The sequence below is a fragment of the Triticum aestivum genome, chromosome 5B, assembly GCF_018294505.1.
Source record: "Triticum aestivum cultivar Chinese Spring chromosome 5B, IWGSC CS RefSeq v2.1, whole genome shotgun sequence".
NCBI classification, from domain to species: domain Eukaryota; kingdom Viridiplantae; phylum Streptophyta; class Magnoliopsida; order Poales; family Poaceae; genus Triticum; species Triticum aestivum.
This window is the reverse complement of record NC_057807.1, coordinates 126,710,092-126,782,180: the sequence shown is the minus strand read 5'-3', so window position 1 is coordinate 126,782,180 and position 72,089 is coordinate 126,710,092.

Here is a 72,089-nt window from a genome sequence, read left to right as displayed (position 1 = left end):
TCAATTTTTGTAAGATGGAGATCAAGGCATTCGATGAGATTGTTATAGTGCAGCACATTTTTCACTTTTGGGTCTTTTTTATCTGCAAAAGAAGAGAACATATTAGAGCAGCTGGCTGTATAAGATTGCCGTGTCATCAAGAGGTACCAATATCATTCGCTCATACGATAGGGTTGGCTGGCTAGTGATATTTTTTCACACACTCTCTCTCTCTTCTGTTTCCTCTCATTTAACTAGGAGCACGTGAAGAGCTTGGGCATTTGTTGCCTTCCACTATGTGGCCGATGCCATATTTCGCAAAAGTATGCCACATAATACGCATCGATGTCAAATCAAAAGATTTTGGCACCACTCTCGTGATGTGAGAGAGTTGGTAACGTTGTGCACACAGACCCACATGTATAAACAAATCAATCAAACCAACTACACCAGCCTCTCACTCTCCCAAACAAGTGTTTTTTTATTGCCTCAGTCCCCTCTCTCTCTCCCACGCAGTGTTTTTTCATTGCGTGAGTTAATTTGGCACCGGAGCAAAGTAGGTGATCTAGATTGGGGCACTAGGTGAGCAATGGAGGGGCATCGATGCCAAATGCATCGCAAGTGAATTTGGCACGTGTTTTGGCCTACATAGCCCACTTTTGTACTCCCTCCGTCCCAAAATTCTTGTCTTAAATTTGTCTAAATACGGATGTATCTAGTTACATTTTAGTGTTAGATACATCCGTATCTAAACAAATGTAAGACAAGAATTTTGGGACGGAGGGAATACTACCTCGTATTTAGTATAAAATTTTGACCATAGATTTACCTAAGAAAATGCCAATGCATGTCACTAAAATTACACCATTTGAAATTATGTTCAAATACGAATCCAACGATATAGTTCTTAGTGACATGCATTAACATTTTGTCAGTTAAATCTATGGTCAAATTTTGATACTAAAAAATAGGAAGAGTAAACCAGGACGGAGGTAGTACTTGCTCTTAGGGTAACCATAGAGTTACTAGAGTAGTCTAAGTTACTTTCCACTATGACTAGCCTAGGCTACTATAGTAGTACAACATAAAAACGATGCAGGTGATCACGTGAGAAAAAATACTAAAAACATTTCTTTCGGTGCAGTGCGTAGATGCAGTTTTGAACACTACACTTGTCATCGTAATTTGGGAAAATTACGAAAAAAATTTGAGCTACGTTGTGATTACCGTTTACTAATAGGAAAGAAGTTTCACCTCGATGAGTAGCTTCTCCGTGCACGGAAAGCATGTAAGGAATCCAACAACTTGATCCAGATTGGGGTCGATAGATTTTATTGCCAAGATCTTCACTGTGCGCATAGACTGGGTCAAGCTTGTGGGACACATTTTCTGGAAGACGGTCGTAAATACATCAAGAAGAAACTAAAAATGTGAATTTCAAGAAGACGGAGAAGAAGATGAGTGATGTACCTGAATGATTACGGATCCAATAAAGAATTCGGAGAATTTGGCAGACGAGTACACCAACGCTGTCAATTTCGACGCGTCAATGACCCTGATTTTTGTTGGACCTTCTAGATCTGATACAAGCAATCTCTCAAGGAAAGGCGCATTCTCAATGACCATAACATGGAACAGCTGGAGTGATCTCTTCCCAATTGATGTCTTGTTGCGGGGCCAGCCAGACACATAAATCCATCGGAGATTCATCGAGGCGATGTGGAGGCTAATGAACCCGTGGATCTGCTCAAGACGAAGGTACTCGAGCGTAGTACAGCTGCGGAGCAGGTGCTCCATAGCCTTCTTCAAGATGACAACGTCGAAGAGGTCGATCTGCTTGAGTTGAGGGAGAAGAAGGGCGGGTGCGGCATTAATCTGGGGAAGATAGCAGGAGCTAAAGCTGGCGCGGTGCAGTGTTGGTGTGAGGTGGAGTGCGGATGGCGGTAGAGAGTGACATCGTCCAACTTCAAAGCTGAGCTCCTCGAGTTGGTACTGAACATGCAGATGTCAAGGCATTTGGCTGGCCCAGGGTGCGATGAAAGGATCTTGGAGACTGCGGCCATGCGTTTGCAATCCCCATCGCAAAGGCAGCTGTCGACAGTGAGGTTGATGGGGACACGGTGCCATAGGGGGCACCACCGCTGGGAGAGCAGGGCGGTTCGCATGGCAGATTTGGTGGGGAGGAGGCCGATGATGACGAGCAGCATGTTGTCGGGGAGGCTGCTGATGAAGTCCAGGCTCGCCGGATGCGGTTTTGGCTCGAGCCGCCTCCGCTTGATGGCTGCCTCGCCGTCCATCTCAACTGGCAGCGACGCCGGTGTACACGTGTGCTGGTGTGTGTTGTGTGCTGGGTGTGCGCGAGTGTGTCCTTCTGTGCATGCCGCCGCACAGTGGTGAATTGTGTGTCCTTCACGCGCAAGAAGTGTGTCCTCAATGAGCCCTCAATTTACTAGCGTGCGGGGTGCTACCCCGAGTGCTTTCAACTTTTTTGACTTCACCGCGTGTCAGATGGGCCTCTAGTTTACTTATTTTCACCCACTGCTACATGGGCCAGCACACGAAGATACAGAACACGAGCTGACAAGGCAGCATGTGGACTGGTTGACCGGTCGACTAAACAATATACGGAGCTATATGCTGACACAGTGAGCGTATAATCCGTCGGTATAGAGAGTTCGAGTGAGAGGGGAGGCCTGTGAGAGATAGCACAGAGACTAAGAGAAAGAGCTACTCCCTCCGTTCGATAATGTAGTTCCAACATTTTTTTAAAAGTCAAACTTTTCAAACTTTGACCAAGTTTATAAAGAAATTACTTATATCTACAATACCAAAGATAAATGATAGTATGAAGTAAGTACATGTTGTGATGAATCGAATGATCGTTCCAGATGTAAATGTTTTTCTCCACATATACCTGGTCAAACTTTTCTGAGGTTTGACTTTTCAAAACATCCATATGCTTATGGATGTGACAGAGTCCCTAACTAGAGAGAGAGAGAGAGAGAGAGAGAGAGAGAGAGAAATAGAAAGGGTGAGTGAAAAAATTGTATGTGCGTGTGTGAAAAAGACATGGACAACACATGATAAAAGTAGATAAAAAGCGTGTGTGTCTTATGCAAACATATCACACATGCATCTTCGACAACGGAGGCAAGGTGAGGAGATAGTGTGTGGTAGTTTGGAACCGAGAGAGCAAGACCCCTAGCATGTGGCCAAGAGGGGTCTGACAAACAAGGGAGAGAGGTCGAGAGATACGTACGGAGAAAATGCAGACATGGGGAGGAGAGAGTGTATGTTTGTCATAGAGAGATCCCCTGGAGATCGTGATGGGACTACATGAGTGGGAGATCGAGTGACAAGGTGTGTGCGCGATAGAAGATGCCCCGAGAAATATCGAGATAGACGTATGGATGGAAGGAGACAATACGTGTGTTCCTGATGGCTAGTGAGAAATAATCATACTTAGTAGGGGGGTGCTTGTGCCTATGATGGAGTGAGGGATTATGGTACTTAGGGGGTGCGTGTCACATGGAGAGAGAACAAGGGCGAAGAGTGTTGGATGGGTCTATATGAATAACGCGAGCGGGATATGTGTATGTGTGAACCAGGGAGATATAAGGTCAGTTTGGTTTGCGTCCTGAGCATCTTTTGCCTGGCCTGGGGTTGTGCCTGGATTTCATGCATGCTTGTTTGGTTGCTACCCTATGAAAAACAAAGCCCGCCTGGCCTGGATTCCCTTGCACTTTAACTATCATGGCTGGACTCCAGACACTGCAAGTAGCCTGGCCCAGGCGACCGATTTCGAACGCTTGGCCATGCCTGGCCGTGCGGCCACGAGGCTAACAGTAGCCTGGATGGATATTTGCATTAAATAATTGCTGCATGGACTGATTGATGGGACGTTGATGCTTTGCCTGGCCCAGGCATGAACCAAACGCTTCAGCACCACACAAGCCTGGCCAGGCAGAAATATTTTACATCTCACGTCCACACCAAGCAGTACTGGCCATCAAGGCATGAGTGTCAGGTCACGAACCAAACTGACCAAAAAGTTTGAGAGAGATTGAGGAGCCCCGATAAGGCTGAGTGGTGCGTCAGATAGCTGAGAGGGGGAAAGAGATATTCCATCCACTCGATAATGCAGTGCATGTAAATTTTTTAGAAGTCAAACTTTGGAAACTTCGATCAGGTTTACGCAAATGTTATTTATATCTACAATACCAAAGATACATCATACAAAACTACATCTCATGGTGAATCTAATGGTATATGTTTGCCGTTCTAGATGTAATTGTTTTTCTCCACGTACATGGTCAAACTTTGTGATGTTTGACTTTTCAATAAATCTATATGCTATGGACCGAGGAGAGTGCCTAAGTCGAGACAGATCAAGTGCGTGTGAAGGAGAATGAGTAAGTGTGCAAAAAGAGTATGTGTGTGAAAGAGAAAGTGACAACAAACGATAAATTAGAGAGAGTGTGTGTTTTTTCGTTTCTTATGCGAACATACCACGCATGCATCTTCGAGGTAGAAAAGCGAGGCGAGGAGATACACGAAGATAGCTAGTGTGTGATTGTTTGCAACGGAGAGATACACCCCTGTAGCACATGTCCAATAGAGGTCTGGCCAACAAGGAACAAAGGTCGAGAGGGACACATGCAGGACATGGACGCATGGGGAGGGAGAGAGGGTGTGTTTGTGATAGAGAGATCCCCTTGAGATCGTGAGGGGACTATATGGGTGGGAGATCGAGGGAGGTGCATGCGCGATAGAAAGATGCCCCGAGAGAAATCGAGAGAGACCATGCACATGTTTGTGATGGAGACTAAGATTATCTAGTCATATACGTATAGGGGGGACTGCGTGTGCCTACAATTGAGTGAGATACCATCATACTTGGCTAGCTAGGCATGAGATTGTGTGTGTATGCATGTGAGATGGAGAGAGAACGAGGGAGAGAGATAGAGTTTTAGATTGGCCTATCGAGTGCGAGTGAGATATGCATGTGTATGTGTGACCCAGGTAGATGGAGAGTTTAAGAGAGAGGGGGAAGAGCTCCGAGATGACAGAGTGGTGTGCGTGAGAGAGTTACGGGCAACGAGCCAAGGAATTTGTGTGCGTACGATGAGTGCACCCAAGATATCTAGCTTGGACTAGAGTATCATACATAGTGTGCGAGAGAGACCTATAGATGGAGTATATATGCATGCGAACTAGAAAGGCCCCCCACACACAAACAAAGGAAGAGCGATGGAAGAGAAAGGGAGAGGGACCAACAAGGTTTGTGTGTTGGATGCGTGCGACAGAATGGAAGTTTGTCGGTGAGAGAGAGAGATAGATAGAGAGAGAGAGAGAGAGAGAGAGAGAGCAGGAGTCCGGGAGAAGGGGAGGTCACGTTTTATGCATCAAAGACTGATATAAACCATGTTTCGATATAAACTTGCATTCAAATATTTAAATTGGAGAACATGTTGTCTGCAATCCACACATGAACGGATATATGTGTATATCAAACAAGTTCATTAATTTGACTTTCAACATGTTCATGGAGTACTATAATACTGTACAACATGCTACTCGATTGAGGTGTTCAATTTTGGATTTAGTTCACTATTTTGACCTAGTGAACGAGCTATTTCATTGAATCGAGATATTTCATTTTGGGTTTGATTCACGTTTTTGAGTGGGTCAACTATTTGTCATATAGTAAATCGCTAGCAATGAGCATGTAAAAACACATTACTCCCGAGCATCATCTCTCCATCTAAGAAAGAAGTGGCAAGCTAATATTTCAAAATTTGATTCGAATCGACTTGGTAAGGTAGGCGTGGATGCTTATTCTACCAAAATTTGAACGAACCGTTACACATCCTCTGCTCGGTGGAATTCGCCCGAGCAAATAAATGGGAGACGCGAAATTACCGTCCTATGTGGGACATGCATCAATTGGCCCGTTGTACATCGAGAGTAGGTTCGTAACTTCATCCATGCGCCTTCTCTGTCACATCCATAGCTTCTGGTAATGCTCTAGGCTAGCTTCATGTGTGCATCATGTTTAAATTCTGAAATTTGAACTGAGGGAAATTGGAAGCCTCAAAAATCCTAAATAAAAGAGGGGCAAGAAACCCTAAAATTGCAATCAGTAAATCCAAAATGCCCTAGAAATAGCTCTGACAATTTTGGCAAGAGTTATAAATCAAACCAAAATTTTGGGACATTTCTAAGGAATTATTGGGCTCTGATTTTAAATCAATATTTTATTTGAATTTGGAGTTATATTCATAATATATAATGAATATATTTTCAAATGACCTGAGATATTTTTGTTATATGTGGAGAAGTCCATTAAGTGACTTAAAAATATCCAGGGGAGTTTTGGCACTGTTTTCAAACTCTGTTTGAATTAAAATTCAGTGCCAATTAAATAAAACAGAACAAAAATAGAAAACAGTAAATAAAAACAGAGAGAGGGAGAGAAGGCCACCTGGGCCACCTACCTGGTGCCACTTACCTGGCCCAGCTCCCCCAGCGGCCCAGCCCACCTGGCCCCCCTTCTCCTGTCTTCTTCCCGTGCCAGCGCACGAAGCAGCTCGGTGGCGAGCACCGCCGTCGCGCTTGGCTACCTCCTGCCTGGTTGCCTCCCTCCTCGATGCGCCTGGAGACGCCACGACACCCCTGGCCTCTCTCTCACTCTCCCTGGAACCCCTCTCGCTCTCCCTCCGTCCCTATTCCCCCTCTGCTCTCTCTCCCTCCCGCGACCGAACGGAGCCGCCGCCACCGACGAGCTCCCTCGCGGCCACCGGCCACCCCACGCAAACCCGATGCGCCCAGAAGCTCCGCCACGTTGTCTTCTTCATGTTCGATGAGCCACGCAAGCCGGGAGGGCCCGGAACATCGCCATCGCCGTCGTCTTCCACCTCGGGCTCCGACCACCGCCGCCGTTGATTCGCCGTCTCCACCGCCTCCCCGAGCACGCCGACCTTCTCTTTGAACTCACCGTGAGCCCCTGTCCATTTCCCCTCTCTCTCCGTGCCCGTCCGCGCCCTCTAACCACCCTGGCTGTCGGAGCTGACCATTCCTCGCCGCCGGCGATGACGCAGACGGTGCTAGAGCCACCGTAGCTAACTTCCGAGCACGGCAACGTGCTCAGCACCCTTCCAGGAGCCGAGCGCGCCCACCCGTGCGACCTGCCGTGCCCCTAGCGCCAACCCCGACCTCGCCGAGCTCCGGCCGCCGCCAAACACGTCGCCGGCGCCTTTTCCGGCGACCCCGAACCCAACTACCTGCACCACTCGCCGCGGCCCACTCCCAGCTATCCATAGAGCCCAACGGCGCCCCGAACGGTGCCCTGTATGTAAAACCCGCACCTGCACCGCCGCGTTTAGCCTCGCCGGCGGCTAAACGCCGGCGAGTTGACCCCGCCGACCAGGGAGTTTGACCCTGGGTCACTGACGTGTGGGCCTCTGGCCACTAACTAAATTAGGATTAACACTAATCGGATTAGTTAAACTAATTACCCCCTGCTGACACTGACATGTGGACCCTAGTGCCCTAATCTTTAATTAAACTAAACTAAACCCCCCTGTTTAACCCGTGTCACTGACGTGTGGACCCCACACGTCAGGTTTGACCTGGACCGCCCTGTTGACCTGATGACGTCAGGGTGAGGTCATGCTGACGCCATATTCCTTTTCTGGAATTTAGTTTATTTTATAATAATCAGGAAATTCCAGAAATAGCTAAAACTTCAATAAATCATAGAAAATTAACCGTAACTCCAAATTAAATAAATTATATATGAAAAATTATCAGAAAAATTCAAGGAATCCATCTGTACCATTTTCATGCATGTTAGAACCACTTATAGCTGCTGTATAGCACAAATCAATTAAATGGCATTTAAATATCCACATATGGAGTTTGAATTTGAATCTTGGATTCAAACCAACTTCATTTAATCTGGTTTTAGTTGCATTAGCACAAACACAGCATATTGCCATGTCACATTCATGCATCATATTGTGCATTGCATTGATTGTGTTTTCCTCAGTTGCCGGTGATTGCCCCTTCGATAGACGTGATACCGACGATGTGATCGATGACACCGATGAAGAGCTATATTATCTTCAGAAGTGCCAGGCAAGCAAAACCCCCTTGTTCATTCCGATAAAATCCCACTCTCTCGCTCCTGCTCTCTTTTACTGCATTAGGACAACAACGATCATATTGTTACTTGCTGCGGTAGCTGAACCCCTTTATCCTTTGCATGACCTGTCATTGCCACAGTAAATAGATGAAACCCACTAGCATGAGTAGGAGTTGTTTGAGCCCTGTTGTGCCTACTCATTCATGCTTGTTTGTCATGCCTGCTACTGCTTAGGGTTGAGTCAGGTCTGATTCATCGGGGATGAATCAGAGGTGTGTGAACATGTCCTACTGTGTGTGAGCTAAGTGTGTGAATACGATTTGGTAAAGGTAGCGGTGAGAGGCCATGTAGGAGTACATGGTGGGTTGTCTCATTGCAGCCGTCCTCAGGAACTGAGTTCTGTGTTTGTGATCCATGATTCAGCTACTACCACGCATTGGGCCCGAAACCAATGGACCCTCTCGGCTTCTTAATCACCCTTGTCCTCTGTCCAGGAGTTGCAAGTAGTTTCTGGTGTTTGTAGTATGCTGGAGGCCGTGCGCAGCGCTGACCGTAGGGGTGGGCTGTGATGCGGTAGGCACGTGGCCGGGTATACCGGGCGCCCGTTTGGTGTCACGGAACCCTGTACACATCGTTTGGGGCTGTGAGCGAAACTCCGGCCGGATCTCCTCATGGATGGAACCCGAATAGGCGATAAACCTGGACTAGAGACTTGAGTGTTTAGGTAGGCCGTGGCCGACACCCACGTTGGGCTTCCGCTTGAAGGTTGCCGAGTACATGTCGTGTAAACGGCGGTAAGTGGTGAGAGCGTGTGTGAAGAAGTACACCCCTGCAGGGTTAACATCATCTATTCGAATAGCCGTGTCCGCGGAAAAGGACTTCTGGGTTGCTTATATCAGTTCATAGACAAGTGAAAGTGGATACTCTAAAATACGCAAGATAAGCGTGAGTGCTATGGATGGCGTTCTCGTAGGGAGACGGGAGCGGATCCATAGTGGTGTATTGATATGGTGAATATGTGGACTCGTGTGCGCCACCTTAAAAGAGTTACATTGCAGTCGTAGTTTAGGATAGCCACCGAGTCAAAGCTGGCTTGCTGCAGTTAAACCCCACCATCCCCTTTGTTGATAATGATGCATATGTAGTTAGTTCTGATGTAAGTCTTGCTGGGTACATTTGTACTCACGTTTGCCTATTTTATGTTTTTGCAGAGAGACTTCGGTCTCACTAGTAGTTCCACGTGGACTTCGACGTTTAGCTTGTTACCTCAGCTACGATCTTGTGCCCCGGCAGGATCTGGTAGATAGTCAGGCTTCTCAGCCTTTTTCATTTATAGATGTCTGTACCCAGACATGATAGCTTCCGCTTGTGCTTTGACTTGTATGCTCTGAGTGTTGGGTCATGAGACCCATGTTTGTAATATCTCGCTCCTCGGAGCCTATTGAATAAATTACTTGAGTCGTAGAGTCATGTTGTGATGCCATGTTGTATTTGCACATATCGAGCATATTGTGTGTATGTTATTGAAATGCTTGGTATGTGTGGGATCTGACCATCTAGTTGTTTATCTTTAGTAGCCTCTCTTACGGGGAAATGTCTCCTAGTGTTTCCACCGAGCCATGGTAGCTTGCTACTGCTCCGGAACACTTAGGCTGGCCGGCATGTGTCCTTCTTCGTTCCTGTGTCTGTCCCTTCGGGGAAATGTCACGCGATGAATACCGGAGTCCTGTTAGCCCGCTACAGCCCGGTTTACCGGAGTCCTGCTAGCCCAGTGCTACAGCCTGGATTCACTCGCTGATGACCGACACGTTCGATGCTGGGTCATGGATGCCTGTCCCTGTAAGTCTGTGCCACTTTGGGTTTACGACTAGCCATGTCAGCCCGGGCTCCTTATCATATGGATGCTAGCGACACTGTCATATACGTGTGCCAAAAGGCGCAAACGGTCCCGGGCAAAGGTAAGGCGACACCCGTGGGAATACCGTGCGTGAGGCCGCAAAGTGATATGAGGTGTTACATGCTAGATCGATGTGGCATTGAGTCGGGGTCCTGACAGCGTTGGTATCAGAGCTTGACTGCCTGTAGGATTACCAAGCCAAACTGGTCGAAGTTGAGTCTAGAAATTCTTTAGTTATATAAGGGAATTGATTGTGGGATGGAACGTAAGGCTCTTTTTACTCCTTATATCTCATGGCCTTCTAATCTGAGTCATCATCCTCTCTTCTACGGGGATTAAGAACTAGGCTATCTCTTCTTTCTATCAGGATCACGTGTTACTAATCCGTAGACTTATAAGATTGTTGATTCAAGCCCCAGTTCAGTTCCTACTATCTTCCGTATGTTAATTGTTGATCTCGAAACCTTGATATTGTGCTTCTGAGTGGTTATGCCACCATTTTTGTGAATGTCTCAAATCTTTTCTGAGCATTTACAGCCGTTATGCTGTCCGAGTCATCCCAGGTTTCTAAGTAGTCTGATGCAATTGCAAATCCTTTCTTCCCGTTTCAATGTTCCCATGGGCCAGATTAACCACACTAATCAGTGAGTTGAGGTACTCCGTTACCTTGCAATATATGTTGGAGATATTATTATGACCCTAGGTGTCTTAGGGGATCATCTAGTAATTTAGCCATGAATTGTGTTCCCAGTGTGATGAGTCTGGCCATCACTCTCGAAAGCATCCCGTGATGCTACTTAGTAATAGGTATTCTGTTCCTGGGTTCTTGAACCCGAGATTCACTCCACTTACATCATGTTGATAGTAATTGCTAGCTCCCTTAGGTTATTAGTAACCTTTGCGATAGTCCTTAAAGTCCGTGGTATCTTCTTCTTCCAAATACCATGCACTACTTATGGCAGAAGTCCCTCGTTGAACTGAACGATCACAACCAGAGTGCTCTTGATGGGTTCTCGATTCTATATTGTGACTCTGCCAGTTCTACCTTTCTGCATGGGTTATCCGGAAGAAATATGCTGAATTCGTTCGACATGCTAGTCCATGCATCCACAACTCAGAAAATCGTATGTTCCTTTGAGTTGTTCTCTTTAGTTGCATTCTGACCCTCGTCTATCAATTGATAGTCAAGAGTATGCGTGCGTTCGTTTATCGATGTCTATTACTCTTGTGGTCCGTCAAGCCATTCTGTCGCAGAATGACTAGGAGAAACAAACTCCAGTACCTCATCCATATCCAGGATTGGGTCAAAGTAGTTGTATTCCGCAGATCAAATGCCAATCCAGCTTTTGGTTTTGTTCTACCTTGGAGTATTACCCCCTTTATGTCAGAATTGTCATGAGAACTGCACCAACTCTCATGAATTTTGACGTAGTGATACTTCTCGCCATCCCTTTTTCGTTCCTCGGTTCCGCGTTGTTGCAGCCGGAGTGCCGACAAGTGAATCATGATGTGTGAACTCAATACTCCTAGCAACCCCATTGCTTGGTAGTTAATGGACAATAATCTTATTCTTAGTATGTTGGTTATTGAATCACCATTCTAAGATTGATCGTGCTACCTAGTCCTTATTTCCTGGTGCACTCTTTGATTGATGAGTAGGATTTTGTCAAGTCCTCGCTCATTTGATCATATCATCTTGCCCTGAAAAGCAAGATTGTTCTCGAGCTTAGTAACATATTGGTGGTTCGTGATTTCCGAAGATCTTCTCGGAAGTATTACCAGGTTGTCACCTGACCGCTATGTTGAGTTCGTGATCAAGTTGGTTTATTCCTGTAAACCACCCCTTCTCCAAGAATCCGTGTTGGATACCCTGAGCTAGTTGGATAAGCTAAACAACAACTTGGAGAGTTGGAAGATAAAAGCTTGTCCGACTTAGTTCATGTTAAGGGATATTCTTGTGTAGAGTGTGTTGAAGAAAGATGATATCTTCATCGATTGGTCCCTGTGATCAGTTGATGGACCTATTGTCTTATCAATCCTTTGATTTGAGTGTGGGCTATCGTCAAATCAAGTCAGAACCAACGATGTTCGTAATGTTGTCTTACTCGTGGTTGATCCCTCGAGCATACACCATTATATCTTTTGGGGCTGACCAATGCTATCACCGTGTTCACACGATGGTGGAAGTCCAGTGATATGGAAATTCCGATGAGTTGTTGTTGAGCCCATTGACAACATTCTTATCTCCTCCATGATGTTGTTGAACATTAAGTTAGTGTTGGAAACTTTTGAAAGCATATTCTTCATGCCCCGTTCATGAAGTATATGTTTGGATGAAAGAAGTGACTTCCTTTGATTCACGTGCATTTGATGTAAGTTGCCGCCGTGAATTCGAGAAAGCATGTTTTTGCCTCCTCTGGAACCATCCCAAGTCAGTTATGCACGTGTGAAGTATTCTGTGGTTTGATAGACTGATCATCTTCATTCCATATGTGTATCCTAGCACACCAAGCCACCGACTGATTTGTTCAAGGAGAAGGAGTATCTTCATAAGAGCTAATCCGGACTTATGAAAGAACTTCGATATCCTCGCTGATGGTTCCCAACCAGAACTCGGTAGTGTTTTATTGTAAGACTACCATGTGATCATGTTTGTCTAGGGCAGCGTGTTCACACATGTGTAGCAGAACCAGCTCATGTTTTGGAGCTTGCTATCGTAGTTCATTTCCTGAGAATCTCGCAACGTCATCTCGTCGATTTGTGTTGCAAACTTTCATTTTTCTTCCTAGACTCGATGAGTCTGGAATATCCTGACACCAACCAGATCTGAGTCTCAGGCAGATATGATGGTTGGAATATTTCCCAAGAACTATAATATTGGTCCCTCGATAACCGGTAAAGTGGATGTCGTGGCCAACACACCCAGCCGAAAGACCTATTATTGTAGTATCTTGTTTGAGGAAGTTGGCCACCTCCCCATAAGGATTTCGTAGGATTCACCTCCGTAACTGTTCCTTATGGATTCTATTGCTCCCGAAGTCCGACCTTTACTTGATGTTCTAGATATCAAACCATATCTATGAATGGGTTACACTAGCACATCAAGAAGAACATTAGAAGCGGAGTGCTAAATGTCTCTCGGTCGATCATCCAGATTTTATTTCCTTGGCCTCGCTAAGATGAAATCTGAGAAAGTGTTATCCTCCTTTGCATCTGCATCGTCCATCGCTATTCATCATAGTAGTATGTTGTGTTGTCAGCACCCTTGACGTGGTTGTTGATAAAACCTTGATGATTATGGAATTGCTCAAGTTCTTGAGAGCACGCACAAGCGCTAGGTGTTATCATCAGCACTAACTGGGTTTGCTCTCAGTTTCCTCGGCAATGCTATGATCCTTTCAAACAGTGAATTCACTCTCTATGGTTGGGTCCTTCCCCAGTTACCAGAATCATTCCCAGCATTTGCATTTTGTTTCCAGCTTGCACCGCCAATGTGCCATTCTACCATGGGTCCCATCCATTTCCGGTGATAAGCAAATTCATCCATTACGTTGTCTTCACAAGGTAATCCACATCATCCAAGTCCGAGTATGCTATTCTACCGACCCCCGCCAGTCGATTGCTGTGATTTGCCTTAGGCTGATATAGAGAGTCTCAATGATCTCTATATCAAAGGTAATTCTTTTTGCCACTTGGATATTTCTACGAGTCACCTACCCTAAGGTGCCTCGTTGCGGTGTCATGGCAACTCAACTCCTCGCTACATTGACAATCGTTTACCACCTTTTTAAGTGTGGAATTGTTGTCCACCCAGTGAACCTTCGTCATCCGTTTCCTTCCACCCCTCTTGATGTGTATCTCGTGTCTCAACCCGAGAGATGGTCCTATGTCTCATTCCGTGAATTGTTCGATCTTCGAGAAGATCGACCCTTCTAGAGTCTCCTTCTTCCCTCCATGTCATGTTGGCTGGAGTTCTCAGAGCAAGACGACAAGACAAAGATGGTGTTCAAATCAACGTTCATTTGAAGTGCAACCTGGATCGTGAAGATTGTACTAGTTTACGTTTCCCCTTCATCCTACCCTACGCTTGAATCTCGAGACGAGATTCTTGTTTAGTGGGGGTGAGTTGTCACATCCCTAGCTTCTGGTAATGCTCTAGGCTAGCTTCATGTGTGCATCATGTTTAAATTCTGAAATTTGAACTGAGGGAAATTGGAAGCCTCAAAAATCCTAAATAAAAGAGGGGCAAGAAACCCTAAAATTGCAATCAGTAAATCCAAAATGCCCTAGAAATAGCTCTGACAATTTTGGCAAGAGTTATAAATCAAACCAAAATTTTGGGACATTTCTAAGGAATTATTGGGCTCTGATTTTAAATCAATATTTTATTTGAATTTGGAGTTATATTCATAATATATAATGAATATATTTTCAAATGACCTGAGATATTTTTGTTATATGTGGAGAAGTCCATTAAGTGACTTAAAAATATCCAGGGGAGTTTTGGCACTGTTTTCAAACTCTGTTTGAATTAAAATTCAGTGCCAATTAAATAAAACAGAACAAAAAATAGAAAACAGTAAATAAAAACAGAGAGAGGGAGAGAAGGCCACCTGGGCCACCTACCTGGCGCCACTTACCTGGCCCAGCTCCCCCAGCGGCCCAGCCCACCTGGCCCCCCTTCTCCTGTCTTCTTCCCGTGCCAGCGCACGAAGCAGCTCGGTGGCGAGCACCGCCGTCGCGCTTGGCCACCTCCTGCCTGGTTGCCTCCCTCCTCGATGCGCCTGGAGACGCCACGACACCCCTGGCCTCTCTCTCACTCTCCCTGGAACCCCTCTCGCTCTCCCTCCGTCCCTATTCCCCCTCTGCTCTCTCTCCCTCCCGCGACCGAACGGAGCCGCCGCCACCGACGAGCTCCCTCGCGGCCACCGGCCACCCCACGCAAACCCGATGCGCCCAGAAGCTCCGCCACGTTGTCTTCTTCATCTTCGATGAGCCACGCAAGCCGGGAGGGCCCGGAACATCGCCATCGCCATCGTCTTCCACCTCGGGCTCCGACCACCGCCGCCGTTGATTCGCCGTCTCCACCGCCTCCCCGAGCACGCCGACCTTCTCTTCGAACTCACCGTGAGCCCCTGTCCATTTCCCCTCTCTCTCCGTGCCCGTCCGCGCCCTCTAACCACCCTGGCTGTCGGAGCCGACCATTCCTCGCCGCCGGCAATGACGCAGACGGTGCTAGAGCCACCGTAGCTAACTTCCGAGCACGGCAACGTGCTCAGCACCCTTCCAGGAGCCGAGCGCGCCCACCCGTGCGACCTGTCGTGCCTCCTAGCGCCAACCCCGACCTCGCCGAGCTCTGGCCGCCGCCAAACACGTCGCCGGCGCCTTTTCCGGCGACCCCGAACCCAACTACCTGCACCACTCGCCGCGGCCCACTCCCAGCTATCCATAGAGCCCAACGGCGCCCCGAACGGTGCCCTGTACATAAAACCCGCACCTGCACCGCCGCGTTTAGCCTCGCCGGCGGCTAAACGCCGGCGAGTTGACCCCGCCGACCAGGGAGTTTGACCCTGGGTCACTGACGTGTGGGCCTCTGGCCACTAACTAAATTAGGATTAACACTAATCGGATTAGTTAAACTAATTACCCCCTGCTGACACTGACATGTGGACCCTAGTGCCCTAATCTTTAATTAAACTAAACTAAACCCCCCTGTTTAACCCGTGTCACTGACGTGTGGACCCCACACGTCAGGTTTGACCTGGACCGCCCTGTTGACCTGATGACGTCAGGGTGAGGTCATGCTGACGCCATATTCCTTTTCTGGAATTTAGTTTATTTTATAATAATCAGGAAATTCCAGAAATAGCTAAAACTTCAATAAATCATAGAAAATTAACCGTAACTCCAAATTAAATAAATTATATATGAAAAATTATCAGAAAAATTCAAGGAATCCATCTGTACCATTTTCATGCATGTTAGAACCACTTATAGCTGCTGTATAGCACAAATCAATTAAATGGCATTTAAATATCCACATATGGAGTTTGAATTTGAATCTTGGATTCAAACCAACTTCATTTAATCTGGTTTTAGTTGCATTAGCACAAGACACAGCATATTGCCATGTCACATTCATGCATCATATTGTGCATTGCATTGATTGTGTTTTTCCTCAGTTGCCGGTGATTGCCCCCTTCGATAGACGTGATACCGACGATGTGATCGATGACACCGATGAAGAGCTATATTATCTTCAGAAGTGCCAGGCAAGCAAAACCCCCTTGTTCATTCCGATAAAATCCCACTCTCTCGCTCCTGCTCTCTTTTACTGCATTAGGACAACAACGACATATTTGTTACTTGCTGCGGTAGCTGAACCCCTTTATCCTTTGCATGACCTGTCATTGCCACAGTAAATAGATGAAACCCACTAGCATGAGTAGGAGTTGTTTGAGCCCTGTTGTGCCTACTCATTCATGCTTGTTTGTCATGCCTGCTACTGCTTAGGGTTGAGTCAGGTCTGATTCATCGGGGATGAATCAGAGGTGTGTGAACATGTCCTACTGTGTGTGAGCTAAGTGTGTGAATACGATTTGGTAAAGGTAGCGGTGAGAGGCCATGTAGGAGTACATGGTGGGTTGTCTCATTGCAGCCGTCCTCAGGAACTGAGTTCTGTGTTTGTGATCCATGATTCAGCTACTACCACGCATTAGGCCCGAAACCAATGGACCCTCTCGGCTTCTTAATCACCCTTGTCCTCTGTCCAGGAGTTGCAAGTAGTTTCTGGTGTTTGTAGTATGCTGGAGGCCATGCGCAGCGCTGACCGTAGGGGTGGGCTGTGATGCGGTAGGCACGTGGCCGGGTATACCGGGCGCCCGTTTGGTGTCACGGAACCCTGTACACATCGTTTGGGGCTGTGAGCGAAACTCCGGCCGGATCTCCTCATGGATGGAACCCGAATAGGCGATAAACCTGGACTAGAGACTTGAGTGTTTAGGTAGGCCGTGGCCGACACCCACGTTGGGCTTCCGCTTGAAGGTTGCCGAGTACATGTCGTGTAAACGGCGGTAAGTGGTGAGAGCGTGTGTGAAGAAGTACACCCCTGCAGGGTTAACATCATCTATTCGAATAGCCGTGTCCGCGGTAAAGGACTTCTGGGTTGCTTATATCAGTTCATAGACAAGTGAAAGTGGATACTCTAAAATACGCAAGATAAGCGTGAGTGCTATGGATGGCGTTCTCGTAGGGAGACGGGAGCGGATCCATAGTGGTGTATTGATATGGTGAATATGTGGACTCGTGTGCGCCACCTTAAAAGAGTTACATTGCAGTCGTAGTTTAGGATAGCCACCGAGTCAAAGCTGGCTTGCTGCAGTTAAACCCCACCATCCCCTTTGTTGATAATGATGCATATGTAGTTAGTTCTGATGTAAGTCTTGCTGGGTACATTTGTACTCACGTTTGCCTATTTTATGTTTTTGCAGAGAGACTTCGGTCTCACTAGTAGTTCCACGTGGACTTCGACGTTTAGCTTGTTACCTCAGCTACGATCTTGTGCCCCGGCAGGATCTGGTAGATAGTCAGGCTTCTTAGCCTTTTTCAGTTATAGATGTCTGTACCCAGACATGATAGCTTCCGCTTGTGCTTTGACTTGTATGCTCTGAGTGTTGGGTCATGAGACCCATGTTTGTAATATCTCGCTCCTCGGAGCCTATTGAATAAATTACTTGAGTCGTAGAGTCTTGTTGTGATGCCATGTTGTATTTGCACATATCGAGCATATTGTGTGTATGTTATTGAAATGCTTGGTATGTGTGGGATCTGACCATCTAGTTGTTTATCTTTAGTAGCCTCTCTTACGGGGAAATGTCTCCTAGTGTTTCCACCGAGCCATGGTAGCTTGCTACTGCTCCGGAACACTTAGGCTGGCCGGCATGTGTCCTTCTTCGTTCCTGTGTCTGTCCCTTCGGGGAAATGTCACGCGATGAATACCGGAGTCCTGTTAGCCCGCTACAGCCCGGTTTACCGGAGTCCTGCTAGCCCAGTGCTACAGCCTGGATTCACTCGCTGATGACCGACACGTTCGATGCTGGGTCATGGATGCCTGTCCCTATAAGTCTGTGCCACTTTGGGTTTACGACTAGCCATGTCAGCCCGGGCTCCATATCATATGGATGCTAGCGACACTGTCATATACGTGTGCCAAAAGGCGCAAACGGCCCCGGGCAAAGGTAAGGCGACACCCGTGGGAATACCGTGCGTGAGGCCGCAAAGTGATATGAGGTGTTACATGCTAGATCGATGTGGCATTGAGTCGGGGTCCTGACATTCTCCTCGGCCAAAATGACATGTGCTAAATAATTCATAAACCATGGTCGGCAAAACACGCTCTCCTCGCCCGAAATAGCTCGCGCCCACTATTTCAAAACACGCTCTCCTCGCCCAAAATCGCTCGCACCCACTATATTTCAAAACACGCCCTCCTCGCCCAAAATCGCTCCCGCCCACTATTTGGGGAGAAGCAAAGTTACTCTACTATCCTCGACCCTCCGTACACACACCCAAGCCGAGAAGCCTAAAGGCAGGGGTAGAACTGTAACTCCCCCTCACATTTCAGACAAATGCGTCAGTAAGACATGGTTCCACTCCCCTCCCCAATTCATACCTCGTGGGCGCCAAATCACCTTCTCCCTGGAAGCTCCCTTCTCACAAGCCACGAAACCTCAGCCCTCCTCCATGGCAACCCTCACCGCACCAATTTCATAGCCGCCCTCCTCCCTAATGCCAGAGATGCTGTCCATTTGCCGTCGTGCACTTGGCCGTGTGCCTCTTACTCCGTGCTGCTGGAGCTGCCTTGACGACGGCCGCGTGAACCGTACCACAGCCGATTCACCCTCGCCGTTGTTCACAGCGCCGGAACGGCTCCAACTTCGGATCCGTCCAGAGTCTCGACGCTGCTTCCCCGTAGCCGTCGACCGTCGCGACATCGTTGTTTCCCTGCCGCCGGTCGCCACCGCAACCGCGCCGGCCTCACCGACTCGGGAGCTGGACCTGCCTACTTCACCAAGCCGCTAGATAGGTTGCACCCTCATCTCAAATCACTTTATTTAGGCGTCAGTTGTCTGAATTTTTATTCTAGGCCAATCGATTCTCAATGGGAAGCAGCACTCCTCGAGGCGGCGGAGCTCCTAGGCTGTTGGTTGGCTTGTGTCTAACGTAAGGGTGCGGGGCCGTAAGTTCACCATGGAAGCAGCATTTAGATGGCTATCTTAGAGTTGCGTGGGTTGAAAGTACTGCCGCCGCCAGATCTGGAGGACGGGGAGTCTTTGTGGATTGGCCCGGGGGCAGTGCAACCACGGCAGTGCGGTGGGGCAGGGAGCGGGGTTTTGGCTGGGGCCACGGACGGCGGAGGCGGGCTGCTCTGCCGTTGGTCGCTGGCTCTTCGGGGAAGATTCCGAACAGTGTCAGCCAGGAGGCACAAGACGGCCATCAAGCCATCCGGCGTAGATCGGACAGTACCAAAATAAAATAAAATCGTGTGACCCCAATTTAGTCTTCAGTCAACAGATGTGTGACCACTCTCGTACCTTGTTGTTGATCTCTTAGTGTATTTCTTTAGATCAAAGAGATATGTCTTTCTTAACATTATGCGTCATCTGCATCTTCAGCCACACCGTCTTCCGACTCACCGCAGCTGCTCCAACAAGGGAAGCATACACTAGAAGGGAGCTATAGTCCCCACTCAACAGTTCCCTTCATCGAATGCGCGTGCCCGACATGGACAGCCACAACAACGATAGGGCCATCGACAAGTCAGCACATGATGCTCACTCCTATGGATGGCGGCCAGATAGGTTGTACCCTCATCTTACTTGTGTGCAACATTTATGGCTTTGTTATTCATCTAAGCATGGAAAATTGATTATCACATTTCACTGTATATTCATGCTGATCTCTTATGGGTCTTGTTCAGGAGTTAACGTTGTTCCATAATTCAGCTAAGATACTTGTTCTTTAGGTAACGCTGTTCCATAGTTATCATCCATCAGCCAATGCTATCCCACAGGCTGGTGATTATAGTATTATACCACTTCTAGTATTACCAATGTTGTTCTTTAATACTTTCGTGTGCCATCTAGTTAATCTCGAGTACAAACAATACATATTATGTAGCTTTCATCTGTGTTCTCCCTTTAGTTTCTTAGACCTGGTGCTGCTAGTTAACCCCAGTCCTACTATTTATGTCATCTCCTACAGGCACTCATTACATAAATCTAACTACTAGTTATCTTCCATGCATGTCAGCTATAATTGCACACACTGATATATCCACAAGAACCTCATGGAGCAATGTAAAGGCCAATAAACTTGATACCAATGATGCCCAATATGATGGAACATGTAAAGGCAGTTCTTCAGAAGATTGCAGAAAGATGATGAATCCTCTTCACCCCAAAAGGTCCTTGCTCTAACTTGGCCTGTGATATGGGTACAACATGCATATAATGTCCCGGAGTCTATCTACTCTGTTGCAATGCCATGTGCTTAGCATGCTGATCATGCATGTAAATATGTCATGCCTTCCTATTTTCAGTGCCTATTCCATTCATGATAACATGTTTTCACATTCAAGTACTATCATTCTACTCTATCGCAATGCCATCTGCTTAATTTGGACATCATGCTTCTGAATTTCTTATGCATTGTTATTCATCAGTATGTACTTCATCTGTCTACCATACCATGTTTTTTTACATTGAAGTGTTGTTCTAGTGCTCTGTTGCAATGCCATCTTAGTTTCCCAATCATACACGTGTATGTTGCCTTAGTTTTTTCTGTACGTATTCCACTAGCATACAATTTTACATTCAACTAGTGTTTTTTAATGTGTTGTCATGTCGTATCCCTAGCTCTTACACCATTCTCCCTCCATCCAGATTACATGTTGCCGAAATGGATAAAAAAGGATGTATCTAGAACCGAAATATGCCTAGACCCATCAATTTTTTTCTGGATGGAGGGAATACATGTCAATATGTCATGCCTTTCTATTCTTCAGTACCTATTCCATCTCTCTGTTGTAGCATGTTTTATAATTAAAGCACCATTCTTCTATACAAGGCATGCAAGGGGAAGACGACTATGTTAGAATCTAAAGGGTTACAAACAAGGCCTTTGCAAAATATCCAAACGCCAGGAGATAATAAACCAACTCCGGTTTTTATAGATACTGCTCCAGCACAGAGAAACCTAACTCCTACTGATAATAAGCACATTCCGGTGGCCAAAGAACTAGTCCGCTCCAGTCCAACAAAAATATGTTAACTCCATTCTAAGAAGCGTGTGCGTATCCTTGCATCATGAAATTTTATAGCATGTTGATCATATTTTCGTCTGTGAGGAAAGATTCTTGCAGGAATTCTCTGTGCTCCAATGCAGATGTAAGTACCTGTTGTATATCACTATATTTTTACATCAGCATGTATTTTGTTAATCGGCGTGAATCCAACCTTTATCTGATCTAAATTTAGTTGTAGCAAAATGTATGATTAAAGGCATGATGTCTATTACACAACCTTCTTCTTGTAGACGTTGTTGGGCCTGCAAGTGCACAGGTTTATAGGACAGTAGCAAATTTCCCTCAAGTGGATGACCTAAGGTTTATCAATCCGTGGGAAGCGTAGGATGAAGATGGTCTCTCTCAGGCAACCCTGCAACCAAATAACAAAGAGTCTCTTGTGTCCCCAACACACCCAATACAATGGTAAATTGTATAGGTGCACTAGTTCGGCGAAGAGATGGTGATACAAGTGCAATATGGATAGTAGATATAGGTTTTTGTAATCTGAAAATATAAAACAGCAAGGTAACTAATAATAAAAGTGAGCATAAACGGTATTGCAATGGTAGGAAACAAGGCATAGGGTTCATACTTTCACTAGTGCAAGTTCTCTCAACAATAATAACATAGATAGATCATATAACAATCCCTCAACATGCAACAAAGAGTCACTCCAAAGCCACTAATAGCGGAGAACAAACGAAGAGATTATGGTAGGGTACGAAACCACCTCAAAGTTATTCTTTCGGATCGATCTATTCAAGAGTTCGTACTAGAATAACACCTTAAGACACAAATCAACCAAAACCATAATGTCACCTAGATACTCCATTGTCACCTCAAGTATCCGTGGGCATGATTATACGATATGCATCACACAATCTCAGATTCATCTATTCAACCAACACAAAAGTACTTCAAAGAGTGCCCCAAAGTCTCTACCGGAGAGTCAAGACGAAAACGTGTGCCAACCCCTATGCATAGGTTCATGGGCGGAACCCGCAAGTTGATCACCAAAACATACATCAAGTGGCACATGATATCCCATTGTCACCACAGATAAGCACGACAAGACATACATAAAGTGTTCTCAAATCCTTAAAGACTCAATCCAATAAGATAACTTCAAAGGGAAAACTCAATCCATTACAAGAGAGTAGAGGGGGAGAAACATCATAAGATCCAACTATAATAGCAAAGCTCGCGATATATCAAGATCGTGCCATAGAGAGAACATGAGAGAGAGAGATCAAACACATAGCTACTGGTACATACTCTCAGCCCCGAGGGTGAACTACTCCCTCCTCGTCATGGAGAGCGCCGGGATGATGAAGATGGCCACCGGTGAGGGATCCCCCCTCCGGCAGGGTGCCGGAACGGGCTCCCAAGAGGTTTTTGGTGGCTACAGAGGCTTGCGGCGGCGGAACTCCCGATCTATCTTCTGTTTCGATGTTTTTAGGGTACGTAGGCTTATATAGGCGAAAGAAGTCGGTCGGGGGAGCCTCGAGGGGCCCACAAGAGTGGAGGGCGCACCCAGGGGGCGGGCACGCCCCCCTATCTTGTGACTTCCTCGATGCTCCCCTGGCTTGAACTCCAAGTTCCTGGGATTGGTTCTGTTCCAAAAATAACTTTTCCGAGGGTTTCATTCCGGTTGGACTCTGTTTGATATTCCTTTTCTTCGAAACTCTAAAATAGGCAAGAAAACAGCAATATGGGCTGGGCCTCCGGTTAATAGGTTAGTCCCAAAAGTAATATAAAAGTGTATAATAAAGCCCGTAATCATTCAAAATAGATAATAAAATAGCATGAATGCTTCATAAATTATAGATACGTTGGAGACGTATCAGCATCCCCAAGCTTAATTCCTGCTTGTCCTCGAGTAGGTAAATGATAAAAGAAAGAATTTATGAAGTGTGAATGCTAGCAGGTGCACAAGTTTGATCAATGATAATTTCAATCACCTTTTCTAGCATCATTATATGTCAAAACAGTAGTTCATCTTATAAAACTTCTCACGAACAAGTAACAAGCAATTCACATGTTAAAGCATAGACCATAAAACTAGCAAACTTCATTCTTAGTCATCCAACAATTGCAATTCATCTTATTTCCAGGAAGGGTCTAAGTCAGAGCTTTGATTTAGCAAACTTCACATACTCAACTATCATATAGTCTTCCACAATTGCTAACACTCACGCAATACTAATGGTTATGGAGTTTTAATCGGACACTGAGAAAGATGGGGGCTTATAGTGTTGCCTCCCAACGTATTCATCTTTGGGTGATGTCAACAATAATAGTTCATGCTAACTTACATCCAATTGGATATATATATCAGGATCTCTCCAACATGAGGTGCTTGCCAAAGGATAAAATGAAAAAGGGAAAGGTGAAGATCACCTTGACTCTTGCATAAAGTAAAAGATAGGCCCTTCGCAAAGGGAGGCAGGGATTTGCAGAGGTGCCAGAGCTCAATTTTGAAATAGAGATAAATAATTTTGAGAGGTATGATCTCATTGACTCTTGCATAAAGTAAAATATAGGCCCTTCGCAGAGGGGGCAGGGATTTGCAGAGGTGCCAGAGCTCAATTTTGAAATAGAGATAAATAATTTTGAGAGGTATGATCTCATTGTCAACATAACAACTAGGAGTTCCCAATATCTTCCATACTACATACATTATAGGCGGTTACCAAACAGAATGGTAAAAGTTTTTACTCCCCCTCCACCAACAATCATCAGTCCATGGCTTGCCCAAAACAACGGGTGCCTGCAACTAACATCAAACCTGGGGGAGTTTCGTTTGCAATTATTTTTGATTTGATTTTGATCTTTTGATCATGGGACTGGGCATCCTGGTTACCAGCCATTTTTCTCATGCATGATGAGCGGAGTCCACTCATCTTGATAATAACCCACATGGCATGGAAGATACTGACAGCCCCTAGTCGATACATGAGCGATTAGGGCATACAAAACAGATTATTATTTGAAGGTTTAGAGTTTGGCACATGCAAATTTACTTGGAACGGCAGGTAAATACCGCAAAGAGGTAGGTATGGTGGACTCTCATGGCAAAACTGGGTTTAAGGATATTTGGAAGCACAAGTAGTATCTCTACTTGGTGCAAGGAATTTGGCTAGCATGAGGGAGAAAGGCAAGCTCAACATGTTTGAATGATCCATGACAATATACTTTAACTAAGATGTGAGAAAACATAACCCATTACGTTGTCTTCCTTGTCCAACATCAACTCTTTAGCATGTCATACTTAATGAGTGCTCACAATTATAAAATATGACTAGGATAGTATATTTATATGTGAAATCTCTCTTCCTTCAATATTCTTTCATGGATTGTTCAAATGACCAATACAATGCTTGCTAACCTTCAATAAATTTACAACCTCTACTTCTTAGATGTGAAATCATTACTCCCCATGGGATAAGAAAATGAAACATATATAGTTTCAGATTTATGACATTCAACTCATTCAACAATTTACTCATAAGATATAAGTGAAGCACACGAGTAAATGAAAAACTACTCCAAAAAGATATAAGTGGAGATCAATGAGTAGCTAAATAATTATGTAGCTATATGAAGGCTCTATCTTATTTAAGAATTTCAGATCTTGGTATTGTATTCAAACAGCAAGCAGAACAAAATAAAATGACATTGCAAGGATAGCATAACTCATGTGAAGAAGCAAAAACTTAGGTTCAACCGATACTAACCGATAGTTGTTGAAGAAGAAAGCTGGGATGCCTAACGGGGCATCCCCAAGCCTAGATGCTTGAGACTTCTTGAAATATTATCTTGGGGTGTCTTGGGCATCCCCAAGCTTGAACTTTTGTGTCTCCTTAATTCCTCTCATACCATGGTTTCTCTTTTTATCAAAAGCTTCATCTGCACCAAACTCAACAAGAACTCGTGAGATAGGTTAGTATAAACCAATGCAAAACCTTATCATTTTCTACTTTAAAAAATCACTAAAATTATTATTCAACATTGCATACTAAATGCCCCTGCATATTTAATACTCCTATCCTCAATTAGAATCATTAAACAAGCAAACATATGCAAACAATGCAACCATAACAGCAATCTGCCAAAACAGTATAGTCTATAAAGAATGCAAGAGTATCAATACTTCCCTAACTCCAAAAATTATGAGAGAAAATTTCCACTGTAGTAAATTTATCAGAGATCATTATGAAAAAGGATTCATCATTATATCATGCTCTTACTTTTCTAGGGAATTTTTGCAACAGCTTTAAACTTTCTGTTTTCAAACAACAACATGTATACTAGCAAAATAAGCATGGTAAAGGCTATCCTTGACATTTTTATTGAAAATAAAGATGCAGAACACTATTCTAAATAACAGCAAGCGAATACTAACAAGATAAAATGACGCTCCAAGAAAAACACATATCAGGTGGTGAATAAAAATATAGCTCCAAGAAAAGTTACCGATAAACGAAGACGAAAGAGGGGATGCCTTCCGGGGCATCCCCAAGCTTAGGCTCTTGGTTGTCCTTGAATATTACCTTGAGGTGCCTTGGGCATCCCCAAGCTTAGGCTCTTTCCACTCCTTATTCCATAGTCCATCGAATCTCTACCCAAAACTTGAAAACTCCACAACACAAAACTCAACAGAGAACTCGTAAGCTCCATTAATATAAGAAAATAAAACCACCACTTACGCAACTTGTCTGCCCACCTGGAAGGCAGCGACCCTACCCAAAAGTGGCAGACTCATTCTGGTCCTCTCAGTGCTATGCTCGATTCCTCTGCACGCGATGATTGCGCTGGACCTACCCATCAAGACGATAGCGGCCATGAACAAGATAATCAAAGGGTTCCTATGGTGTGGCAAAGCTCAAGCTAATGGAGGGCACTGCTCTGTGGCGTGGGAGGAGGTGTGCACACCACGCTGGGCAGGAGGCCTAGGTATACCGAGCCTTAGGTGGCTAAATGTTGCAATGCAAGCTCGTTGGGCTTGATTGCATCGTGTGGACCGGGATCGTCCTTGGGCAGAGTTCAAGTTTTCCCTCCCCAAGGCTTCTCTTGCGGTGGTTGCAGCAGCCACCAAGGTGATAGTAGGGAATGGCAAAGATGCCCTCTTTTGGGAAGACCGCTGGCTACATGGTGTGAGGATTTAGGAGTTTGCACCCAGCATATATGATAGAGTAAGGAAGCGAGTAAAGGACACACAGACAGTTTACAAGGCCATCACACTAGGGTCTTGGATTCGCGACATTGGCCCTGATATGGCTTACGAAACTCTCATGGAGTACCTCGAGACCTGGCAGAGATTGCAAGGGATACAGCTCTAGGAACACACCCCTGACTCCATAGTTTGGGCTTGGGAACCGAACGGCCAATTCTCGGTCTGTTCCGCCTACGTTGCACAGTTTTCTGGCAGGGAGGTGGTGCCTGCGGCAGACTTATGTTGGAAATCTAGGGCACCTCTCAAGTGCCGCTTCTTCACCTGGCTGGCCATGAGGAACAGATGCTGGACTTCGGATCGACTGGCCCGACGCGGCATCCCGCACCAGGATGCATGCCCACTTTGTGACCAAGAGGAGGAAACCATAGACCACATTCTTCTAACGTGTGTGTTCGCCAGGACTGTCTGGAGAACCCTATGCTCAGCCCTTGGGAAACTGCAGTGGGCACCAACTACACAAGACACCCTCAAGGAGTGGTGTGTTGCAAGAACATCAGGCGTGCACAAGCCAAAGGAGTTGAGGGCGCTTCTTACTCTCGGCCTTTGGGAGATTTGGAAACATAGGAATGTGGTTGTCTTCGATGGCGCCTCTCCATCACTAGAGGTGGTCGTTAGGCGCGTCGTCGTGGAGGGTAGAGCTTGGCAGCACGCGGGCCTGTTGAAAGGTGAAGTAGACAGCATGCTTCAGCTTCTAGCAGGGTGGGCAAGCAGCGAGTAGTCGGGTTAGTTGTTGCGTAGGTGGACTGTCGGCCGCGCTATGTGCTGATGTGATGTTATGTAGCGTTTAAATCTTGGTAACATCAACGGTGGCTGGGATTATTCCCCCCTTCATCTTCTATATAAGATGATACGCACACTCGTGCGTATTCGAGAAAAAAAACCCACCACTTAGGTATTGTAATGAACTCATTCTAAATTCATATTGGTGTACTATCTACTGTATTCTAACTTATCTATGGTTCATACCCTCCGATACTACTCATAAATTCATCAAAATAAGCAAACAACACATAGAAAACAGAATCTGTCAAAAACAGAACAGTCTGTAGTAATATGTATCAAACGTATACTTCTGTAACTCCAAAAATCCTACCAAATTAGGAAGTCCAAAGAAATTTGTCTTCCAATCCAGAGAAAAAGAATTCGATCATAAGCACGTTACTGTGAATTAACAAAACTAATTTACTGGGTGAAAAAGTTTCTGATTCTCACCAGGATCAACACAACTATCACCGTAAGCTATCCTAAAGGTCTTATTTGGCACTTTATTGAAACAAAAGCTATAAAACATGATTACTACAGTAGCATAATCATGTGAACACACAAAAACAGTAAGGATAGATATTGGGTTGTCTCCGAACAAGCGCTTTTTTTAATGCCTTTTAGCTAGGCATGATGATGACAATGATGCTCACATAAAAGATAAGAATTGAAACATAACGGGAGCATCATGAAGCATATGACTAGCACATTTAAGTCTAACCCACTTCATATGCATAGAGATTTTGTGAGCAAACAACTTATGGGAACAATAATCAACTAGCTTAGGAAAGCTAAACAAGCATAGCTTCAAGATTTTCAACACATAGGGAGGAAACTTGACATTATTGCAATTCCTACAAGCATATATTCCTCCCTCATAATAATTTTCAGTAGCATCATGAATGAATTCAACAATATAACCAGCACCTAAAGCGTTCTTTTCATGATCTACAAGCATAGAAAATTTACTACTCTCCACATAAGCAAATTTCTTCTCATGAATAGTAGTGGGAGAAAACACAACAAAATAATTATCATGTGAGGCATACTCCAACTGAAAACTAAAATAATGATGACAAGTTTCATGGTTATCATTATTCCTAATAGCATACAAGTCATCACAATAATCATCATAGATAGCAACTTTGTTCTCATAATCAATTGGAACCTCTTCCGAAATAGTGGATTCATCACTAAATAAAGTCATGACCTCTCCAAATCCACTTTCATTCTCATGACAATAATATTCAACATCCTCCAAAATAGTGGGATCACTACTTCCTAAAGTTGACACTCTTCCAAACCCACTTTCATCAATATAATCATCATAAATAGGAGGCATGCTTTCATCATAATAAATATTCTCATCAAAACTTGGGGAACAAAAAATATCATCTTCATCAAACATAGCTTCCCCAAGCTTGTGGCTTTGCACATCATTAGCATCATGGATATTCAAGGAATTCATACTAACAACATTGCAATCATGCTCATCATACATAAATTTAGTATCAAACATTCTATAGATTTCCTCTTCTAGCACTTGAGCACAATTTTCCTTTTCATCATACTCACGAAAGATATTAAAAAGATGAAGCATATGAGACAAACTCAATTCCATTTTTTTTGTAGTTTTCTTTTATAAGCTAAACTAGTGATAAAACAAGAAACAAAAAGATTTGATTGCAAGATCTACAGATATACCTTCAAGCACTCACCTCCCCAGCAACGGCGCAAGAAAAGAGCTTAGTTGACGGGGCGTGAGTGCCGCTTACCTAGCCTCCCCGGCAACGGTGCCAGAAAAGAGCTTGATGTCTACTACACAACCTTCATATTGTAGACGTTGTTGGGTCTGCAAGTGCACAGGTTTATAGGACAGTAGTAAATTTCCCTCAAGTGGATGACCTAAGGTTTATCAATCCGTGGGAGGCGTAGGATGAAGATGGTCTCTCTCAAGCAACCCTGCAACCAAATAACAAAGAGTATCTTGTGTCCCCAACACACCCAATACAATGGTAAATTGTATAGGTGCACTAGTTCGGCGAAGAGATGGTGATACAAGTGCAATATGGATAGTAGATATAGGTTTTTGTAATCTGAAAATATTAAAACAGCAAGGTAACTAATAATAAAAGTGAACGTAAACGGTATTGCAATGGTAGGAAACAAGGCATAGGGTTCATACTTTCACTAGTGCAAGTTCTCTCAACAATAATAACATAGATAGATCAATGACAATCCCTCAACATGCAACAAAGAGTCACTCCAAAGACACTAATAGCGGAGAACAAATGAAGAGATTATGGTAGGGTACGAAACCACCTCAAAGTTATTCTTTCGGATCGATCTATTCAAGAGTTCGTACTAGAATAACACCTTAAGACACAAATCAACCAAAACCCTAATGTCACCTAGATACTCCATTGTCACCTCAAGTATCAGTGGGCATGATTATACGATATGCATCACACAATCTCAGATTCATCTATTCAACCAACACAAAAGTACTTCAAAGAGTGCCCCAAAGTCTCTACCGGAGAGTCAAGACGAAAACGTGTGCCAACCCCTATGCATAGGTTCATGGGCAGAACCCGCAAGTTGATCACCAAAACATACATCAAGTGGCACATGAGATCCCATTGTCACCATAGATAAGCACGGCAAGACATACATAAAGTGTTCTCAAATCCTTAAAGACTCAATCCGATAAGATAACTTCAAAGGGAAAACTCAATCCATTAAAAGAGAGTAGAGGGGGAGAAACATCATATGATCCAACTATAATAGCAAAGCTCATGATACATCAAGATCGTGCCATAGAGAGAACACAAGAGAGAGAGAGAGAGAGAGAGAGAGAGAGAGAGAGAGATCAAACACATAGCTACTGGTACATACTCTCAGCCCCGAGGGTGAACTACTCCCTCCTCGTCATGGAGAGCGCCGGGATGATGAAGATGGCCACCGGTGAGGGATCCCCCCCCCCCTCCGGCAGGCTGTCGGAACGGGCTCCCGAGAGGTTTTTGGTGGCTACAGAGGCTTGCGGCAGCGGAACTCCTGATCTATCTTTTGTTTCGATGTTTTTAGGGTACGTAGGCTTATATAGGCGAAAGAAGTCGGTCGGAGGAGCCTCGAGGGGCCCACAAGAGTGGAGGGCGCGCCCAGGGGGTGGGCGCGCCCCTCTCTTGTGGCTTCCTCAACGCTCCCCTGGCTTGCACTCCAAGTTCCTGGGATTGGTTCTGTTCCAAAAATAACTTTTCCGAAGGTTTCATTCCGTTTGGACTCCGTTTGATATTCCTTTTCTTCAAAACACTGAAATAGGCAAGAAAACAGCAATATGGGCTGGGCCTCCGATTAATAGGTTAGTCCCAAAAGTAATATAAAAGTGTATAATAAAGCCCGTAATCATTCAAAACAGATAATAAAACAGCATGAATGCTTCATAAATTATAGATACGTTGGAGACGTATCAAGGCCACAATGTTGATTTTTGTAAGGAAAACTTCCTGGTAGTTTTGCATCGTGAGCTGCATGAGTGTACTATCTCATATCAGTGGGTTTGAATACTTTGGTTCTACAGTGGGTTTTCAGTGTTTTTTTACTGTGTTGTCCTGTCGTATCCCTAGCTCTTACATCATACTTCCTCCATCCGGATTACATGTCGCAGAAATGGATAAAACTGGATGTATCTAGAACTGAAATACGCCTAGACCAATCCATTTATTTCCGGATGGAGGGAATACATGTCAATATGACATGCCTTTCTATTCTTCAGTACGTATTCCATCTCTGGTGTAGCATGTTTTATAATTGAAGCACCATTCTTCTATATAAGGCATGCAAGGGGAAGACGGCTATGTTTGAATATGAAGGGTTACAAACCAGGTCTTTGCAAAAGATCCAAACGCTAGGAGATAATAAACCAACTCCATTTTTCATAGATACTACTCCAGCACAGAGAAACCCAACTCCCACTGATAATAAGCAGATTCCAGTGGCCAAAGAACTAGTCCGCTCCAGTCCAGCAAAACAATGTCAACTCTATTCTATGAAGAGTGTGCGTATCCATGCATCGTGAAATTTTATAGCATTTTGATCATATTTTCTACACGTTTCTTACTCATCTCTCTTTTATAAAATAAGCTTAAACGATAGAAGACTTCCTCCATTGGGATCGTATTCGAGGAAAATATCTTGCGGGAATTCTCTGTGCTCCAATGCTGATGTAAGTACCTGTTGTATATCACTATATTTTTACATCAACATGTATTTTGTTAATCGGCGTGAATCTAACCTTCATCCGATCTAAAATTAGTTGTAGCAAAATGTTAAAGGCGCCAATGTTTATTTTTGTAAGGAAAACTGCCTGGTAGTTTTGCATACTGAGCTGCATGAGTGTACTATCTCATATCATGCACATTACTGAATTGTAGTGCTGCTCTGGTTCCCCATTCATTCGTTGTGTCAATGTTGCTTTCGTATTACCTTACCTGGCTGATGATAGTTGTGCCATATTGTGTTAATTTGGTGTAGGCTAGTTGCCCAAACGTTCATTGTGTCAATGTTGCTTTCCTATTATCTGACTTGGCCAATGATAGCAATGCTAGTGTGTTAATTAGGTGTAGGCTGCTGAAGATAAGAAGACAAACTCTGAAAACAGCAAGGCAACCCCATAGTTTCTTTCCAACAAATCTAGGCCAGGTAATATGGCAATAACTCATGATTAATCTGTTTGGTTCCCCTCCTAATTTATGTTATGATGCAGTGGTCGAGACAATCTCCACTATCAATAATACAAGCCTGCCAAAATCAGCATCTGAATCTGTTCAGTATCCTCTTCCTTGAATGCAACGGAAAAAATGTATGTTTGTGGGCCAATTAATGGCTGAAGCAACGATGGAAGTGGTGAAGCAATCAGAGGTGCAGAGTCGTGCGACACAACAACTGATCAATGTTTTCAGAGCCAATGTAGAAAAGAAGCAAGAACTTTCCCACATGCTTATCGGTGTCATCCGTGCTGAGGTTGCAGATGTGACGTTGTAGATCGTTAGGTTCTGTTCATTTATTTGCACTGGCATCAATCTTTGATTGCAAGTGGATGTAATTTCCTGTAATATATGCTGGATGTGCAACATTTTCCCTGTATGTCGTACCTTTGCTTGATCAGTTTTGGTCCTGTGCATAATTGCTCGTCGTAATGGGCTCAAATTATCTAATTTGGCCTAAAGACATGTACGAACTTTAGTGGGCCCATTAAGTTAATGGTCCGTTACTAGGCCGAAAGTTAATGATCAGCCCTCTTGCCTCCCGGGTCGTTAACAGGCCAACATCGAAGCGGGCAACAGGTGTGCCCAATTGATTTCACGGGCCGTTAACAGGCCGTTACTAAGTTCAGGCTACATATGGCCCAACTATATTGTAGGCCTTTAGCAGGCCGAAAGAGACAGCGGGCTTGTACTGGACCATGAAGAGCATGGGCTGCTAAGAGGCCGAAAGTCAGGTCGTATTGTAACTGGCCCGACTGTGTTGTGGGCCTTTAGCAGGCCGAAAGAGAAACCGGGCTGGTATTGGACCATGAAGGGCATGGGCCGTTAAAAGGCCAAAACTAAGGTCCGACTACAAATGGCCCAACTCATTTATGGTCCGTTAACAGACCGAAAGGCACATAGGGCCGGGAATTGGCCCAACACTTAAATGGGTCGCTAAAAGGCCAAAACTCAGGTCCGACTACAAAATGGCCCAACTGATTTATGGGCCGTCAATAGGCTGAAAGAGACACCAGGCCAGAAATTGGCCCAACACTTAAATGGGTCGCTAAAAGGCCGAAACTCAGGTCCGACTACAAATGGCCCATCTGATGTTTGGGCGGTCAATAGGCTGAAAGACACACCAGGCCGGAAATTAGCCCAACATTTAAATGGATCGCTAAAAGGACGAAAGATGTACATCCTGAAAATTGGACCATCCATTGAATGGGCTATTAACAGGCTGAAATCTCACCGGGTTGATATTGAGCCCAAATATATAGCGGGCTGTTAACGGGCTTGAACTAACGATGGGCTGCAATGGTGTCAAATCTTCAACGGGCCGAATTGGCACATCTTGTATGGGTCGTGGGCTTAAATGGACCTGACACAAGTAGGCCTTATATGGGCCGGCTGCTAATTTTTACTAGGCCGGCCTTTTTCACCGGAATGGGCCTATGTTGGGCCATGCCACGTGTCGACCTATCATAGGCACGTCCTGTCCAATGAGTGGATGACATCTGTCCCAACTATGAGGCAACACGTGTTTCCTCCAGCCAATGATGATTTTACACGTGGAAAATCCCCATTGGTCCATGCTGTTAACGAGTTATCGGATCCAAAACCGGACCCAATAGCTTAACGGCGTTACGTTACGGTGGATGCCACGTGTCGGTCACCCTTGATGAAAGCACTTCTGTGACGCGTGATTTATCGTCATGGAAGTGGACACTTCCGTGATGATAATTTTGGTAATGTCATGGAACACTTCTACGACAGCACAGGTATGACTATCTTGATTCTGTCATAAAATCGTCATGGATGTACATGCATGACAAAAAACGCGACCTACTGTGACAAACACGTATCATCACGGAAGTGTATTTTTTTGTAGTGCTAGTTTATGCATTGCTTCGTAAGGGGTTGATTTGGATCCATATGTTTCATGCTATGGTTAGGTTTACCCTAATTATTCTTCCGTAGTTGCGGATGCTTGCGAGAGTAGTTATCATAAGTGGGATGCTTGTCCAAGGAAGGGCAGCACCCAAGCACTGGTGCACCCACATATCAAATTATCAAAGTAACGAACGCGAATCATATGAGCGTGATGAAAACTAGCTTGACGATAATTCACATGTGTCCTCGGGAGCATTTTACTTTATATAGGAGTTTGTCCAGGCTTGTCCTTTGCTACAAAAAGGATTTGGCCACCTTGATGCACCTTATTTACTTTTGTTACTTATTACCTGTTACAAATTACCTTATCACAAAACTATCTGTTACCGATAATTTCAGTGCTTGCAGAGAATACCTTACTGAAAACCGCTTGTCATTTCCTTCTGCTCCTTGTTGGGTTCGACACTCTTACTTATCAAAAGGACTAGATAGATCCCTTATACTTGTGGGTCATCATTGTAGAAGTGTTCCATGAGAATACCAAAATTATGATCAAGGAAGTGTCCACTTCCATGGCGCGTCATGGAAGTGCTTTCGTCAAGGGTAACCAACATGTGGCATCCATCACAACGGGTCACAGTTAAGCTATCATGTTCCGGTTTGGATCCCATAACCCGTTAACAACCCGGACCAATGGGGATTTTTCCATGTGTAAAATTCTCATTGGCCATAGCAAGCACGTGTCAGCACTGTGAAAGGATAGATGTCAACCTCCCAATATACAGGAGGCGCCTATGGTATGTCAACACATGGCAAGGCCCAACACCGGCGCATTTAGGTTAAAAGGGCTAGCCCTGTCAAAAATAGCGGGCTGGCCAATTAATGGCTTGCTTGCAGATGGCCCATTCGTACTTAAGGTGCGTACAACTAGTGTCAAATCGGCCCGTCAACAACTCATTCTAGACTTGTCATCATTGTGGCCCATGGTCACTTTTGGCCCGTTAACAGTTTGCTAAGTATTTCGGCCAAATTATGGCCCGGTTTGTTTCCGGCCTGTTAAAGGTCCTGCTTCATTTGGGCCCATTCATTGGCCATTCAAACTTTCGTCCCATAAACGACCACGAAGGAATTGGGTCATATTCGGCATGTCTGATATTCGGCCTATTAGAGGCCCACTTTAGATTTGGCCACTTCCAGCTTGTTGTGATTTTTGGCCTGTTAACGTCGAACGAAATCCATGGGCCATATGTGGCCCAACGTCACATCGGGCCTATTAATAGCCCATATAAAACTGATACTAATCAAGCCTGACCGCAATATCGGCCTGGTAAAGGCCCATGTAGTAGGTCGGTGCATTTACGACCCGTCCGAATTTCGGCCTGTGAACGATCTGCATTGTAAATGGGCCACCACGGGCATTGTAAATGATCAGTGGGTTATTTGGCACAATTAAGGCCCAATCTACTTTCAGCCTATTGAAGTTCCATGTTATTTATGGGCTCGAGATATTTATACATGTTAACGACCTGTTGTTACTAAGGGCCCAAATTATGTTTAGGCATGTTAAAGGCCCATTGTGGGCACAAGCCTACCAAAAATAAGAAAGCTTATGCTGATTTAGGCCCAGATATTCTTAGTGGGCTACATGCAAATTACGATCTATAATCGTTTTTAGCCCAATTTGAATTGTGAGCCCGACGAATGGTGGCATGTTGGGATCCTACGAAGCTTTCGACCGAATACAATACTAAGATAAACCTACACTATACAAAAATAGCATTATAATTTCTACAGCCTTTGGCAGCACGATAAATGCTGCAGCACAACAAAATAAATTCCAGCCTTACAACAAAAGGCCTATTGGCATAAAGTTTATAGTCCTTGCAGATAAAAGCACCATCAGATATATAGAAGCACATATCATTTGACCTGAGTGCTAATGTTTTAGGCTATAGAATCTGATGGAGTGGCATGTTCTTCCCCTTTTTTTGCCGTTGCTCTTGAACAACGAAGCAAATTTCTGATAGTCTGGTTTCAAAACCATTCATATCTTGATGACATTTCTCAACCACTATTCTTGTTTCTGAAACGACCTCCATTGGGGATTGCACTTGTGTCTGGAGCACAGATATATCACTCTGTCTAGCCGGAAGATTTTGTTTAGTAGGCGATTTGGACGAGGTTACCTTGACAACCAACCCAGAATTACACAGGAAGGTGCTTTTTGCACTGCTAGTGGAGAGATACTGACGCACTGCATCAAGAGGTGACATTGTGCCTGTGGTAGCCTTGTCACCTTTAGGTGGTTGTGGTTGTTCAATCATTTGATCCATAGCTTGCTGAAAGTTTGAACTTGTAGATTAGTGTACCAGATAAGTTGCTAATGAGACAAAAACAAACAAAATAGGTTTCACGTTTACACATAACTTATTTTGGTGAACTACTGTAATACATTAGCATGAATTGTAGTGCCAACTACATAATAAAATCACTTTCAAAACATATGTCCATGTAGCATGCCTACTGTATTGTCTATTTCCTCACATTCGTTGACATCTAAGGGTAAAAAGACATGATTCAAAGTAGGATGAACCTAGTATGACATCATTCATATCATGGGCAAATAGATATCGAGGAAACATGCTATTGTATCATTGTGTGGGCACGTGAACATCACAACTAGATTACATATCAATACCAAAAGAATATCCTTCCTCTCTTTCATACTGTGTAAGGTGAAATGATACGTTAAGACAACTGTTATAAGAGTGAACAGAGTAACTAACATTGGCTGCAAACCAAGCAGTTAAATGAACACGTCACAGTAACAAGCAGTTCAAAGGCAGCAGGAGTAAGGACTTACGACAGTGGCTTGAACTGGTGTGCTCATGCCCTTCATCTTGTTGGTGTGGCAATCCTTGAAGATTTGCCTTGCATTTGGTTTAGGTTCTTTTTGGTCCGCACGGGCTTTCCTCTGTATTTGGAACAAGTCAATATTGATACGATAATATGGCACAAAAAAAGAAGGAACTAGCAGCTATTTACAAGAGCGTTGCAGTGTTGTCTGTTGGAGTTTCACTTTAGAATGGTTTGTCTTGTTCTTCAAACAGTTAGCCTAGAAGAAGCTACACTTGTTAGGCACATACATAAATATGAGTTCAGTATGTGATATGATCAAATATATATACCCTACCTGATACTTTGGGTCAGACCAGTGTTTAACAAGGGCTCTCCAGTCTTCATATGTAATATATTGCACTGGAGATGTTTGGGCGATTCCATTATTAGCCTTGCCTTCAAAGTGAGTATTTCTAAGGCGATACCGATACTAACGCCGAGCAGACTAAAAAACATGAGCGCATGCTTGTTTGGTTGCATCATCTTTCAGATCCAACTTGAACCTCATCTGTTGAAAAAAGAATGTGAGTCTTATTAGGAGGAAGCTAGAAAATATGGGACAGAGCAAGGCAATATTACAAATTGCGATGAATAACATTACTTACGGATAAATGGTCAAGGAAGGTGTTAAACTGGGTATCCTCGTTTCATTCTTATATTGGATCCACGTTGGGAGGATACGTGCTTGACACCTAACGACAACGGTTGCCCCTGATACAAACTTGGATGACTCTGTAGCATCACGTGGCCTTTTTAAACCTGCCTCAAAATGGATCTCCATTCTCTGTCCTTTAGATTTTGTTAACCTGTCAAGCATTATCCCTGATGTCTGTTTCCGCTTGCGCCATGGTGCTATTACAACAACGTATATGGAAAGTGTTAGTGCACATCAATGTAGCGACCACGATCCCAATGGACTGAAGTCTCTGTGCTTAAGTGTCATTCCTGGATCGGTAATGCTGACACACACAGTACTCGAGGAATTATAGCAGAGTTCAATCACACACTTATTACATCGAGGTCCTCATAAAGAGTATGATTACACAAATAAAATGGCTGAAGGCCATCTAAACTAAATAACTGCGGAAGCTTCGAAGGTAAATGAGTCCATCAATTCCAACGGCGTAGCTGAGTGCATGACAATGACCTATCGCACCTTATTAGTCATCTGAGAAGTCTGCAACATGAGACGTTGCAGCCGTGTAGGTCAGCACACTGAATATGCTGGCAGAGTTACACTATAAAGAAAATGAATGCAAGAACTATTTCTACATTCAATATTTGGCTGGTGGACGCTCTAAGTTTATATTTTTTTGCATAAAGCTAGTTTTTCCCTACAACAAAGGAATAAATTTATTTACTACTCCCAAGTTGTACCAATATTTGAGAAGGTTCCTCCAACTCAAATCCCAATTGAACAAGTATCATCATTAAAACCAATTCAATTAATTTAAAGAGTGATGAGATCAACAATAATATCCAATTTCAGATACTCAAGATGTCCATAACCGGGACACGGCTAACCATGATTAGTTTATACACTCTGCAGAGGTTGCGCACTTTTCCCCACAAGACTCGACCGCATCCATGATCGGAAGATCGATACATAGTCTTTCTGAAGCATTAACTCTCTACTCCGAGCAGACCGGTACACCTACTTTCCCCTACATCTACTAGTACACCTCTTCGAGAGCTCATACAACTTACTCAACTATGCCAGAGCCCATAATGGCTTGTGGCTGCACACGACAGTTTCTAGGCATGAAATATCATATGATCCCTTTGAGCCTGGGTGGCGAACCAAGGAAAAATCACATGGGTACTCCGGGATTTCCCAATGGGCAAGCACTGGATTCTCCAGGTGCCCCAACCAATCCACCCAGATGTGTATTAAAGTTATCACCTTAATGTTATCCAAGATTAATAACTCTCACAACTTCCATGTGTATCACGATCCAATCCCCGTCTACGAGCATGGCTAAGCAATAACTGAGCATAAGATATATTCCCGTGGTGATCAAAAGGTATTAGGTTCCTACCTCAAGTACTACAACCAAACCACATGTTCCCAATCCTACTCATGCAAATATTTGAGGGGCAATACTAATGCATAGTAAAAACTGGGTATAAAAGAGTATGATCAAAGTGTAACTTGCCTTGCTGACGATCTGCAAACTATAGAGATTCGTACTACCAAGCTTCGCACTCCGGGTAATCTAGCATAGACAAACAGTAGCATACATAAGCAATCAAGCAAATGAAACAAAAGATCCAAATAAAACTCGAAACAAGCAAACGACTAAACTAAACAGAAAACAAAACCTAATAGTGTTATTATCATGTGGATTAGACCTTAACAGTAGGTATATGTGATTATCTACGATCTGCAAAACGAATCAACTCAAACGAAGCTACGAAACTCAAGATACAAACGAAACAAGATCAAATACTAATCTGAACTAAACTCAAATTTTAAATTTTCAAAATCATGTTCAAGTTGATTTATTGGAAAGATAGGATCGTTACGAAGATTTAGGCATTGGTTTCATCTAATTTGGATAAACGAGCTAAAAGTTACGCTAGTTTTAAGATCAGGGGCTAAATCATGAGAAACTATTCGCGGATAGGTCCCTCGGCGAAAATTAAACTAGAAAGAAAAATCTACAGAATGAACATTCGCTAACAGAACCTAATGAACGAATCCATTCGTTAAGAGAAACTAACGGGTGAACGTTCATCAACTAACGAACTAAAATAAAAACCTATCTAATAAAAAAATGAAAACAAACCGGCGAACCGGGGCGGTTCTTACCGGCTAACCGCACTGGACCGGCAGCGGCGATTTCGACGGCGACGGGATCCGGCGGGGCGAGGCGCGACTCCGGTGGGCAAGGGGACGGCGATGCGAGGCGACGGCGGAGCGCGAGCTACAACGGCACGACGCGGCAACAACAACTACTAGCGGCGGCGGCGCAAGCGGCTACTAGTGGCGCTGCGGTTTGGGGGAGGGAGAGGCGGCAGGGCGGGGTATTTAAGGAGGCGAGGGGGCGGCAAAGATTTGCGGGAGGGGACGGGGTTCCCCATGTCCCCGTAGAAACGGTGGCGGCGCGGGCATACTCGGGACTCCAGTCCCGAGCTAGAGACGAAGGCGGCGGCGCGCTGGGCCTGGCCTCGCTCGGCTGGGCCGGCCCAGGAACTTTTAAAAAAATATCAGCCCCGCGAAGAAAAATCCTAGAAAAATAAAAATAAAGTCCTAAAATTCCAGAAACAATTTTCACCATCCCTACCTAATATTTGTGACAAGATGAACACTTTTTTGGACTAAATGCAATTTTTAAAAATGCATGTTTTTCTCTAATTTCAACTAATTAAAATTTGCAAATAAATTCAAATAAAATAATTTGACTTCAAAATTTCTTTTCCAATATTTCTCCTCTGTTTTTTTAAGAAGTCATTTTATCTTCTCTCATTTATTTCTATTGAATTGAAATAATTGGAAACAAATTATTGAGAATCAAATTGATCCAGTTTTCAAATTTGAATAAATTCAAAAAAGAAAATTATGAAACCTCCAACTCTCTCCTTGGGTCCTTGAGTTGCTTAAGATTTCTTGGATCACAACCAAAATGCAATAAAATATGAAATGCATATGAATGATCTATGTATAACATCCAAATTGAAAATTGGGATGTTACAAACCTATCCCCCTTAAGATGAATCTCGCCCTCGAGATTCGGGTTGGTTAGCAAAAAGGTGTGGGTGGTCCTTGCGGTGGTCTTCTTCTCACACCCAGGTGGCTTCCTCCTCGGTATGGTGGCTCCACTGAACTTTGCGAAACTTGATAACCTTGATGCGAGTAACTCGACTGGCTTCTCTTCATAGGTCAAATCACTATCCAAGTGAATTGCTTCCAGTGGCACTGTATCTCTTAGAGGAATGTCGGCCTGAACGGGTCCTGGGTAATCCAGTGATAAAATCAATGCCAATCTTATCCCACTTCCATTCGGGTATAGGCAAAGTCTATAATAACCCTGCTGGTTTCTGGTGCTCAGCCTTAACTCTCTGACATACATCGCATACTGCTACATACTCTACAATATCCTTCTTCATTCCCGTCCACCAGAAATTTCCCTTCAAATCCAAATACATCTTAGTGTTTCCTGGGTGAATCGAGTAAGGCAAATCGTGAGCCTCCTGAAGAATCAACTTACTGATCTCAGGGTCATCACGCACATAAATACGATCCTCAAACCATAAAGTGTCGTGCTCATCCTGACGAAATCCTTTAGCCTTTCCTTTACTCATCCTTTCCTTTATCTCAGCAATCTCCTTGTCCGTCTTTTGGGCTTCTCTAATCTTACCCAACAAAGTGGACTGAATTTCCAATGCTGCAACATAACCTCTCGGAACTATCTCCAGGCGTAGTTCTTGAAGGTCGTCTGCTAACTCCTTAGGTAATCCTATGAGCGTGATAACATAACTCTTGCAGCTCAACGCATCTGCTACGATGTTGGCCTTTCCTGGATGATAATGCAATCTCATGTCATAATCCTTTATGAGCTCCAACCATCTCCTTTGCCAGAGGTTCAACTGCTTCTACGTGAAGATGTACTTCAAACTCTTATGATCCGTATAAACATCACAACGATTACCGATGAGAAAATGTATCCATGTCTTGAGCTCATGCACTACGGCTGCTAACTCCAAATCATGTGTAGCATAATTCATCTCATGAGGTTGAAGTTGTCGTGAGGCATATGAAACAACTCTTCCATCCTGCATAAGTACACCTCCAAGTCCTCGACGTGAAGTGTCACAATACACTTGATAATCCTTGCGTATGTCTGGGAGAATCAGCACTGGGGCTGTTACCAAACGTTTCTTCAACTCCTAAAAACTGGCCTCACAATCCTCAGTCCATTCGAACTTGGTGTCCGTCTTCAATAACTCCGTCATGGGCTTCGCAATCTTGGAAAAATTCTCAATAAACCTTCGATAATAACCTGCGAGTCCAAGAAAACTTCTGATCTCTCCCACTGAGGTGTGTGCCAACCATTTAGTTATAGAAGCAACTTTGGTAGGGTCTACTGCTATTCCTTCTCCGGATATAACATGTCCGAGAAATCCAACTTCCTTCAACCAAAACTCGCATTTGCTGAACTTGGCATACAACTGATGTTCCGTGAGCTTCTCAAGAACCAAACGCAAATGTTCCTTATGCTCTTATTCATTCTTTGAGTAGATCAATATGTCATCAATGAACACCATGACGAACTTATCCAAAAACTCCATGAACACTTTGTTCATCATACTCATGAAATAGGCAGGGGTGTTAGTCGAACCAAATGAGATAACTGTATACTCATATAGCCCATACCTCATGGTAAAAGTTGTCTTAGGTATATCCTTCTCTCGGATCTTCAACTGGTGATAACCTGATCGAAGATCGATCTTGGAGAAAACCTTAGCTCCTTGCAGTTGGTCAAACAAATCATTGATCATCGGTAGAGGGTATTTGTTCTTGATCGTCACCTCATTCAGCGCATGATAATCAACAACCATCCTCAAAGATCCATCCTTCTTCTCCACTAGAAGCACTGGGGCTCCCCAAGGTGATGAACTTGGTCGAATATAACCTTTCTCCAGTAACTCCTTAATATGCTTCTTAATTTCCTCCAGATCATTTGCGGGCATCTGATACGGTCTCTTTGATATTGGTCAAGTGCCTGGCAATAACTCAATCAAAAACTCAATGTCTCGATCTGGTGGCATGCTTGGTAACTCTTCCGGAAATACATTGGAATAATCCTTCACAACTGGTACTTCCTGCTGAACAACTCCGGATAAGGAATTCACCTGAGTCCTCCCCGGCGCATGCCTAGACACATACTTGATCCTCTTTCCTTTCGGGATGGTGAGAAGAATTGATTTACTAGCACAATCAATGTTTCCCTCATACTTGGATAGCCAATCCATGCCTAGTATCACATTCAATCCTTGTGACTGCAGGACAATCTGGTCGGTGGGGAAAACATGTCTACCTATGGTTACTGGCAACTGATAGCATCCCCTACTAGCCATATACTCTGCTCCTGGGGAACCCACTAACATAGGTGACTTAAGGGCTACTGTTGGCAACTTATACTTATCCACAAATCCCCTTGATATGAATGAATGATATGAACCACTATCGAAAAGAACAAGTGATGTAAATGCATTAATCAAAAACTTACCGACAACTGCGTTGGGCTGCTCCTCAATCTCCTCCACACTGACGTGGTTCACTTGACCTTTGGTGAAGGGGTTGGGCTTCTTTGCAGAACTTCCATAGCCATTTCCATTCTTTGCTTCAGGACATTCAGTGGCATAATGTCCGGTCTTCCTGCACTTGAAACAAGTAATGTGACTCAGATCCCACTTGGCTGGTGTCGCGGGGTTGGAACGGTTCTGACTGTTGCTTCCTCCATTCCCATTGCCATTCTTAGGGCCACTGTGGTTGTGCGAACTTCCTCCATTTTGCGTATGTCCTCCATGGTTATCGCCTCCATGGTTGTGAGTGTGTACTCCTGAGTAGGGGGAATAGCGGGGCTTCCACTGAGCTCCAGAAGTGTACCTCCCCGGTCCATACTTCCTCTTGCGATTATCAATTTGTTGCTGCTTGCCTTCTATCATGAGGGCCTTGTCTACCAGCTCCTGGTAGTTGTTGAAAGTTTCCACCATCAACTGCATGCTTAGCTCATCGTTAAGTCCCTCAAGAAATTGCTCCTGCTTTGCGGCATCTGTGGCCACGTCATCTGGGGCATAACGTGCTAACTTGCTGAACTCATCCACATACTATCCCACTGTATGACTCCCTTGGTGCAAGTTGCGAAACTCGCACTTCTTCATTCTCACAGCTCTAGCTGAAACATGGGCGGTGCGGAAGGCCTGCTGAAACTGATCCCATGTAACTGTATCAATGGAGTAAGTGGTTGTGAAGTTCTCCCACCAAGATGTTGTGGGTCCATCAAGCAGATGCGCAGCAAAGCGCACTCTGTCCGCATCTGTGCATCCTATTGTAGTCAGCTCTCTTCCAATCTTGCGGAGCCAATCATCTGCAACAATCGACTCGGCGCTGCTAGAGAACACCGGCAGATTCAACCTCAGAAATGGGCTAGGTTGTCAACAGGGGGTGGTGGTGGATTGTTGTTGTTGTTGTTGTTGTTGTTGCCTTGGTTCTGATTTTGATTCTGAACTAGCATCTGCATCATGGCATTCTGCTGCTGGATCAACTGGATGAGCTCCGGTGGGAACACGAATCCGGTGTCACGTCTCGGAGGCATCTAATGCGTTAGAAGGGGTGAGAAAACATAATAGAATAAGGTCTGAGAGAGATTTCACTACCCATATGCACATGAGGAAAATACAATCAATTTACTTCATTCAATATCAAACAAGGTTCACACAAACAAGATAAACTACAATTACAAATCGGTTGAAGCTAACTACTTGGAAGAATACTACTAGTAACATGGTGGTCGTCTAGAAATTTTGATCGGTGGAAGACTCCATGATATATGCTCCAGATTCGTCTACGTAGTCGTCATCACTGTCATCATTTGCATCACTGTCTGTGTCGATGTCATCCAAGATGATGTAGTCCTCCGAACGGATCTCCACTTTAGGTTCTCGCTTATGATTCTCCACGGGTAGTCCTAGCTTCCTCTTCAAGTCTTCATGCTTCTCTAGTAGTACAACAATTTCTTCTTCATATCCATCGCTTGTTGACTTGAGTTCCTCTTCTAGCTCGATATTCTTCTTCATCAGCTTCTTGGTCTTCTTCATGATGGAGCACATCTGATTCTTGTATCGATGAACGTGGTCACCCATCTCCTGAATGTATGCTACAATTGATCCATCCTTCCTGGTACGCATCATCTCCCATTCCGCGTCTCGGTGTCCACATATTTGATAGATGGTGTCTTCCAGCTCCTTGTGATACACTTCAAATATGCGTCCGGAGGTGATGTGGGCTGCCATGCTCTTTCCCAAGTTCCAACTTGGTGCATCCAGGTAGAAATCAATAGGCTCCATTGTTGGCGCAAACGTCCTCCCATGTACACAAACTTTGATCTTCCAGCACTCCTCTTCTAGTAAAGTTGTAGAGAAAGTCCCGCTAAAGCTTGGTAGTCTGATGTTCAGGTAGTTAGTGACTTCCTTCAAGTGTCATCTGAAAGGGGTGTCATCATTCGGCTGAGTGACCTTGTTCCTGGGGTCCACCATCTATAGAGTAGAAATAGAGGAGAATTAGAAATGAGCAAAGAAGAGTGATCATGTGGCTTTTCCTAGTGGTCGCGTCCTATAGTCAGCGTGTGCTCTGATACCATCTTGTAGCGACCACAATCCCAATGGACCAAAGTCTCTGTGCTTAAGTGTCATCCCTACATTGGTAATGCTGACACACACAGTACTCGAGGAATTATAGCAGAGTTCCATCACACACTTATTACATCGAGGTCCTCATAAAGAGTATGATTACACAAACAATATGGCTGAAGGCCATCTAAACTAAATAACTTCGGAAGCTTCGAAGGTAAATGAGTCCATCAACTCGAATGGCATAGCTGAGTGCATGACAATGACCTATCGCACCATATTCGTCGTCTGAGAAGTCTGCAACATGAGACGTTGCAGCCGTGTAGGTCAGCAAACTGAATATGCTGGCAGAGTTACACTATAAAGCAAATGAATGCAAGAACTATTTCTACATGCAATATTTGGCTGGTGGAGGCTCTAAGTTTATGTTTTTTGCATAAAGCTAGTTTTTCCCTACAACAAAGGAATAAATTTATTTACTCCCAAGTTGTACCAATATTTGAGAAGGTTCTTCCAACTCAAATCCCAATTGAACAAGAATCATCATTAAACCCAATTCAATTAATTTAAAGAGTGATGAGATCAACAATAATATCCAATTCCAGATACTCAAGATGTCCATAACCGGGGACACGGCTAACCATGATTAGTTTATACACTCTGCAGAGGTTGCGCACTTTTCCCCCACAAGACTCGACCGCATCCATGATCGGAAGATCAAGACATAGTCTTTCTGAAGCATTAACTCTCTACTCCGGGCAGACTGGTACACCTAGTTTCCCCTACATCTGCTAGCCCACCTCTTCGAGAGCTCATACAACTTACTCAACTATGCTAGAGCCCATAATGGCTTGTGGCTACACACGAAAGTTTCTAGGCATGAAATGTCATATGATCCCTTTGAGCCTGGGTGGCGAACCGAGGAAAAATCACACGGGTACTCCCGGGTTTCCCAATGGGCAAGCACTGGATTCTCCAGGTGCCCCAACCAATCCACCCAAAAGTGTATTAAAGTTGCCACCTTAATGTTATCCAAGATTAATAACTCTCACAATTTCCATGTGTATCATGATCCAATCCCCGTCTACGAGCATGGCTAAGCAATAACTGTGCATAAAGTATGTTCCCGGGGTGATCAAAAGGTATTAGGTTCCTACCTCAAGTACTACAACCAAACCACATGTTCCAAATCCTACTCATGCAAATATTTGCGGGCAATACTAATGCATAGTAAAAATTGGGTGTAAAAGAGTATGATCAGAGTCTAACTTGCTTGCTGACGGTCTACAAACTCTAGAGGTTCGTAGTAACAAGCTTCGCACTCCAGGTAATCTAGAGTAGACAAACAGTAGCATACATAAGCAATCAAGCAAACGAAACAAAGAGAAATCGAGAAAAGATTCAAATAAAACTCGAAACAAGCAAATGACTAAAGTAAACAGAAAACAAAACCTAATAGCATTATTATCATGTGGATTAGACCTTAACAGTAGGTATATGTGATTAGCTACGATTTGCAAAAAGAATCAACACAAACGAAGCTACGAAACTCAAGATACAAACAAAACAAGATCGAATACTAATCTGAACTAAACTCAAATTTTAAATTGTCAAAATCATGTTCAATGTTGTTTCCTGTAAAGAGGGGATCGTTACAAAGATTTGGGCATTGGTTTCATCTAATTTGGATAAACGAGCTAAAAGTTACGCTAGTTTTAAGATCGTGGGCTAAATCACGAGAAAACTATTCGTGGATAGGTCCCTGGGTGAAAATTAAACTAAAAAGAAAAATCTACAAAACGAACGTTCGCTAACAGAACCTAACGAACGAATCCGTTCGTTAATAGAAACTAACAGGTGAACGTTCATCAACTAACGAACTAAGATAAAAACAGATCTAATAAAAAACCAAAAACAAACCGGCGAACCGGGGCGGTTTTTACCGGATAACCGGACTGGACCGGCGGCGACGATTTCTATAGTGACAGGATCCGGCGGGGCGAGGCACGACTCCGACGGCTTCGGTGGGCGAGGCGACGGCGATGCAAGGCAGCAGCGGCGCAGGCGACGGCATCGACGCGAGCAACGGCGGCGCGACACTAGCAGCGGCGGCGGAGACTTGCGGGAGGAAGGGGCGATGGGGTGGGGTATTTAAGGAGAGGAGGGGGCGGCGGAGACTTGCGGGAAGGGGCGGGGTTCCCCGTGTCCCCGTCGGACACGGCGGCGGCGCGGGCATACTCGAGACTCTGGTCCCGAGCTGGAGACGAAGGTGGCGGCGCGCTGGGCCTCGCCTGCCTCGGCTGGGCTGGCCCACGAACTTAAAAAAACAATTCGGCGCTGCAAAGAAAAATCCTAGAAAAAAAATAAAAGTCCTAAAATTTCAGAAACAATTTTCACCATCCCTACCTAATATTTGGGACAAGACGAACATTTTTCTGGACTAAATGCAATTTTTTTTCTCTAATTTCAACCAACTAAAATTTGCAAATAAATTCAAATAAAATAATTTGACTTCAAAATTTCTTTTCCAATATTTCTCGTGTGTTTTTTTTAAGAAGTCATTTTATCTTCTCTCATTTATTTTTATTGAATTGAAATAATTGGAAATAAATTATTGAAAATCAAATTGATCCACTTTTCAAATTTGAATAAATTCAAAAATGAAAATTATGAAACCTCCAACTCTCTCCTTGGGTCCTTGAGTTGCTTAAGATTTTTTGGATCACAACCAAAATGCAATAAAATATGAAATGCATATGAATGATCTATGTATAACATCCAAATTGAAAATTGGGATGTTACCATCAAACTGTGGGAGTACATATAAAGGAGCATGCAACTGCAATTTAACTCGGTCAGGTACCGTCTTGGTGTTGATGCTCCTGAGGTTCATCTGATCTTGCCAAGTCCTGTTGTGTTAGCAGTGCTTCGGAAGTAGTGTTAGGTGTGATGGCAGCTTGGGAACATGCTAGTTGCGGAGCAAACGAAGGAGTAACTCATTGAGATGCCAATATAGTTGAAGGGGATGATGCAGCTGGTGGAGCAGGTGATATTGTGTTTGTAGATTTTGCCGGTGGACTTGGACCTTCTACTGCACTATAAGTACCAGCAGAATCTCGAGGGAAGATCATTTTCCGTTGCACCCAACGAGTAACACCATTCCCTACTATATTCTTTTCCTTGCTCTTTTTTAACTTTGCCATGTCAAGCCGTACCCACAAGACAAAAGAATAAAATCGCTCTTCAGAACTCATTGATGCATGATACAGACAAGCAATACTTTGATGTAAGACAACCGTATGAGGAGGATGGAATATGTAAGAAAAACAGGACGACATGACATATTCACATCTACGATGTACAAACTAAGAAGAAGGACTTTCAAGAAAATAGAAGTAATGCAAGCTAGACACCATATGAAAGATGCAACCAATATCACTCTGCCAATTTAAAAGTGTCCTATCATAAGTGGCAATTCAAAAAATTAGAAGCAGTACAACCTAGAAATCAGAGCAAGATGCAACCACTATCACACTGCCAAGTTAAAAGCATCCAATCATGAGTGAATGATGCGAGATACACAACAACAGTACTTTGATGTAAGAACATAGTATGATAGATAGATGAAGTGTATTCTAGACACAGAAAGGCATGTCATATGCACATGTATAACATATAAACTCAGCTGGTGCAATTTAATCAAAATAGAAGAAACACAAGCTACACAACATATGCAACATGAAACCAATTATCACATTGTTAACTTAGAGCAAGCACCTGCGATGGTGGAGTAGGGGAGATGAACTCATCATGTAGACTTGGGACTTCAACTACAGTAGCAGTAGCAGTGGCAAATCTAGAGAGCCTCTATTTGCATCGGTCGGGAGGACCACCAAAATCCCCTAACTTACTCTTTTACTTACTCTTTTTTAATATTGCCTTCTGAAGTCAAAACCACAAGAAGATGAATAAAATTAGCTCTGCATAATTGGTTGATGCATGATGCAGATGAACACTACTTTGATGTAAGGCAAGCGCATGATAGGAGGATGGAATATATACAAGAAAATGACGGCATTGCATATCACACGTACGATAGGAGGATGGAATATGTATGAAAACTGTAAGCAGAAGGCATTTCAACAGAATTAGAAGAAATGAAAGCTAGGCACCATATGAACATGCAACCAATATAACTCTACCAGCTAATGTCTCGTCATAAGTGCCATTTCAACAAATTAGAAGCAGTACAAGCTAGAAGAAAATGCAAGATGCAACCTACATCAAACTCCCAAGTTAAATGTGTCCTATGGGTAAGTGATTGTTGCAGGTATAAGTTGTAAGATACGCAGATGCAATTCGACAAAATTAGAAACAATACAAAGTAGACATCATACGGAACATGCAACCACATATAATAGTGCCAAGTTAGAGCAAGCACCTATGATGGTGGAGTCGGGGAGATGTGCTCATCACTACATACCTACGTTGACTGTCAAGCCTCGTGTTGTCTTGCGAATCTTGTTGGGAGGATGGCGGAGTAGAATCTGTAGAGACCCTCTATTTGAGTTGCTCTAGAGGACCACCATCATCCACTGCCTTACTAATTTCCTTCAGTTGTATTGATTTGCATTGTGAACTCAAACCGATAAGAAAAAAGGGAAAAAATTGCTCTTCAGAACTCATTCATGCATGATACTGACGAACACTACTCGGATGAAAGGCAAACACATGATACGAGGATGGAATATGTACGAAAAACAGGACGGCATGACATATTCACACCTATGATGTGGTAACTAAGTAGAAAGCATTTCAACAAATTAGAAGCATTGCAAGCTAGACACCATATGAAAGATGCAACCAATATCACTCTACCAAGTTCAAACTGTCTGGCGTTTCAACAAATTAGAAGCAGTACATGCTAGAAATCATATATTCATATGCAAGATGCAACCAATATCACAGTGGCGACTTAAAGGTGCCTCATCATAAGTGACTGATGCGGGGTACACAAGAACAGTAGTCTGATATAAGAACATGATGTGATCAGATATAGTGTAGCGACCTGACCCGAATGGATCACGTCTACTGTGCTACGGTGTCATCCCTGGATCAGTAATGCTGACACCACACAGTACATCGAGGTTTTATAGCAGAGTTGCAATCACACTCTTATTACATCGATGGCTCAAAAAGAACTTATTACAATAATCATGGCTTAAGGCCATCTAATAACGATAACAGCGGAAGGCTTGGAAGATAAGTGAGTCCATCAACTCCATCGGCATCACTGAGTATAGAACCACGACCTAAACGCACTTCAATCGTCGTCTGAAAAGTCTGCAACATTAACGTTGCAGCCCGAAAACGGGTCAGCACATGGAATATGCTGGCAAAGTAACACATAGAGAGTAATGAAACAATAAGCCTATACTACATGCATTATGGCTGGTGGTAAGGCTCTATGGTTACAGTTTTGCGAAAAGCCAATTTTTCCCTACATCAAAGGAATAATTTTGTTTAACTATCATGGTGGTTGTTAAACATTGAGAATGGTTGACAGCATCCTCAATCCCAATTAAAAGTACTCATTAAAACCCAATAGCTTTTATTAGAGGTAACATGTTGAGATTCACAATGATATTCAAGTACTAGATACTCAAAACGTCCATAACCGGGGACACGGTTAATCATGATTAGTTTGTTACTCTGCAGAGGTTTGCGCACTTTTCCCCACATGACTCGATCGCCTCCGTTTGGTTTCTCGCACTACATGGTGTTTGAGAAGACGGATGACTGAGACATAGTCTTTCAGAAGCACTAGCACCTTACATGTGGGGTAGACCGGTACACCTACATCCCCTACATCTGCTAGTCCACCCCGTAAGAGTTCGCACAACTTAGTCAACTATGCTAGAGCCCATAGTAGCATGTGGCTGCACACGGAAGTTTCTAGCATGAAAGATCTTATGATCCCTTTGAGCCTGGGTGGCGGTCCGAAAAAAAACAGGCAAGTCCTGATAGACATCAGGTGCCTCAATCCACCCAGATGTGTGTTTAAGTTGCCACCTTAGATAAACCATTAAAATTATCAATCTCACATCTGTCATGGATATCACTCACCCAATCCACGTCTACTAGCATAGCATGGCAATATAAGCAAACGTAGAGTAACTCCCAAAGGTTTCATAATAATACAGGTAATAGGTACTACCTCATCTACTTCCCATCCCACAATTTAATTAGATCCTAATCATGCAATGTGAGAGGATTGATCTAATGCAATAAAACATGGGTTGTAGAAAAGATATGATCAAGTGTTACTTGCCTTGCTGATGATCCGCGAGTCCTAGGGTTTCGAAGTAACAAGCGGCGCAATCCGGGTAATCTATCGCAGACAAACAACAAGCATACAATAAGTACTCATCTAATGCACAGGGAAATCTCGAATAAAAGATCTAACCAGAGAGTTCAACTTAAGAACCCTGGTTGCAAAAGAATCGAATCAAATAAAGCATCGAAAGTCAAACGACGAAAGAAAACAACTCGGTTCTAGCAAGTTGAAACTAGGTCAAAATTTTACTGTAGCAAAAGCTTGTTCAAGTTGATTAGACGGAACGGCGGTTTCGAGGCGAAACTCCAGGCGCTTGAATCACCTGATTTCGATAAACGAGCAAGAAGATAGACTAGAAAGAAGATCGGATCTGAAATCACGATCGGAAGAATCGCGGAATAAATCCGACGAGAAAAGAGAACGACGAACGGTTAAATGAACGGACGTTCATTAACCTAGAAGAATCCGGTGATCACGTTCGTTAGGACGAACGGTCCAAAGCAACTAAATCGGAAAAGAAAACGAATCCGATCTAGGGTTTTCGGAGAAGAAAACCGAACGAAAAACCGATCTAGAAAACCAGAACGGTTTAGAGAAGAAAAGAATCGGAACGATTAGAAGAAAACGATCCGAGAAAAGAAAAGGTGACGCGGCGCGGGGCTAGTACCTCGAAGAGCGAGGGCTCCGGCGGCGGCGGCGTGTGCAAGGTGCGGCGGCGGCGCGGGTGTGGGGCGGCGTTGGGTGGCGCGGTGGTGAGGGTGGCGCGGTGAGGGGCGGAGGAGAGGAGAGGTGTTGGTTTGATGGTTTAGAGGGGGGGGGTGCTTGGGTATTTATATTGGGGAGGGGAGGGTTTTGCTTGGGGTAGGGGACAAGAAATAGACTAGGATTAGGAAACAAAAGAGGGAAAAGATCTAGAAAAAAAATGAAAGTAGATGAATCCTACTAGGAATCCACAAAGGATGGCGGCTCCCTGGCGCCTTGCGCCTGGTGCGTGCGCACGCGGTGGCCTTGGCCTTGGCCGGCCGGTGGCTTGGCGGCTTGGGCCTTTGGCCCAAGGCGCTGTAGTTTTTTTTTTTTTTAAAAACGGTCTCGCGCGCAGAGAAAAAAAATAAAAAAAAAATCTAAACGAACTCCAAAATTAATAAAGTAAACTTTCCCCGACTCCTAAAAATGAGTCGAACAAAATAAACTTTACTCGGGGCCTAAAATGCAATTTTTTTAAACACGCATTTTTCCCTAAGACAAATAAAACGCAAATAAAACTCCGGCAAAAACCAAAATGGATTTATTTATTAAATCTTCATTTTTTCCTCAATTTGGGAAAGTCATATTATTCCCTCTCTCCTTATTGTTGATACTGGAAAATAATTGAAGATAAAATAAATAAATCAAATGATCCTCTTTTCAAATTTGAGAGATCCCAAATATGAAAATAATGAAACTTCCAACTCTCTCCGAGGGTCCTTGAGTTGCGTGAAATTTTCTAGGATCGGAAAATGCGAGAAAAATATGATATGCATGATGACCTAATGTATAACATTCCAAATTGAAAATTTGGGATGTTACAAACCTACCCCCCTTAAGATGAATCTCGCCCTCGAGATTCGGGTTGGCTAGAAAATAGGTGAGGGTGGTCCTTGAGCAAAACTTCCTCTCTTTCCCAGGTGGCTTCATCCTCAGTGTGGTGGCTCCACTGAACTTTACAAAACTTGATAACTTTGCTGCGGGTAACTCTGCTGGCATAATCGAGAATCTTAACAGGTTTTTCCTCATATGTCAAGTCATCCTTCAACTGAATTGCTTCCAGTGGCACTGTGTCTCTTAACGGTACCTCTGCTATCTCTGGGTGGCATTTCTTCAACTGAGAAACATGGAATACATCATGAACTCCTCACAGTCCTTCTGGCAATTCCAACTTATAAGCAACTTCTCCCATACGTTGCAGAATCTTATACGGTCCAATGAAACGGGGTGCTAACTTTCCTTTAACTCCAAAACGCTTAACTTCTCGAAGCGGGGATACTCTGAGATATACTCTGTCTCCAACTTCATACTCAATCGCTTTGCGCTTTGAATCGGCATAGCTCTTCTGTCTGGGCTGGGCTACCTTGAGCCTGTCTCGAATCAACTTAACCTTCTGTTCAGACTCCTTAATCAAATCTGGTCCAAACAACTGACGATCTCCAGTTTCGTCCCATGATAACGGTGTCCTGCACCTCCTTCCGTATAAAGCTTCGAAAGGGGCCATCTTCAAACTGGTTTGGTAACTATTGTTATAAGAAAACTCCGCATACGGTAAGTTTTCGTCCCAGCTTGATCCATAATCTAGTGCACAAGCTCTCAGCATATCTTCCAAAATCTGATTGACTCTCTCAGTCTGTCCATCGGTCTGTGGGTGGAAAGCTGTACTGAATTCCAATCTAGTTCCCAATGTCTCGTGCAACTGGTTCCAAAATTTCGAGGTAAACTGGGTTCCTCTATCTGATACGATGCTCCTCGGAACTCCGTGTAAACACACAATTCTGGTCATGTATATCTTTGCCAACTTAGCACTGCTATAGGTAGTCTTGACTGGAATGAAATGAGCTACCTTTGTTAAACGGTCGACTATAACCCAAATCGAGTCATATCCTGAACGGGTCTTTGGCAAACCTGTGATGGAATCCATGCCTAGTTTATCCCACTTCCATTCGGGTATCGACAATGGTTGTAACAATCCTGCTGGCTTCTGATGTTCTGCCTTTACTCTCTGACATACATCGCAAATTGCTACATACTCCGCAATATCCTTCTTCATTCCGGTCCACCAGAAAGTGTTCTTCAAATCCAAACACATCTTGGTATTTCCTGGGTGAATCGAATAGGGTGAATCATGGGCTTCTTGTAAAATCAACTTCCTGATTTCTGGGTTATTGGGCACATAAACACAGTCTTCAAACCATAGGGTATCGTGTTCATCCTCACGAAATCCTTTAGCCTTTCCTTTGCCCATTTTCTCCTTTATAGAGGCAACTTCCTTATCTGCCTTTTGGGCTTCTCTGATTTTGTCCATCAGTGTCGACTGAATCTCCAATGTTGCTACATAGCCTCTCGGAACTATTTCCAAACATAGCTCTCGAAGGTCCTCGGCTAACTCATTGGGTATTCCTCCCATCATTAGGGTATTGACGTGGCTCTTACGGCTCAATGCGTCTGCTACGACATTAGCCTTTCCGGGGTGATAATGCAATCTCATATCATAATCCTTGATAAGTTCTAACCATCTCCTTTGTCTGAGATTCAATTCCTTCTGTGTGAAGATGTACTTCAAACTCTTGTGATCCGTATATACTTCACAATGATTTCCAATGAGAAAATGTCTCCACGTCTTCAGGGCATGCACAACGGCTGCTAACTCCAAATCATGAGTGGCATAATTCAACTCATGGGCTTAAGTTGTCGTGAAGCATACGAAACAACTCTTCCTTCCTGCATAAGCACTGCTCCAAGTCCTCGACGTGAAGCGTCGCAATACACCTCGTAATCCTTAGTCTGATCTGGCAATATCAAAACTGGTGAGGTAACCAATCTTTTCTTCAACTCCTGAAAACTTGCCTCACAGTCCTCAGTCCATATGAATTTGTTATCCTTTTTCAACAACTCAGTCATAGGCTTAGCAATCCTTGAGAAATTCTCAATGAATCTTCGGTAGTATCCTGCGAGTCCAAGAAAACTCCGAATCTCTCCAACTGTCGTTGGTGCTTCCCAATTAGTTACGGTCTCAACCTTTGTGGGGTCAACTGCTATTCCTTCTCCGGATATAACATGTCCGAGAAATCCAACTTCCTTTAGCCAAAACTCACATTTGCTGAACTTGGCGTATAAGTGATGTTCCCTTAATTTCTCCAAAACCAAACGCAAATGTTCCTTATGCTCCTCTTCATTCTTTGAATAAACTAGGATGTCATCAATGAACACTACGACGAACTTATCCAAAAACTCCATAAACACTTTGTTCATCAGGTTCATAAAATAAGCTGGTGCGTTAGTCAATCCAAATGACATAACGGTATACTCGTATAGTCCATATCTCGTGGTAAATGCAGTCTTGGGTATGTCTTGCTCCCGAATCTTCAACTGATGGTACCCTGATCGCAAGTCGATCTTGGAAAACACTTTGGATCCTTGCAAACGATCAAACAGATCATTTATCATTGGTAGTGGGTACTTGTTCTTGATTGTTACCGCATTCAATTCACGATAATCAACAACCATTCTCAAAGATCCATCCTTCTTCTCCACTAACAAAACGGGTGATCCCCAAGGTGAAGAGCTTGGGCGTATATAACCTTTATCCAATAACTCCTTAATCTGATTCTTAATTTCCACCAAATCCTTTGCTGGCATCCTGTACGGTCGCTTCGATATTGGGCCTGTACCTGGCAATAACTCAATCAAAAACTCAATGTCTCTATCCGGTGGCATGCCTGGTAATTCCTCAGGAAATACATCAGGAAAATCCTTCACCACTGGTACTTCTTCCTGCACAACTCCTGATAAGCAATTCACTTGTGTCCTGTTTGGCACATGCCGGGATACATACTTGATCCTTCTTCCTTCTGGTGTGGTAAGCAAAATTGTCTTACTGGCGCAATCGATGTTTCCTCCATACATCGACAGCCAATCCATACCAAGGATCACATCCAGACCTTGGGATTCCAGAATAATTAAATCCGTTGGGAATACATGCCTTCCTATACTCAATGGTACTTGAAAACATCCTTGTCTGGCCATGTATTCTGCTCCTGGCGAGCTTACTAGCATAGGTGTTTTAAGAATCCTAGTGGGCAGGCTATACTTTTCCACAAATCCCCTTGATATGTATGAATGCGATGCACCAGTATCAAAAAGAACGAGTGCAGTAAATGACTTAACCAAAAACTTACCGATTACTGCATCGGGCTGATCTTCAATCTCCTCCACATCAATGTGGTTCACCTGTCCCCTATTGAAAGGGTTGGGCTTCTTCCCAGAGCTTCCATTGCCATTTCCATTCTGGCCTTCAGGACATTCATTGGCATAATGTCCGGTCTTCGAACACTTGAAACAGGTGACTTGACTCAGGTCTCTCTTGGTTGGGGTTGATGGGGTTGTTCGGTTCTGGCCGTTACTTCCTCCATTCCCATTACCATTCTTGTGGCCATTATGGTTGTGCGAGCTACCTCCTCCATGGGTGTGCTGAAACTTAAATCCCGGTTTAGGGGTAAAACGGGGCTTCTGCTGGGCTCCAGAGTTATACTTCCCCTGTCCATACTTCCTCTTACGGTTCTCAATCTGCTGTTGCTTCCCTTCAATCATGATGGCACGATCTACCAACTCCTGGTAGTTGTTGAAATTTGCTACCATCAACTGCATGCTTAGTTCATCATTCAGTCCTTCCAGAAACTTCTCCTGCTTAGCCGCATCTGTAGCAACGTCATCTGGGGCATAACGGGCTAGCTTACTAAACTCCTCCACATACTGGCCAACAGTCCTTCCTCCTTGGCGTAAGTTGCGAAACTCACGCTTCTTCATGGCCATGGCTCCTGCTGAAACATGGGCAGTGCGAAAAGCTTGCTGAAATTGATCCCATGTGACAGTGTCTACCGGGTAAGTGGCTGTGAAATTCTCCCACCATGCGGCTGCGGGTCCTTCAAGCTGATGTGCTGCAAACTTCACTCTTTCTCCATCTGTGCATCCTGCAGTGGTCAACTCCCTTCCTATCTTGCGGAGCCAATCATCTGCTACAATCGGCTCGGTGCTACTAGAGTACACCGGCGGATTTAGTCTAAGGAAACGAGTCAAATGATCCGCAGGTGGTGGTGGTGGGTTGTTGTTGTTGTTGCCCTGGTTCTGCACCAATGTTTGAATCAGGGTGTTCTGCTGCTGGATCAGTTGGGTGATCTCTGGAGGGAAAACGAATTCGGGGTCACGTCTTGGAGGCATCTGATGGGTTTAGAAAGGAAGAGAAATTTAGAATAGAATGAGGTCTAAGGGGAATCACTACCCAAATGCACATGAGCAAAAGCACACAAAATCACTCCATTCAATCAAACAAGGCTTACAACGATCTAACTATCGCAAGTGTGTGTACTATAATGTTTACATGGGGGAAATACTGCTAATATGTGGTGGTCATCTAGAAATTTGAACCGGTGGAAGATTCCATGATGTCTGCTCCAGCTTCGTCTTCGAAGTCGGGTTCACTTGGATCCGAATCAGTGTCGTCGAGGATGATGTAGTCGTCTGGACATGCGACGTACTTGTCTTCATTCTTGAGCTCCAATTTCTTCTTGAGTTCTTCAATCTCATACTTAAGATCGTTATTGTGTCTTGCTAGAGCTACGATCTCGTCCATGTAGTCCTTGCGTGTAGTCTTCATCTCTCCTTCTAGCTCGATGATCCTTGCCTTCGCATTCTTCAACTCTACCATATCATTGCACATCTGGTTCTCATGGCGTCGAATGTGCTGGTTTAACTCCTGGATAAAAGCTGCAATGGATCTATCCTTCTTGGGGCTGGCTATGTCCCATTTGTCGTCTCGGCGTCCGCAAATCTGGTAGATGGTGTCCTTGAGGTCTTCTTGATAAACTTCTCCAATGCGTCCCATGGTGATATGAGCTGCCATGCTCTTTCCTAGACTCCAAGTTGGTGCACTGAAAACACTATCTATGGGCTTCGTGATTGGGGCGAATGTCCTTCCTGGAACGTGAGCGTGAATCTTCCAGCGCTCCTCTTCAGGCAGAGTGGCGTTGAAAGTCCCGGTGAAACTTGGTAATCCAATGTTCAGGTACTTGGTAACTTCCTTCAAGTGAAATCCAAATGGTGTGCCTTCATCCGGTTGGGTGTACTTAATCTTCGCGTCCTTCATCCTAAAGAGTAGAATAGATGAGGAGTTAGGAAATGAGAGGAGAGTAGTGATCTATGGCTTTAACTTAGTGGTTGTGTCCTACAGTTAGCGTGTGCTCTGATACCATCTCTGTAGCGACCTGACCCGAATGGATCACGTCTACTGTGCTACGGTGTCATCCCTGGATCAGTAATGCTGACACCACACAGTACATCGAGGTTTTATAGCAGAGTTGCAATCACACTCTTATTACATCGATGGCTCAAAAAGAACTTATTACAATAATATGGCTTAAGGCCATCTAATAACGATAACAGCGGAAGGCTTGGAAGATAAGTGAGTCCATCAACTCCATCGGCATCACTGAGTATAGAACCACGACCTAAACGCACTTCAATCGTCGTCTGAAAAGTCTGCAACATTAACGTTGCAGCCCGAAAACGGGTCAGCACATGGAATATGCTGGCAAAGTAACACATAGAGAGTAATGAAACAATAAGCCTATACTACATGCATTATGGCTGGTGGTAAGGCTCTATGGTTACAGTTTTGCGAAAAGCCAATTTTTCCCTACATCAAAGGAATAATTTTGTTTAACTATCATGGTGGTTGTTAAACATTGAGAATGGTTGACAGCATCCTCAATCCCAATTAAAAGTACTCATTAAAACCCAATAGCTTTTATTAGAGGTAACATGTTGAGATTCACAATGATATTCAAGTACTAGATACTCAAAACGTCCATAACCGGGGACACGGCTAATCATGATTAGTTTGTTACTCTGCAGAGGTTTGCGCACTTTTCCCACATGACTCGATCGCCTCCGTTTGGTTTCTCGCACTACATGGTGTTTGAGAAGACGGATGACCGAGACATAGTCTTTCAGAAGCACTAGCACCTTACATGTGGGGTAGACCGGTACACCTACATCCCCTACATCTGCTAGTCCACCCCGTAAGAGTTCGCACAACTTAGTCAACTATGCTAGAGCCCATAGTAGCATGTGGCTGCACACGGAAGTTTCTAGCATGAAAGATCTTATGATCCCTTTGAGCCTGGGTGGCGGTCCGAAAAAAAACAGGCAAGTCCTGATAGACATCAGGTGCCTCAATCCACCCAGATGTGTGTTTAAGTTGCCACCTTAGATAAACCATTAAAATTATCAATCTCACATCTGTCATGGATATCACTCACCCAATCCACGTCTACTAGCATAGCATGGCAATATAAGCAAACGTAGAGTAACTCCCAAAGGTTTCATAATAATACAGGTAATAGGTACTACCTCATCTACTTCCCATCCCACAATTTAATTAGATCCTAATCATGCAATGTGAGAGGATTGATCTAATGCAATAAAACATGGGTTGTAGAAAAGATATGATCAAGTGTTACTTGCCTTGCTGATGATCCGCGAGTCCTAGGGTTTCGAAGTAACAAGCGGCGCAATCCGGGTAATCTATCGCAGACAAACAACAAGCATACAATAAGTACTCATCTAATGCACAGGGAAATCTCGAATAAAAGATCTAACCAGAGAGTTCAACTTAAGAACCCTGGTTGCAAAAGAATCGAATCAAATAAAGCATCGAAAGTCAAACGACGAAAGAAAACAACTCGGTTCTAGCAAGTTGAAACTAGGTCAAAATTTTACTGTAGCAAAAGCTTGTTCAAGTTGATTAGACGGAACGGCGGTTTCGAGGCGAAACTCCAGGCGCTTGAATCACCTGATTTCGATAAACGAGCAAGAAGATAGACTAGAAAGAAGATCGGATCTGAAATCACGATCGGAAGAATCGCGGAATAAATCCGACGAGAAAAGAGAACGACGAACGGTTAAATGAACGGACGTTCATTAACCTAGAAGAATCCGGTGATCACGTTCGTTAGGACGAACGGTCCAAAGCAACTAAATTGGAAAAGAAAACGAATCCGATCTAGGGTTTTCGGAGAAGAAAACCGAACGAAAAACCGATCTAGAAAACCGGAACGGTTTAGAGAAGAAAAGAATCGAAACGATTAGAAGAAAACGATCCGAGAAAAGAAAAGGTGACGCGGCGCGGGGCTAGTACCTCGAAGAGCGAGGGGCTCCGGCGGCGGCGGCGTGTGCAAGGTGCGGCGGCGGCGCGGGTGTGGGGCGGCGTTGGGTGGCGCGGTGGTGAGGGGTGGCGCGGTGAGGGGCGGAGGAGAGGAGAGGTGTTGGTTTGATGGTTTAGAGGGGGGGTGCTTGGGTATTTATATTGGGGAGGGGAGGGTTTTGCTTGGGGTAGGGGACAAGAAATAGACTAGGATTAGGAAACAAAAGAGGGAAAAGATCTAGAAAAAAACGAAAGTAGATGAATCCTACTAGGAATCCACAAAGGATGGCGGCTCCCTGGCGCCTTGCGCCTGGTGCGTGCGCACGCTGTGGCCTTGGCCTTGGCCGGCCGGTGGCTTGGCGGCTTGGGCCTTTGGCCCAAGGCGCTGTAGTTTTTTTTTTTTAAAACGGTCTCGCGCGCAGAGAAAAAAAATAAAAAAAAATCTAAACGAACTCCAAAATTAATAAAGTAAACTTTCCCCGACTCCTAAAAATGAGTCGAACAAAATAAACTTTACTCGGGGCCTAAAATGCAATTTTTTTTTAAACACGCATTTTTCCCTAAGACAAATAAAACGCAAATAAAACTCCGGCAAAAACCAAAATGGATTTATTTATTAAATCTTCATTTTTTCCTAAATTTGGGAAAGTCATATTATTCCCTCTCTCCTTATTGTTGATACTGGAAAATAATTGAAGATAAAATAAATAAATCAAATGATCCTCTTTTCAAATTTGAGAGATCCCAAATATGAAAATAATGAAACTTCCAACTCTCTCCGAGGGTCCTTGAGTTGCGTGAAATTTTCTAGGATCGGAAAATGCGAGAAAAATATGATATGCATGATGACCTAATGTATAACATTCCAAATTGAAAATTTGGGATGTTACATATAGTATGTTCTATAAAAAGGAACATGTGTCATATTCACACGTATGATGTGTAAAGTAAACAAATGCAATACAACAAAGTTAGAAGCAATACAAGCTAGACATCATACACAACATGCAACCACATATAATAGTGCCAAGTTAGAGCAAACACCTGTGATGGTGAGTAGGGGAGATGTGCTCATCATCTACACAACTACGTTGATTGTCTAGCCTTGCGTTGTCTTGCAAATCTTGTTGGGAGGATGGCAGAGTAGAATATGTAGAGACCCTTCATTTCAGTTGCTCGGAAGGACCACCATCATCCAATGCCTTACCAATTTCCTTCCGCTTTATTGATTTTGCATTGTGAGGTCAAACCGACAAGAAAAAGGAATGCAATTCTCTCTTAAGAACTCATTAATGCATGATACTGACGAACACTACTCTGATGAAAGGCAAACTCATGATACGAGGATGGAATATGTATGAAAAACTGGACGGCATGACATATTCACACCTATGATGTGGTAACTAAGTATAAGGCACTTCAACAAATTAGAAGCACTGCAAGCTAGACACCATATGGAAGGTGCAACTGATATCACTCTGCCAAGTTAAAATTGTCTCATCATAGGTGGCGTTCATCAAATTAGAAGCACTACATTCCAGAAATCAATATCACACTGCCAACTTAAAGGTGTCTCATCATAAATGACTGATGCAGGATACACAACAAGAGTAGTTTCATGTAAGAACATGGTGTGATAGACAGATATAGTATATACCAAAAACAGGAAGGCGTGTCATATTCACACGTATAATGTGTAAGCTAAGCAGATGTAGTTTACACTAATTATAAGCAATCCAAACTAGACACCATATGCAACATGCAGCCAGATATCACACTACCAAGTTAGAGCAATCACCTGGGATGGTGGAGTAGGGGAGCAGAGACTTGGAACTTGTAATGCAATAGCAGTACAAGGAGAATTCATACAGATGCTCCGTTTACGTTGCTGCAGAGGACCACCATCCTCGCCTTCCTTACTCTTTTATTTCCTCTTTTTTGATTTTGCCTTGTCAAGTCAAACGCACAAGAAAAAGGAATAAAATTTGCTCTTCAGAACTCATTGACGCATGATATTGATGAACACTACTTTCATGTAAGGTAGCCGCATGATAGGAGGATGGAATATGTACGAAAACACGACGGCATGACATATTGACATGTATGATGAATAAAGTGTAAACTAAGCACAAGGTGTTTGAACTAATTAGAAGCAATGCAAGCTAGACACCATTTGAAAGATGAAACCAATGTCACTCTGCCAAATTAAGGGTGACCTCATAAATGTATTTGACCAAATTAGAAGCAATACATGGTAATAGGCTAGAAATAATATGCAATATGAAACGAATAAAGGTGTCTCATCGTAAGTGATTGATGCAGGATACAGAAGAGCGGTAGTTTCATGTAAGAACATGGTTAACAGATAGATGTAGTATGTACCAAAAATAGGAACCATGTCATATTCACAGGTATAAGGTGTAAACTAAGCAGATCCAATTTACCCTAATTAGAAGGATTACAAGCTAGACACCGTATGCAACATGCAACCACATATCACACTGCAAAGTTAGAGCAAGCACCTACGATGGTGGTGTAGGGGAATGATAATCCCCAAGTGCAGGGAATCATCGCAGCAATTTCCAAAGGTGGAAGTGATAAGCATGGAGTGTCGAACCCACAAGGAGCTAAGGGTAAGATCAATATTCTCTCAAGTCCTATCTGCCACTGATACGACTCTACGTACACCGAACGTTTGCTTCCAACTAGAAACGAGAAATAAAACTACGTTGTGGGTATGAAGAGGATAACTTTGTATGATATTGGAGAGCTAAAATATAAAAGTAGGTGCTGTTATCATAAGGTTATAATATATTACTAAATATTATAAATAGTGAGTGTGGAATAATGATGGGTCAGTGTGGGGAATTGTCCTAAGCAATTGTTAACAAGACCGGTAATCACTATTGCAATTTCATATGAGGGAGAGGCATAAGCTAACATACTTTTTTTTCTTGGATTATATGCACTTATGATTGGAACTCTAGCAAGCATCCGCAACTACTAAAGATCATTAAGGTAAAACCCAACCATATCATTAACATATCAAGTCCCCTTTATCCCATACGCAACAACCCCCTTACTCGGGTTTATGCTTCTATCACTCAGGCAACCCACCATAAGTGAATCATGAACATATTGCAACACCCTACAACGGGAATCCTTCACGCTTGCGCGACACGGAGGGCACAATAGGACAACACCAAAATAAAACATACAACTCATACCAATCTAGATCATCAATCCACCCAAAGACAAAAGATATCTACTACAAACATCATAGGATGGCAACACATCATTGGATCATAATATGTGGCATAAAGAACCATGTTCAAGTAGGGAACAGTGGGGTGTGGGAGAATGGACCGCATAAAAGAGATGAGGATGGTGATGATGATGGTGATGTTGATGAAGACGATCACTGTGGCGATGATTCCACTCCCGATGGCACTCCGGCGCCACCGGGTTAGAGGAGGAGAGGTTCTCCCCCTTGTCCTTCTTCCTCAATGGCCTCCCCCCTGGTTGGGAAGAGGGTGCCCCTCTGGTCCTTGGCCTTCATGGTGATGATGGCCCCTCCAAGATCCTTCCCCATGTCCTCCGATGATGATGGCCCCCTCCGGCAGGGTGCCGAAGAGGGCCTAGATATTTCTCATGGCTACAGAGGCTTGCAGCGGCGGAACTGCCAATCTAGGTTTCTTTCTGGGGGTTTATGTATTTATAGGAATTTTTTGTGTCGGTTTCATGTCAGGAGGGTCTCTGAGTCGTCCACGAGATAGAGGGCACGCCCAGGGGGGTAGGGTGCACCCTCCACCCTCGTGGATGGCTCGGGACTCTACTGGTCCATCTCCAATGCTCCATGGGCTTCTTCTGGAAAATAAAATATCGTCAAAAATTGGCACGTCAATTGGACTGCGTATGGTATTCCTTTTCTGTAAAACTCAAAAACACAGAAGAAAACAGAAACTGGCACTGGGCTCTAGGTTAATAGGTTAGTCCCAAAAAACATATAAAATAGCATATAAATGCATATAAACATCTAAGATGGATAATATAAAAGCATGAATACTTCATAAATTATAGATACGTTGGAGACGTATCAAGCATCCCCAAGCTTAATTCCTGCTCATCCTCGAGTAGGTAAATGATAAAAGAAATAATTTATGAAGTGTGAATGCTAGCAGGTGCACAAGTTTGATCAATGATAATTTCAATCACCTTTTCTAGCAGCATTATATGTCATAACAGTAGCTGATCTCATAAAACTTCTCATGATCAAGTAACAAGCTATTCACATGTTAAAGAATAGACCATAAACTTTGTTGAAAACTAACAAACTATGTTCTCAGTCATCAAACAATTGCAATTCATTTTTTCAGGAAGGGTCTGTTGGAGAACATAGTAATTTCAAAAAAATTACTCTGCACACGCAAGATCATGGTGATGCATACCAATGAGAGGGGAGAGTGTGTCCACGTACCCTTGTAGACCGAAAGCGGAAGCGTTAGCACAACGCAGTTGATGTAGTCGTACGTCTTCACGATCCAACCGATCAAGTACCGAACACACGGCACCTCCGAGTTCTGCACACGTTCAACTCGATGACGTCCCTCGAACTCCGATCCAGCCGAGCTTTGAGGGAGAGTTCCGTCAACACGACGGCGTGGTGATGATGACGATGTTCTACCGACGCAGGGCTTCACCTAAGCACCACTACGATATTATCGAGGTGGATTATCATGGAGGGGGGGCACCAGACACGGCTAAGAGATCCAAGGGATCAATTGTTGTGTCTATGAGGTGCCCCCTCCCCCGTATATAAAGGAGTGGAGGAGGGGGCCAGCCAGGAGGAGGAGGCGCGCCCAAGGGGGGGAGTCCTACTCGCACCGGGAGTAGGACTCCTCCTTTTCCTATTTGGAGAGGGAGAGGGAAGGAAGAGGAAGGAGGGAGGAAGGAAAGAGGGGCCGGCCCCCCTCCCAATTCGGATTGTGCTTGGGGGGGCACGCCTCCTTCCTTGCTCCTTTCCCCTCCTTTCCACTAAAGCCCGTTAAGGCCCATATACCTCCCGGGGGGTTCCGATAACCTCCCGGAGCTCTGGTATTGTCCCAATCTCGCCCGGAACCATTCCGGTGTCCAAATATAGTCGTCCAATATATCGATCTTTATGTCGCGACCATTTTGAGACTACTCGTCATGTCCGCGATCACATCCGGGACTCCGAACTCCCTTAGGTACATCAAAACACATAAACTCATAATATAACTGTCATCGAACTTTAAGCGTGCGGACCCTATGGGTTCGAGAACTATGTAGACATGACCGAGACACGTCTCCGGTTAATAACCAATAGCGAAACCTGGATGCTCATATTGGCTCCCACATATTCTATGAAGATCTTTATCGGTCAAACCGCATAACAACATATGTTGTTCCCTATGTCATCGGTATGTTACTTGCCCGAGATTCGATCGTCGGTATCTCAATACCTAGTTCCATCTCGTTACCGGCAAGGCTCTCTACTCGCTCCGTAATACATCATCCTACAACTAACTCATTAGTTAAAATGCTTGCAAGGCTTATAGTGATGTGCATTACCGAGTGGGCCCAGAGATACCTCTCCGACAATCGGAGTGACAAATCCTAATCTCTAAATACGCCAACCCAACAAGTACCTTCGGAGACACGTGTAGAGAAACTTTATAATCACCCAGTTAGGTTGTGATGTTTGGTAGCACACAAAGTGTTCCTCCGGTAAACGGGAGTTGCATAATCTCATAGTTATAGGAACATGTATAAGTCATGAAGAAAGCAATAGCCACATACTAAATGATCAAGTGCTAAGCTAACGGAATGGGTCAAGTCAATCACATCATTCTCCTAATGATGTGATCCCGTTAATCAAATGACAACTCATGTCTATGGTTAGTAAACTTAACCATCTTTGATTAACAACCTAGTCAAGTAGAGGCATACTAGTGACACTATGTTTGTCTATGTATTCACACATGTATTATGTTTCCGGTTAATACAATTCTAGCATGAATAATAAACATTTATCATGAAATAAGGAAATAAATAATAACTTTATTATCGCCTCTAGGGCATATTTCCTTTAGTCTCCCACTTGCACTACAGTCAATAATCTAGTTCACATCCCCATGTGATTTTACACCAATATTCATATCTGTATATGATTAACACCCATAGTTCACATCGTCGTGTGACCAACACCCAAAGGGTTTACTAGAGTCAATAATCTAGTTCCCATCGCTATGTGATTAACACCCAAAGAGTACTAAGGTGTGATCATGTTTTGCTCGTGAGAGAAGTTTAGTCAACGGGTCTGTCACATTCAGAGCCGTATGTATTTTGCAAAATATTCTATGTCTACAATGCTCTGTATGGAGCTACTCTAGCTAATGGCTCCCACTTTCAATATGTATCCAGATTGAGACTTAGAGTCATCTGGATCAGTGTCAAAACTTGCATCGACGTAACCCTTTACGACGAACCTCTTGTCACCTCCATAATCGAGAAATATATCCTTATTCCACTAAGGATAATTTTGACCAATGTCCAGTGATCTACTCCTAGATCACTATTGTACTCCCTTGCCAAACCAGGGCAGAGTATACAATAGGTCTGGTCCATAGCATGGCATACTTTTATAGAACCTATGACTGAGGCATAGGGAATGACTTTCATTCTCTTTCTATTTTCTGCCGTGGTCAGGATTTGAGTCATACTCAATTTCACACCTTTACAACGCAGGCAAGAACTCTTTCTTTGACTGTTCCATTTTGAACTACTTCAAAATCTTGTCAAGGTATGTACTCATTGAAAATCTTATCAAGCGTCTTGATCCATCTCAATAGATCTTGATGCTCAATATGTAAGTAGCTTTACTGAGGTCTTTCTTTTAAAGAACTCCTTTCAAACACTTCTTTATGCTTTCCAGAAAAATTCTACATCATTTCTGATCAACAATATGTCACTCACATATACTTATCAGAAAGGTTGTAGTGCTCCCACTCACTTTAGTGTAAATACAGGCTTCACTGTAAGTCCGTATAAAACTATATGCTTTGATCAACTTATCAAAGCGTATATTGCAACTCCGAGATGCTTGCACCAGTCCATAGATGGATCGCCGGAGTTTGCACATTTTGTTAGTACCTTTAGGATTGACAAAACCTTCTGGTTGCATCATATACAACTCTTCTTTAAGAAAACCATTAAGGAATGCAGTTTTGACATCCATTTGCCAGATTTCATAAAATGTGGCAATTGCTAACATGATTCGGACAGACTTAAGCATCGCTATAGTTGAGAAAATTTCATTGTAGTCAACACCTTTAACTTGTTGAAAACCTTTTTGCGACAAGTCGAGCTTTGAAGATAGTAACACTACTACCAACGTCCGTCTTCCTCTTGAAGATCCATTTATATTCTATGGCTTGCTGATCATCGGGCAAGTCCACCAAAGTCCACACTTTGTTCTCATACATGGATACTATCTCAGATTGCATGGCCTCCAGCCATTTCGCGGAATCTGGGCTCATCATCGCTTCCTCATAGTTCGTAGGTTTATCATGGTCTAGTAACATAACTTCCAGAACAGGATTACCATACCACTCTCGTGCGGACCGTACTCTGGAAGACCTACGAGGTTCTGTAGTAACATGATCTGAAGTTTCATGATCATCATCATTAGCTTCCTCACTAATTGGTGTAGGAATCACTAGAACTAATTTTTGTTATGAACTACTTTCAAATTTGGGAGAAGGTACAATTACCTTATCAAGCTCTACTTTCCTCCCACTCACTTCTTTCGAGAGAAACTCCTTCTCTAGAAAGGATCCATCTTAGCAACGAATATCTTGCCTTCGGATCTGTGATAGAAGGTGTACCCAATAGTTTCCTTTGGGTATTCTATGAAGACGCACTTCTCCGATTTGGGTTCGAGCTTATCAGGTTGAAACTTTTTCACATAAGCATCGCAGCCCCAAACTTTAAAAACAACAACTTTGGTTTCTTGCCAAACCACAGTTCATAAGGCGCCGTCTCAATGGATTTTGATGGTGCCCTATTTAAAGTGAATGCAGTTGTCTCTAATGCATAACCCCAAAATGATAATGGTAAATCAGTAAGAGACATCATAGATCGCACCATATCTAATAAAGTGTGGTTACAATGTTCGGACACACCATTACGCTGTGGTGTTCCAGGTGGCATGAGTTTGTGAAACTATTCCACATTGTTTAAATTGAAGACCAAACTCGTAACTCAAATATTCGTCTCCGCGATCAGATCGCAGAAACTTTATTTTCTTGTTACGATGATTTTCCACTTCACTCTAAAATTCTTTGAACTTTTCAAATGTTTCAGACTTGTGTTTCATTAAGTAGATATACCCATATCTGCTCAAATCATCTGTGAAGGTCAGAAAATAACGATACCCGCTGCGAGCCTCACTACTAGAAAAAGGGCTATAGATGGGATTGACACTAATGGCGCACCAGACAAGTGGTGCGCCATTAGTATATACTAATGGCGCACCACCTTCTGATGCGCCATTAGAGTTGAAACTACTAATGGCGCACCATGTCCACGGTGCGCCATTAGTATCAAAAAAAAATTGAACTAGTGCGCCTGTCCAAACATACTAATGGCGCATCCTTAGTAAGTGCGCCATTACTAGTTGTAACTAGTAATGGCGCACCAGCCAGAAAGTGCGCCACTAATGTTATTTTTTTAATTATTTTTTTATTCCTTTTTTTGCAAAAGTACTAATGGCGCACTCACGCGCGGTGCGCCATTACTAGTTTAAACTAGTAATGGCGAACCGTTGCAGAGTGCGCCATTAGTATGTTTTTTTTGCAAAACTACTAATGACGCACCACCAGGGGGTGCGCCATTAGTAACCTGGATCCATCCCCTACCCCGACCCACTCCTCGTCCCACCCACCCCGATCCATCCCCTCCCTCCCACATCACCGCCGCCGCGACCCACACACCGCCTCGTCCCTCCCACAGCTCATGCCGGCGGCCTCCTCCCTCCCATCTGCTTCACTCCCACCTCAGGCGCCTCCCCACCCTTCCACCTCTCTCTCCCACAACCCTCTCTCTCTCCCGGGACACATCTCCGCCGCCACAGGTGCCGGCCGATTCCGGCGTTCTCCAGCGACTCCCGCCACCCCGCAGCACCGTCCCGAGCTCGCCTCGCTCCATTGGATCTTCCCCCTTGCGGGATTCGCTGCTCCCGGCCTCCAATGCTCAGCCACAACCCTCCCACTAGGGTTTCGGGGGCGACGACGCCTCCATCGCCGGCACGGCTCCGGTGACCCCTCTCCGACATCTACTGCGCCGCCACACGGGGCTCAACCTCCTAGTTCTTCTCCGCCCTCCCTCGCCCCCACCCCACCCACAGCCTCACTCACAACACACCTACCACACGTGTAGAGTGAGATCCAGATGGCGACGGAGCTGACGGCGGACCACCCCAGCGGCTCCTTCTCCCCCTCCCCTCAGTCAGGTGTGAATCCTCTCCTCTCCTCTCTCCCCTGCAAATTTCCGCAGCAACCAGGCAAATAACTTCAGCTGCCTTATGTTTTCCTCCATACCTCGGTGCAGGTTTCTCGGCGGTCGACGGGCAGACATGGGCGACGAGGAAGGGGAAGAGAAGCCCTTCAATTTCCTCCAGATCCTCTGCTGTGCGTCCTCTCCTCCTTCCCCATCTCTCTCATTCTTTGGTTCCCATCTCCATCTGTGGATTATTAGTGGCTCAGTACAAGCTCGCTTCGCCTTCTACAACCTTACAGTCAGTCACGGGTGAAGGGGACTGATTACGTGTGCTGTTTTTTTGCCCGCTCGCTTGCAGAGGGAGTCATAGCCGAGAGGAGCCGCCGGAGTCGTGGTGGAGACGACGCTCTACCCCATCGATGCTATCAAGACCAGGCTTCAGGTGAAGATGTGTAGTTCAGTCTCTGATTTTGCTTGTTTGCAATGCAATGGCCGATTAATTAGACCCCATAACCTGCTCCAAGCAACATGCTATTTTAAACTGAATGCACAACACTCAAGGATGCCATTATCTGACGGCCCGCTGTATATTGTACTGCCTGCACTGGATGCCATGTCGGAAGCTGGTACAAATATCTGTTTCCAATATGGGGAAACCACAAAAAAGTGCATACCTATTTCCAACTTTGAATGACATTCTGTAAATCTTTGTTCCCAATATGGCACAAATCGTTGCATATAATACCTATTTTTCCTGTAAATCTTATGAATACTCCATGCTATGTGCGACTGCCAATTTGAGCTTTCTATAATCAGTGAATATAGCAGTTCTCCTGTTGTTATTCAAATAAATAAATCATGCAAGTGGTAGTATAAAAAGACATGCTTGCATAAACCTCTCGGGGACTATTGACATCTCATTATATTCTCTGCTTCCACTTATATCCTGAGCATGTACTCTAATAGTTAGTTCCTAGAACATGATAATGGATTGCTTTTCTTTATATACCCCACTATCCATACCCCCATGTATTAGTAAAACTATGAGGACACCTTATGTATATTGTGTTAGATTAGTGCGCAATCTTATTAGAAACATCTGAATGCTGAGGCTATTTCCTTTATACTAAATCTTGCAATTCTTGGTTGTGGCTTCTGTTTTTTCCCTTGGTACCCACTCACGGCCGCCTTCTGCTTGTGCTTCTTTTCTCAGGACGATGGTCTAGCGGCACATGGCGCCAGAGTTGAGCCTGGGCATGAGGAGCTCGCCGCCGTTCCCCACGCCTTCCTCCTCTCGCCCCTCCCCTTCCAAACTCCCCACAGCGACGGCTAGCGACGATTATACTACTATTGTGTTTGGGTGCCTAATTGACTGATTGCCCGCCGTTGAAAATTTTGTTTATATATATATAAATCTTGAAGGTGCCACAAACTGCCAATAATGATGTTGATTATTCTCCAGTGAATGTGAATGAGAATGTATCATTTGTCTAGAGATGGAGTCTGTGGAGATAGAGTTCATTAGTTTTTGGTGTATTCGTCTAGAGTTCATTTAGCAAAGTTCAGAAACGCAAACAACATCAATTCATTAGTTACACTAAGCATTTGCCTTCCTAAGTTGTATTTAGACCAAAATTTGCTAATAGACACCCCCCCTTCATAGATCTGCTACTTTTTGGCGTGCACATAATATGTATGTCTTAACAGTTTCCAGCAGTTGTGTTCTATTGTTTGATTAAATGAATCAAAACCTGAAGGAGATCTAGATTAACAGTAGAATCACATAGTTGTAATTACCCGAGAAATTTTAACAGAAGCTCACTGTTATGTCCTCCATCGGGCGATCTTGTTTGTTATCGCAGTAGAATTTGGTGTGCTTGAATAAAATGGCGCTCATTTGCATCATTGTATTTCTACAGAGTTTTAAGAAGAATTCTGGTACGAACGCACTGACCGTATACTTGTACATGTGCAGCTGAGGAACATCATGTGGGCTACTTCCAAGCATGATGTGTACGTGATGTAGAA